Genomic DNA, 60,637 nt, shown 5'->3' on the forward strand with positions numbered 1-60,637 from the left:
TCTGATACAGATCGGTTTCAGAACGAGTTAGTTTTAATCGTAAATCAATATTTTGTTGCTAAAAGTGAATTCGCCAGCGCAGAAAAGGAATTCTCCGTCGCTAAAAATGGGTGCCACACGACGTGTGGCATCCCACGTCCAGCTCCTTCTCGAAAGAAGGAGCTCCACATGGCGTGTGGCATGTGTGGGGGCAGATTTCACCTATTTTAGCCATTTTTTCCACTTGCTCAATCGCGCCTCGTGTTTCGTCTGATTCTCTTCACCGCGACTCGAACCCTTGAAGAAATGCTCCATATTATTCACTCTCTCCTGAAAAGAACTTGATATCAAGTTGCTCGTTATGTATGGACGAAACTTGTTAGATTTGAGTGGACTTCAAACTCTCAAAACGAACCACTGCGTTGTTCGGACTGAATTCAAGAAGCTCATTCCACATATCTTGGGATCCGCCTTCTTCACATGAACTTTCTCCCACATTTCAACTCAGGTCTCTTGATTCTCATTTCATGTGACACTCGTCTCCCAAGCTACCGACATCAAATGGTATGTCTCGGTGAAGCTTGTCAAGCCACTTCCCAAAAATTGCTTTGATGCCCTTCAAAATCTCCACATTCTGTCGAACGGACCACCCCCGAATCCTTTCGGTCTCCACATCACTAGCTTGGAAAGTTGCCACAACCCTTTTCCGCTCATAGCTAACCTCAAATGGAGTGTCCCGTCGACACATGTCAACCCAATTATTTAAGCACTCTTCAAAACCCCAACATGACCTTAAGTTGAATATGTCGGACTTCTCTATCACTTACTCCACTAACCCGACTACTATGCTCAACCTCTACTTGTCCATGGCCGACCTCAAATGGAATATCCTAACGACACTTGTCAACCCATTTCATAGTGAGCTCAAGAACACTTGTATTATCTCCCTCCTCGACTTGGGTTAACAACTTTGGGACTTCAAGACTCGCTCCTTCACTAACTTGGCCACTATTCCACAAGTCTTGAATTTCTTCCATCTTCTCTATATCCCCGAGAAGAGACTTTTAATCTTATGCTTCTCGATGCTCTTCTGTTAGGGTTAGATTTGTTACTTTTCCTTAACAATGCATTTTCTTATATGTTTTGAATAAGAATTGATTATATCTTGAGTTGTCGTATACTAAAATTTATTGATCTATCCAATTTCTTAGTATCAAATTTCATTTATGAATCCATATTGTACTTATCTTGGAATAAGCAACATATAAACTAGGCTCTGATACCACTCATTAGGAACTAAATTAGATCGGGTATTGATTTAACAAGCTTGCTATCTTGAAAAGAAATTACAAGTTAATTCAAAACATGGCTCAACTAATTATGCATACTTCCACGGGGGAGGAGAACTCAAACCATGGCTCAATTTTTATTGAAGCAACTAAGGCCCTGTTCTTTATCACTTAATTTCAGTAACAATCAGTTCAGTTCAGTTCAGTTCAGTTCAATTCAATTCAGTTCAGTTCAGTTCAGTTCAGTTCAGCATTCAGTTTCAGCATTCAGTTTCAGCATCCAGTTTCAGCATTCAGTTTCAGTATTCAGTAATTTATCATTATTTATTATATTATAATTATTTATATATAATTTATTATTATTATTATTATTTATCTATAATTTATCATTATTTATTATTATTATTATTATTTATAGTTTATCATTATCTATAAATTAGATAAAAGTAAGAAATGATAGTTTATTAAAGTATATATGGTTTAATAAAAAAAAATAAAACTAAAGTATGCATCCATATTTAAAAATTAGGAATTGCATCCATATTATGAATTATTTCTCAAATTTCTCAAATTTATCAATGTTAGGGATAAAATTCCACCATTTTAGACGTTAGAGGTAAAATTACTTCTGACCCAAAACGTTATTTTTGCACTTTAACCCTTAATTAAAATAAAAAGTTAAGAGTTTGTATTCATATGAAGATTTGTATTTAATTTCATAAGCTTTAAATTATATATAAATTTGTGTTTGTATGTAATTTGTATTTTTAATTTAAATTAGACTTATTTTTATTTAATTTCATAGGCTTTTATCGAGCCAAGATTTTATCATCCCGGGCTTTTATTTGATATTCAATTTAGTTTTATCTTTAATAATATATTTATTTATTATTGATATTATTAAATTTATTAGAACCATTATTATTATTATAAGTTCATTAATGTCCAATATTATCATGAAACTTATTTTAAAGTCTAATATCATCATTATTGTTAAGTTCGGTTAAGTTCGGTAGCATTCAGTTAAGTTCAGTAGCATTCAGTTAAGTTCAGTATTCAGTAGTATTCAGTTAAATTCAGTTCAGTATTCAGCAGTATTCAGTTTAGTTCAGTTCAGTTCAATTCAATTCAGTTCAGTTCAGTTCAATTCAGTTCAATTCAGTTCAGTTTTTTTCAGCGATAAAGAACAGAGCCTAACAACAACTTACAAGAGAATATATGGAGCCTCACAAACCTAAGAATTTTTCAATAAAATTTTAGGCCCATGTGTTTCTAAAAACTTTTTTATTTTTTATTTTGTTCTCTTCTTTTTCTTTTCTGTTTAATACAAATGGATTAATAGTTAATCTTAATATTATCTTCATCATGATATAAATTATATAACATAATAGATAATACAATGGGTTAATTAGGAGAATGGTGTAATTCGGTTTTGTTTCAGTTTTTTACAAGAAAAAACGAATTGAACCGAAATTATCAAGAAATTGATAATCAAATTGAAAATCGAAGTAATATTTAGTTTGGATTGGTTTATTTTTTTCGATTTAGTATTTTTCTTTCGGATTTGGTTGTGTTAATCCCTACTAAAAATATGCTAATATGATTTAAATGGATAGATTAATCGTATGGTTAAAACCAGATCAATTAGAAAATCAATAATAACAAAAGTTTAAGGGCTAAGACTAATAATTGAGAGTTTCATGATTGATAGTGTTGGCCCAAAATAAAATAAATTTTATTTTTTATGTGTATAGAAAGCTTATGTTTAATTTAGGGTATAGTTTCTATTTTTGTCTAGAAAATAATGAAAAATACACTTGTAAACTAACCGCCAACCGATGAGAAAGTCCGGCACTACGCAGGGCGTGTCTTCCAATACGCGGGGCGTAGATCAAGCAACCAGATAAGGTCTGCTTCAGAAGCTCCAATACGCGGGACGTAACCTCAGAGACGCCACGCGTAAAACTTGGCAACAAGGCGTTTCGAGATCAGAAGCTCCAACACGCGGGGCGTCCATTCTCATACGCAGGACATACTTCCTTACGCGGGACGTAATGCCAAGTATGCCACGCGTATGCACCATCAACAAAACGCGCCAACTCTAGAAGCTGCACTACGCGGGGCGTAATCAACATTACGCGAGGCGTAACCAAGAATACGCGGGGAGTATCGTCTCTTCCGGCAGCAGTTGGAAGGAGTCAACAGCAGTTTGTGGAAGTTGAGGTAGTGGGATGATGTGGCATTGGTGGTTAGTGGTAGTTGGAGGAAGTTGAGGTAGTGGGGTGATGTGGCATGGAGGTGGTTGAGTTAGTTGGTGAATAATTATCAAAATGCCACTGAATAATTACCAAAATGCCACTCCAAAATACTATAAATAGACCCCCTCCCCTTCATTAAAAATCACACTCAACACACATACAAACCCCTCTCTAAAGGTTACTCTCAATGCTCTCTTTTTAGTTCTTAGTTCTTAGCTCCTAGTTCTTCAAGTTCTTCAAAGTTATTCCTTTCGTTCTTCATTTTTCTTAGTTTCAATCCCTCTTTTAGCTCTTCTTCAGCTTTAATCCAAGTTTCAATAGCCTCTTTCCAAGTCCTTTCCAATTCAATTTAGCATTCCAAGCCATCAATTTGCTCAATTCCTAGCTATAATTCTGTTTTCAAATCAATTTTCCAGATTCGTCCAACTACTTTCAAAACCCGATTCCGTCTGTTTAAATTCATTTTTTGCTTTCAATCCCTTCGACAAAGTTGTTCCTAACGTCCTGAAGTTCGATCTAGTGTATTTATTTGCCCAATTCCGTGCCCAGAAACTCTAGTTACAAGCCGATCTTTTCAGCCCAAATTCTTTTAGACATTCTGTTTCCAGAATTTTTCAGATTCGTCCAGTTATTTTCAACTCCCAATTTCATCTACTTAGCATCCGTTTTAGCTTTCGATCCTTTATAGAAGTTTGTTCCTGACCTCCTGAAGTTAAATTTAGCCTATTTACTCGTCCAATTCCACGTCCTTAAGCGCCCAAACGAGCCTCCCAAAATTAAAGGTTAAATCTGCCCCATTTGCCTACCAACGTTGTGCCATTGCCAAGATCATATACCGTACGGGCCCGACCGGTTGCAGCTCTCCGAGGACCTCGCACTAACACGAAAATTCAACATCAATCCGAGATAGCTATTGTGGCTCCGAGTTTGTTGTTGAATTCCAATTTAATTTAATTACACTTCAATTCCTTGTATTTGATTTGTCCTTCCAATTCAATTGAATTAGCTATATGTTTAGTATAGAAGTTCTTCAATTGTAATTCATTTCCAGTTTCATGTTTCAAACACTTATTCAATCAATAAAATACCAATTTTCACCAAATCTTGTGTCAATTTCGCATCTTTCAATTTCTTTATTTTTCACGTCTTCGATTTATTCACATTAGCTTAAAAAAAACAATTTATCTAGCAAAGTTTCTATAACGGCGCTAGAGACCCAAGAGGGACTTTTTCAATCCTTGCGTCCCTCGCCAATCGCTTCGATTAGATTTCAAGTTTTGGCGCGCAAATTCCATAAACTTAATCATTTTAATTGAGAAGTAATCTTCTCTGGCACGCCCGCACCCTAACCACACGTGACAAGGTTGAAATTAGCATATTCGCAAAATATCGCTAACAATTTTTGGCACGCCCAGTGGGACCTATATTTTTTATTTAGGCTTAGCCAAAAAATTTAAAACCTTTTTTACACCACGTACATTTTTTTTTACACTCAACTTTTCAATTTAGCTTATTATTCCATGCTCTTACTTTATACAATTTTACCTATTCGCTTCATTTACTTGATTTTCATAATAAATTTTGTTTAATCATTTTTTCTATTTATTCACGGAGAATGGCTCTGAATATCAATAGGTGCAAAGCAATCGAACCATGACGAGGACAGCGTACGAAAATGCAAGGGACGCTACGATACCGGTGTATTTTGGTGGTTTCAATCGAGATCGACATTTTACAATAAGTACAACCGGATTGTGGGTCCATTGGTACACCGTCTTTAGATGCTACGACGATGGCTATGTTCAGTTTATTCATAGCGACGAACATAATATCGACTGCAAATGTTGTGCTTACGTTCAAACCGCGTCATTCTATGATGATCAATATGGTTGCTACGTGGAGCAAGTCCAGGAATCCCATAAAAATCCACATGGTCCTGATTATATTGAGGTATGGGAGCACCTTCGAATGAGTAATCCTCATTGCCGAGGTAGTTATATTTGCAATTATAGGGATGAAAACCTCCATTTCCATCGTCCTTGTCGGCAATCTTGCTTCGAAAGAAGTACGATCATGGCACCAGTCGAGCATAAGACCTATGAAAAGTTTGAGTGCTCCGATATGAGCTACGACCAAAATTCTTTCAAGGATTCTAGTCGTGTGGCAGAGATGGAAGCAGTCCAAGTGGTTGAGGATGATGGAGAAATCGAATCATTACTTATGGAGGAGAACCAACCAAAGGACGATGAATATCAACAAAGAATGGACCAACTCGAGAAACAGGCGGACATTACAGCGGCTAACATAGTGGCTTCTTTAAGAGCCTGCATTGAAAGCTATTGGGGGGCAATCCAAAAGGAAGAATTTCATCACAATACGAAGTTAGAAGCATATCCCACACTCCCAACTCCTCCAAAAACAAAGATGCTTAATGATGAAACGATAATGGAAAGTCAAGAGCATGGAGATGATCCCTATGACTATGATTCTAGGTCCATGCAAGAGGATGATGCCGCTTCCAATGATCTTGATTCAGGGGGCATCCATGAAACTCCTGTAGAGATTCAAGAAGGAGAACGAGATGTTTCTAGGAGCTATGACTCAGAATCCAACGAAGTGGATGATGTATGAAACTCCTGTAGAGATTCAAGAAGGAGAATGAGATGCTTCTAGGAGCTATGACTCAGAATCCAACGAAGAAGACGATGTTGTGTCTAGTGATCTTGACTTGGGGGCAGTAAAGAGGAAGCAATTCAACAAGAACCCACTCTAGAAGTATTGTCCATAGATGCAAATCCACCAAAGTCAATAGAATTTCCATGGAGGCCTGACATGAACAAGAAGACAGTGGTACAAGCCCATGAAGAGGAGGAAGATATATCTCATGACCTCGATTCAGATTTCAGCCAGGAGGATGATGACCCATTAAGCATTTCTAAATCGGGGGGCATCCATGAATCACCTATAGAAATTCAAGAAGATGAGGAAGATGTTTCTTGGAGCTATGATTCAGAATCCAGTCAAGACGACGAGGTATCCAACCCGAGGGACATCCAACCGGAAGAGGTTCAACAAGAATTTATTCTAGAAGAATCTCTCATTCTTGTGAAGTCTTTAAAATCAGAAGATTTTATGAAAAGTTGTGATATCGAAGAAGAAGTGGCTTCAGAAACACATGAAGAAGTTTTCTATGATTGTAATTCGCAACTCAGTCATGATGAAGAAAACTTCTATGATCGTGATTTGGGGGGCAGTCAAGATCAAGGGATTAATCGAGAATCCACACCAGAAATACCTCTAATGATTCTTCCAACAACTCATGTTTTTCCAGAGCCTATGATCACCATGAAGTTTGTTAACTCAAATTGGGGACCAAGTTTGCAGACCATGATTCTTCTTTTCGCCAGTCTACTTCAACTTTCCTACCATCCGAACAAGTCACGAGGTTTCTACTTCTTAACCTTGTTTATTTATGTAGACTCTAGTTTACCAATACTTTTTATTATGCGGAAAGAGAGTCATGAAAATAAGAATCTAGACATGGAAACTCATATCCCTCTTGTAGAGATGTTACTGAGCATTTTGTTGTATGAGGCGATAACATAATGTTGTACTTACAACATAGCCCATAAGACCATTTATGGTCAAAATAAGTTGGCGTTTTTGCCAGCACAAAAAAAAAAGAAAAAATATTTCAGTTTTCAAAATAAATTATTTATGTTCATGCTTCCATTTGGTTCATATTTTCTACTTTTGTTTTCGCATCTTCTTCTTCATTTGCTTCAAACTCTAACCCACAAACCAGAACACTCAATCATTACCATTTCTAAATCGTACTTGTTATCTATTAGTTGATTCCGGTTAATTAAAATACCCAGAACCAAGCTTTTGGAAATTATTGATCTCAAAATCATAATTTCCATCAAACAACTGTTCTGGTTAGCTTTTTCCCAAAATTGATTTCATCTGTCATAAACCACCTTTTCCTTCAAAACCAATCTCAGTTTCTTCGTTGATATCCAAATCATAACTCTCAACTTTCATTTTGTTCAAAACGATTTCCTATAACCTCAATTTTCTCACTCGAAATCACCCCATTGCCATTTGATCTTTCTTACATCGGATAACTCGTGTATTCAAATTTTAAAATGATTCCGACACGTCCAATTTCTCCAATTCGACAAATTCCAATCTGATTGTTCTAGAAGTCCATTTAGCTTAGACAAACATTATCCACTCCTCAATTCGAGCCAGTTGTGTCCAAATTAATCATTATTATAGCTTCAAGATATTTTTCATTATTACGAGCCATTCTCTCGTTGTAAACCATTTCCATACCTTTTTCAAAAGCAATCCGTGATTCTAAAGTACCAATTATCTTAGAACCAAGCTTTTGGTATTTATTTGATCTGAATCAAATTTAATCCCATCAAACAACTGTTCTGAACAACTGTTTTGATCTCAAACCATTCATCGGTCACGAGGTCAAGTTTGTTATTATTTATTTTTGTACAATTATCTCCAATAATTTCGGCGTACATATTGCTTTGTAATTTTCCTGCTTTATTTCTCACATTAGCACAAAAAAAATCAATGAGCGAACGAGGCTCTTATTATAAAAAAAAGAAAAAAAATTGGTTCAAAAAAAAATCCTAAATACATTCTTTTGTGTACAAATTTTCAATTCTAGTCAATTTATACACAAAAGAGGGGGGCAATTGTTAGCCCAAAATAAAATAAATTTTATTTTTTATGTATATAGAAAGCTTATGTTTAATTTAGGGTATAGTTTCTATTTTTGTCTAGAAAATAATGAAAAATACACTTGTAAACTAACCGCCAACCGATGAGAAAGTCCGGCACTACGCAGGGCGTGTCTTCTGTTAAGCCCAAAATATACCTAAAATATCATTAATATTTACATCATTTTTATTATAAATTTGTGTTATTTATATCTGTTTAGATTACTTTTACTCTCGAATATCTTTCTTTCTTGCAAGGTACCTAAATATTTGGTAAAATCCAAATAGGAACGAAAAAGGATCAAAAACAGAAGAAAAACCCTACAAAAGGAGTCAAAGACGACGTAAATCAAAAGCGCCAAGTCAAGGACACGAACGAGAGTAAAGAAGTGAAAAAACGCACCGTGCCGCGATCGCGAATCCACCACCCACGGCCGCGACACGCGTCCTTCAGCTACTTCCTCCCTTCGTCCAAAGCTTAACTTGATATTCCCCCATTCACGGCTGAGGATCCCCATTCTCGGTAAGTGCAGAATTCTGCCAAAGGTGCAATGAACACATGTTGAAAATCAAGAAACGCGTTCGTTCGGGTGGATAGAAACGACTCTTCACAAAGAACACAATTCTTAACAACGGACACGACTCTTTACCAACGAATACCTCTTTTCACAAAAGGACATATCACTTCAATCACAACCCTTCAACATCTATAAATAAAGAGTTGATGTTGAGAAAAATGCGATGTAATGTTATGTAATATAGATATAGAATCAGAGCGTAGAACTAATGTATAAGTTCTAAGTAAAAACAATTCGAGAGTTAGAAATTAGATTCTGTACAAAACAAGATGAGGTACACATATTGTTTATAGTTTAATTACAAACACAGTAGCGTTTAGACATTGTTCCAGTTTTAGTTTGCATTTTGGTAGAGGCCGACCGAATCCCTATTACGAAGTTACAGCGAGAAGATTGAGTAGAGTGTTCGCCCCTGAGCCTGACAACCTCAAAGGAAACCCAAGGAAAGGACTGATCAGCCGTTCACTTGCACGCCCTCGAAGAACTCGATGCTCCATGTTCTCTGTAAACTTGTATCAATTTATATTTCATCTAATAAAGTCTGTTCTATTCGATAAATCGTTATGCAGCACTTATGGTAACCAACCCACTAAAGTGATTGCTGGTGTTTTCATTAAAACGTAGTTAATTCAAAATCATTACAAGGAAACTTTGTTGAACACTCAGGCAAATTATTATCTCGGTAGAGTTTTAATTTGGTTAAGGGCATTATGCCGGCTAAAGGGTTTTGCCACGTTCAAAGCCAATTAATTAGAGGTTCCGTCATTTATTTCATCATCATAATTAATACAAAGTTTAAGTTGTTTTCTTTGCTCAATGCAAACGAATACATTTATTTGTTTTTCTAAAAGTTCTAAATGTTCCTGTTTTGTAAAATTCATCCCTAAATCAGAAAACTTTTCTAACGATCGATAGATTCTAATATAAAATCTTATTCTAGCATTTTCAAATACTCAAAGTCCACAAACTCAATTAAACAATTATTTTTCCTAAATTCAATTAGACAAATTTCACTTTTCATTAACATTCAATAGTAAATCTAACAAGTTCGAAATTTACAGATTCAAAAATAAGTTTTTCGTTAAAAAACGTATCCCTGTGGGATCGATATTTTTATTACTACAAGCGAAACCGTGCACTTGCGGAAAGCGCTCAACAAGTTTTTGGCGCCGTTGCCGGGGATACGCCAAAATTTTTGACAAAATTTTTATTTTTCGTATTTTATTTTCGAATCTAGGTTTACACATTATTTTTATACAACTTTTACATTTTATTTATTTTCAGTTTATATAACATATTTGTTTTCAATTTTGTTTTGAAGGTAGTTTGGTTCTTGCAATAATTTCAAGTTCATGCGCAGTTCGCGAAGTTCGGGCACGCCACCAGACCCACTTGATCCAGAAATTGAAAGAACACTTAAGAAAAACAAGAAAGACAAAAAAAAAAACAAAGACAAAACACCCTTAAAAACCAAAGTAGTCCAGCCAGAAAATATGGCCGATCCACTGACACTTATGGATTATGCTAGGCCAGGAATGGCCGGTGTAACTAATAGTGTAGTTAGACCCCGTATAAACGCAAATCAATTTGAAATTAAGCCTGCTTTGCTTAATATGTTGCAAAACAACGTAACTTTTTATGGACTACCTAACGAAAACCCTAATGCCCATTTGACAAATTTCTTAGAAATTTGTGATACTTTTAAAATTACTGATGTAACAGCCGAAGCAATCAAAATTCGCCTCTTTCCTTTCACTTTGAAGGATAAGGCAAAAATTTGGTTAACTTCTATGCCTGCTGCAACATTTGAAACTTGGGACCAATTAGCCCAAGCGTTTTTATCAAAATATTTTCCTTTAGCAAAAACCGCAAGAGTCATCAAAGAATTGACATCTTTTACCCAAAATGATAATGAAACTCTTTATGAAGCTTGGGAACGTTTTAAAGGACTTCAACGTTTATTCCCACACCACCAATTGCCAGATGCACTTTTAATGCAGACATTCTATAATGGATTAAATCCTACGACTAGAGGTTCATTAGATGCTATGTTTGGAGGGTTATTTATGAAGAAGACGTCCGTCCAAGCAAGAGAACTTTTGGAGGAAATGGCAATCAACAGCAGTATGTGGCCCGCAGAGCGTGGACATATACCAATGGCGAAACCATCATCCTCAGGTACATCATCGGTTAAAGGTATAATGAATCTTGATCCAGTTGCGATGTTACAAGCCCAATTTTCTGTCTCATCGCACAAAGTTGATAGGTTTATGGCACCGTGCGATCCTAATGGTAATCCGATCCAGACAGACATTGATTACGAAGGTATGAATGAGATAGAACAGGTAAATTTTGTCCAAGGACAAAACCAAACTACTAATCCTTATTCTAATACTTATAATCCTGGATGGAGAAATCATCCTAACTTTAACTGGAAAGATAGTAATAATAATAATAATGCAAATGCTAATCAATATCGTGTAAATAATTATCAAAATCAAACAAGAGATACGATTAGCACTTTATCTTCAAAAATCGACAAATTTATAGATGCTATGAATGGAAAGGTAAGTAATCAAGACGATGGTTTTAAACGGATCGAAAGTAAATTCGATCAACTTATCAAAAACCAATCATCTAGCATCCATAATTTGGAGGTTCAAATTGGACAACTTGCTAAATCAATTCCATCCCGCAAAGAGGGAAGTCTTCCCAGCCAAACGGAAGAAAATCCGAAAGAGCATGTTAAGGCTATCACTCTTCGCTCAGGGAAAAACTACTTAGGTCCGGAAATGCCCGGAAATTCAACTTTACCTGGAAATGATTTACTAAAATCCAAAGAAGATACATTAAAAAAAGATACACCAATTGACTCTAGTACGAAACCTTTTGTACCAAAGCCACCTTTTCCACACAAGGTCCGAAATAAGGACCATGATAAACAACTTTTATCATTTTTAGATAAACTTAAAAATTTGCATATAAATTTAACATTCATGGATGCAATTACGCAAATTCCTAACTATGGAAAATTCTTGAAAGATTTAATTTCAAAAAAGATTAGTTGGGAAGGAATTTCATCCATTTCACTTACTGAAGATTGTAGTTCGATAGTATCAAGCAAATTACCTACTAAACTCAAAGATCCCGGATGCTTTACCATTCCGTGTAAATTGAGAAATATGGAATTCCCAAGTTGTCTTTGTGATTTAGGAGCTAGTATAAACTTGATGCCATTGTCTATTTTTGAAAAATTAGGATTAGAAGAAGACATCAAACGTACCAATATGGTTTTGCAATTAGCGGATCAATCCACTAAAAGACCATATGGTATAATTGAGGACGTTTTAGTAAAAGTTGACAAGTTTATTTTTCCTACTGATTTTGTTATCTTAGATTTTGCTTATGATGCTAATTGTCCGCTAATCTTTGGTAGACCGTTCATGAACACGGGACGTGCTCTAGTTGATGTGTCGGAAGGAAAAGTAGTTTTAAGAATAGGTGATGATAAGATCGAGTTCGATATGAATCAAGCAATGAAATATCCTATGGAGGATTTCTCCTATATGAAACTTGATTTAGTTGAAGAATGTGTTAATGACATTGTTCAAAGAGAAGAAATAATAGAACCTATAATGGGTGAAGAATTAGAAGATAAGGACCCAGAGCCTTTGATTCGAGAAGATGGACCAGTTCCGCCTTCAGTAGTAGTTCCACCTAAATTAGAACTTAAAGAATTACCAAACCATCTGAGATACACTTTCCTAGGCGGAAGTGATACTCTACCTATAATCATCTCTAACAAATTAACAGAAAATCAAGAAGAAAAATTGAAAGAAGTTTTTAGAAATAGAATAGGAAGTATGGGATGGCAGATTTCAGATTTAAAAGGAATTAATCCTAGTATTGTAATGCATAGGATTCACTTAGAAGAAGATAAGCCACCTAAAGCGGATAGACAAAGACGTTTAAATCCGAATATGAAAGAAGTAGTAAAAAATGAGATTACTAAACTTTTAGACAATGGAATCATTTATCCTATTTCGGATAGTGAATGGGTTAGTCCAATCCATTGTGTACCCAAAAAGGGAGGCATAACTGTAGTAAGGAATGATGAAGGTGAATTAATACCTACGCGAACCACCACTGGTTGGAGGGTTTGTATAGATTATAGGAACCTAAATAAGGCAACTAGGAAAGATCATTTTCCTTTACCTTTCATTGATCAAATGATCGAAAGGATAGCCGGTCATGCATTTTATTATTTTCTTGATGGTTATTCCGGATTCTTTCAAATATATATTTACCCGGATGACCAAGATAAAACAACCTTCACATGTCCTTATGGAACATTTGCATATAGGAGAATGCCTTTTGGTCTATGTAATGCACCAGCAACTTTTCAACGTTGTATGACTGCAATTTTTAATGATTTCATTGAAGATATCATGGAAGTATTTATGGATGATTTTTCAGTTTATGGAGATTCTTTTGATGCATGTTTAAAAAACTTAGATAAAGTTCTTTCTAGATGCGAAGAAACGAATTTAGTATTAAATTGGGAAAAATGTCATTTCATGGTTGACGAATGAATTGTTTTAGGTCATAAAATATCTGAAAAATGATTAGAAGTGGATAGAGCAAAAACTTCAGTAATAGAAAAATTACCCCCACCAACAACTGTCAAGGGAGTAAGATCATTTCTAGGACATGCAGGTTTTTACATACGATTTATAAAAAACTTTTCTGTGATTTCCAAACCACTTACTAATTTGCTTATGAAGGATTCAACCTTCGATTTTAATGAAGATTGCATTAAAGCTTTCGAAACATTGAAAACAGCCTTAGTCAGTGCACCCATAATTGCTAAACCCGATTGGGATTTGCCTTTTAAAATCATGTGTGATGCAAGTGACCTAGCTGTAGGATGTGTTTTAGGTCAAAGAAAGGATAAAAGATTACATGTTATATATTATGCAAGTCACACATTGTCCAGTGCACAGTTAAATTACACAACAACAGAAAAAGAGATGTTAGCCGTAGTATTTGCATGTGATAAGTTTAAGTCATACTTGTTAGGATCTAAAGTTATTATTTATACAGATCACGCAGCTTTACGTTATCTATTTGTAAGAAAGATGCAAAACCGCATCTGATTAGATGGGTTTTGTTGTTACAAGAATTTGATATAGAAATTAAAGACAAAAAGGGAGTAGAAAACCTTGTCGCCGATCATCTATCAAGACTAGAAGATGAAAACGGTCCTATAGGTGAAACTATCGGTATACGAGATGATTTCCCCGATGAACATCTCTATCAAGTAGAAAGTGTCATGTCACCATGGTATGCAGATATTGCTAATTATCTTGCAACCGATATTGTTCCGGAAGGATTATCTTTCCAACAAAGGAGGAAATTTTTCTTCGACATTAAACAGTATTTTTGGGAAGATCCCTTTTTATTCAAATCATGTGGTGACGGGATAATTAGGAGATGCGTTGGAGAAAATGAATATGAATCTATAATATCGGAATGTCATTCCAGCTCATACGGAGGACATAATGGAGTTAATAAAACGGTAGCTAGAATATTTGAATGTGGTTTCTTTTGGCCTACGATGTTTAAAGACGTTGGTTCATTTATCACTCGTTGTGATAAATGCCAAAGAACATGAAATTTAGGAAGGAAAGATGAGATGCCCCTCACAAACATATTGGAAGTTGAAATCTTCGACATGTGGGGAATAGATTTCATGGGACCTTTTCCGCCTTCCAATGGTAAAACTTACATATTAGTAGCCGTTGATTATGTTTCGAAGTGGGTTGAAGCAATTGCAACCCCTACGAATGATTCTAAAGTAGTTGTTAATTTTCTTGACGATATATTTTGTAGATTTGGTTGTCCTAGAGTCGTTGTTAGTGATGGCGGTACCCATTTCATGAATCGAAATTTTGATATACTTATGAAAAGGTATGGAGTACGCCACCGCGTGTCAACGCCATACCATCCTCAGTCAAATGGTCAGGCGGAGATCTCAAATAGAGAACTCAAATGGATTCTAGAGAAAACTGTTTCATCATCAAGAAAAGATTGGTCACAAAAACTCAATAATGCGCTATGGGCATACCGTACTGCATTTAAATCACCAATAGGAATGACTCCATACCGTTTGGTGTATGGAAAGGCATGTCATTTGCCAGTCGAATTAGAACATAAAGCCTATTGGGCTATTAGAAAACTTAATTTTGATTTACAACAAGCATGAAAGAAACGTTTGCTCAATTTAAATCAGTTAGATGAGTTACGTCATCTATCGTATGAAAATGCGAGGATTTATAAAGAAAGAGTGAAAAAATGGCACGATGCCAAGATCAAAGTCAAACACTTTAATGTTGGAGATAAGGTGCTGTTATTTAATTCACGGCTTCGTATATTTCTAGGAAAACTTAAGTCCAGATGGACATGACCGTATTTAGTCGTCAAAACATTCGACTATGGTTCTTTAGAACTTGAGGAAACTAACGACAATCGTTTCAAAGTTAATGGTAATCGATGTAAAATTTATTACGAAAATATTTCTGAAATAGGAACTGATTTCGTAACAAGATTACCTGACATATAAATCATTTCGCTTTTCTACACATAGTTTATTTTTTTTTTATTTATTTTATTTTGTTTTAAATTATATCACTTTATGTTAGAATTTTAGATACATAAAAAATATATTCAAGTCGTGATTTTAATTAAATTTTAGGGATTTAATGTGAGTTAGAAGAAATTTAGTGATTCTCAGTTGAGATTTTGGAATTCTCAGTTGAGAATTCACATATTTAGAATTCTTAAAAAGATAAGGAATTTTCTGAACTTATAGAGAATTTAAAATTCTCAGTTGAGAATTTGGGTATTTCTAGTTATCTAGGGAAGTTCTGAACTTACAGAGGATTTGGGATTCTCAGTTGAGAATTCTGATTTCAATTGATTTTCAAATAGACAGGAAAATTCTGAACTTACCGAGGATAGGGATTCTCGGTAGAGGATCAGAAAATAGAGGTTTTGACGCCTGATTTCCGCAAGGAAATCAGCGTGTCGCGACTGCGGCTCAGAATCCTCGGTCGCGACACGGTGAATTTCTGCAGAAATCAGACCTGTGTTCTTCATCTTCCAGCAGACACAACTTTTCAGAAACGAAAAATTGAGTTTCTTCATTTTTAAGAGGTCTGATTTTATGCCTTTTCACTTCAAAACAAACACCTCTTTTCATCCTAGGATTTTATAAATAGGTTCTAGAGGTTTAGTTTTCTGTTACATTCTTTTCATCTCTGTCAGAACAATTCTCTGATATTCTTACAATTCATCAAACCAGAAACTAAGTTCAGAACCTTTTGCTTCCTTACTCATTCCAAACACCATGACTTCTAACAACACACCATCTAAGAAAGTTGTTGCTTCACGCAATAAACATACTAACATATCAGAGCGCTATGGATGTAACTTTCCTATCTTCAATCATGATGAGGGAAGGCGCTTCTTGAGGCATCGATATACATTCTTTGTAGGAATGTTATACATGGATGACTTTCTTAACGATCAACTAGGAATTAGAGACGATATGAGTCGCTATATGGAACGTTTAGGATGGACCAAATTCGTTGATATGAAGTTTCCTATAATTGGAGACTGGATATTCAAATTCTTCTGTACGGTTCGTTTTGTTAACAAGCGTCGGGTGCGTCTTAGCTTTCGTCGGGATGGCAAAACCTTTACTTTTGGATATCCTGAATTGCATGCTTGGTTTGGTTTTCCCTTAAAGGATACTATCAAACGTCATCCTGGAAGAGACATGACATCCACTGATATTTGGAGAATGCTCACCGGATTCTGGCATTTCAATCCTAAACTTGCCTATAATCAGTCTTTTCACTCCAACTCTATGCTGTATTTGCATAAATTTCTGAGTCACAGTCTGTTCGGTCGCACATTCAGTAGTGTGGTCAAAGACACTGATCTTTATGTTCTTGGAGATATATTTCAAGGCAACATGGTTGATTCTTCAAAGATTCTGATGGAGGATCTTGTTGCCGCGTCTAGATCCAAGGCTAAGAAGGTTGGATTCAGGAATATCATATGTGGAATAATTCTAGGGACCAATGGAAGTATTTATGTTCATTGGAGTGATGCTGAATCTTTTCCGACGCTAGACTATGAATTTTTAGAATATGAAGGTCTAGTGAAACGAGTATTTCGATCAGGCCCACATTTTCTTTCTGCACCAGAACGTCAAGCTTTCGTGCAGATGAAAATAGACCGCTATAGGGCTAAGGAAATCCCGATTGAAATGGACGAATTTATAGCATAGCTTTGTTTGTTTTGTTTGTATATATGTTGTACATATTTCCAATAAATAAAAATTTCTCTTTTGCATTATATCCTGATTTTGATTATATGGTTAAACTATCATTATTTTCATTATTCTACACTAATGAATCTATTAAATGAAACTTTAGTAAATTCATGACTAGTTAAAAATTAATAACTAAGTTTTAATTCCTTAAATAAAGATTCATTTAACTTACATTATTGAACAAACATAAATGCTTCAATTAATTTTAGTTTAAAACCTTTAATATTCTTAACTTACATACATTAATTAAAGCATTTATGTTTATTTTTCCATTGATAAGGATAAACCTTTGGTTTTTCTTATCATTTAATGTTTTACACTTATGTTTTTAAGTACAGATTACATTTTCAAGGAGTTCAGGATAAAATTTATCAAGGAAATACACAAAATGGAGTTAATCTGCAGAATTTGGGTGACCAGGGGCTGATCCGCGGCCGAGAATGGCAGATTCTCGGTAACTTCAGTAAGCAGCACACAGAAATTCGGAGAAAAATTCTCTGAAAAACGCGTGCCGCGGCCGCGGATGTGCGTCCTCGGTCGCGACACGCGTGGTTAAGGCACTCATCAGTCCGGATTTTTGCCTATTTTCAGCCTATTCCTATTCCTAATCTAACTATTACTCTTCCTATTCAACCCTATATATCCCTATTACTTACACAAACCTCACATCACCTCCAATTTTAACCAATCCCTTACTCTAACCTCTTCCCAATACCTTACTTTTACTCTTCCCAATTTATTCATTACCCTTTTCAATCACCTACACCTTTCAAATTCAAGACTCAATACAACTTCTACTTCATCTTCAACCTCAAGCTTTTCTCTTTTCATCTTTTATTTTTCTAACCTTAACCACCATAACCATGCCTAGAGCAAAGCGTGTTGGACACAAGCCGGCTGTCACCGAGGCTAATCGCCTTCCTGTTGGTTGCGGGGCTTATTTCGATATTCATTCCGAGGAAGAAGTTGGACGTTTCAAGCATTTTTCAAACGCCACTCGTAAGTTCGTGGACATGCAGTTTCTTGACTTTGATTCGGTAAGGAAGTTGAACTTCGCTACTCAAATTGATACTTTTATTGAGACTTTGGGGTGGGCAACTTTTGCTTCTATGCGTTTTCCCCAAATTACAGATTATGTGGTTGAGTTTTTGGTTACTTTGAAGATGAACAAAAAGAAAACGGAAATTTCTTTTAGGAATAATGGTACTACCTATACCATAGATTATGAGGCTATGGGGAATATGTTTGGTTTCCCTACTAGTGATTTTTATGATAAGCCTAAGGATTTCGACAATAACTCTTTTTGGCAAACTCTTTCGGATCAAACTTCTTTCGACTCTAAAAATACTTCAAGAAAATTGATTAAGGACAATTGTGTGTTCTTCTTTCACAAATATTTGAGTTTTTCACTATTTGGTCGTGTTGAGAGTTCGAAGATTCAAGTCCGGGATTTGTTTGTTTGGGATTGTTTATTCAAAGGTTTAAAGGTTGATAGCATTGGAATGATATTTGACAATTTGTATCGTGCTTCGAGGGCTCATACCAATCAAGTCCCTCTCGGTAATTTAATCACCGCTATTGTTTTGGGAGCACGGGATGCATTGGCAACTTATGACATGTCCACCTACCATGGGTATGTTCCGGTTTTGGACATTGCGGCTCTTGAGCGGGCTCATTTATTGGTTTCTGTGGTTCCTCCCGTTTTTATTTCTTATGCTTCCCGTATTGCACATCTTCGTGGCACTATGGGTGGAGGTACTTCTAGTTCCCAAAATGTAGGTACCGAAGAAGGAAGTGCGGAGGAAGGAGCGGACGATGCACCACATGCCCAAGCAACTCGCGATGATGATCCGGTGGATTTAAGGCGTATTTTGAACCAAATCAATGCAAATAATAGACAAATGAATTTAAGAATTGATGATTTGGTGGAGAACAACATGGTGCTGAATGACCACCTCAATACTTTGAGGCGTGAGCATAGATCGACTCGGCATCGGATGCTTTCATTTTTCCGTCGCCGAAATGTGGAAACTTCACCAACACCTCCGGATTCCCCGCCGAATGTTTAGGTTTTATCTTTCATTTTCTTATTATATTGTTTTAATTTCAGTTTCGTCCATTTCTATTTATTATGTTTCGTACAATTCCAATTTAATTTTATGTTGAATGTTTTTCTTTGCTAATCTTTCTTTTATTTTCGTATGTTTTATTTTTAATGTTTTATCTCAATTTTACACCAATGAGGACATGGTCCAATTTCAGTGTGGGAGGAGATATATACATATATCATTTTATACAAACGAATGAATGCAACAAAACAAGATTTTTTATTTTTTTATTTTATGCAACACTTGTTTTCACAAATACAAATGCAACGTATATTGCAACACTTTTATAAACTTAACATTTTTATACATTTATAAATTAATCATAAGTTAAAAAAAATTTTTTATGATTATTTTTAGGTTATCATTATCGATAGAAAGAATATATTTCTATACGGGTAATATTTTTCAAAAAAAAATTTTTTTTTTTTTTTTCAAATCTTCGACACGATTTTAAGTAAAAATTGTTTAGAGTGAATGTATTTAAGTAATAAATTCTTTAATTTTAATCTCTATTTTATATCATGAAATTCATGATACAATAGATCTTATTTTAAATTTTCAATTAGGTTTATAGGCATTAAATTGAACTAACAATTTTTTAGCTCAGTTTTGATTTTGTCTTACATTAACACCAATTGAAGTTTTTAAGGAAACTATAGCCATAATACATGTTGAATTTTAAGTCAATATAGGATGAATGTGCTAACTTTCTTTTTCCCAAGTTACAATTTATAATTCATAATCAAAGAAAGAAAAAATCATATTCTTAACTTTTGGCCACGATTGAGACCAACCTTACCACAGTCGAGGTATGAAAGGAAAGAAATAAATAAATAAAAGCGTGCTTTTGGCCACGATTGCGACCACCCTTATCACAATCGAGGTATGAAAGGAACGTTTAAATAAGAAAAATTAAGCGTGTTTAAAGTTTAAAGTAACGATTGCGTCCACCCATGGCATGGTTGATACCTCTTAAGCGAACACAAATAAAATGCATATAAAGTTACGGTCGAGACCACCCTTATCACGGGCGTAACTAAGCAAATAAATTAAACTTAATAAATCATATATAATAATTCAAGTTTGGGAAAGGAAATTTGGTGCTTTGAAATGCCTCGAGATGAAAGACTCAATAACATGGGTGCTTACATCGTCCCGAATACTTCAATTTAAACATTGAAATACAAGACGAATGATATATCGTATTTATACTAAGTTAGTTTGATATTTTGCGTATAAATTTGCCATGCGAAGTTAGTATTTTCGGCTTAACTAATTTAAAAGGTAAACACAAAGATATATGTTTTATTTTCATAAAGAGATTAGTTAAGGAATAAATTCAGTGAAATTTTGCTCGGGACTAGCAAAAGATTAAGTGTGGAGATTTGTTAAGCCCAAAATATACCTAAAATATCATTAATATTTACATCATTTTTATTACAAATTTGTGTTATTTATATCTGTTTAGATTACTTTTACTCTCAAATATCTTTCTTTCTTGCAAGGTACCTAAATATTTGGTAAAATCCAAATAGGAACGAAAAAGGATCAAAAACAGAAGAAAAACCATACAAAAGGAGTAAAAGACGACGTAAATCAAAAGCGCCAAGTCAAGGACACGAACGAGAGCAAAGAAGTGAAAAAACGCACCGTGCCGCGACCGCGAATCCACCACCCAGCGACACGCGTCCTTCAGCTACTTCCTCCCTTCGTCCAAAGCTTAACTTGATGTTCCCCCATTCACGGCCGAGGATCCCCATTCTCGGTAAGTGTAGAATTCTGCTAAAGGTGCAATGAACACATGTTGAAAATCAAGAAACGCGTTCGTTCGGGTGGATAGAAAAGACTCTTCACAAAGAACACAATTCTTAACAACGGACACGACTCTTTACCAACGAATACGTCTTTTCACAAAAGGACATATCACTTCAATCACAACCCTTCAACATCTATAAATAAAGAGTTGATGTTGAGAAAAATGCGATGTAATGTTATGTAATATAGATATAGAATCAGAGCGTAGAACTAATGTATAAGTTCTAAGTAAAAACAATTCGAGAGTTTAGACATTGTTCCAGTTTTAGTTTGCATTTTGGTAGAGGCCGACCGAATCCCTATTACGAAGTTACAGCGAGAAGATTGAGTAGAGTGTTCGCCCCTGAGCCTGACAACCTCTAAGGAAACCCAAGGAAAGGACTGATCAGCCGTTCACTTGCACGCCCTCGAAGAACTCGATGCTCCATGTTCTCTGTAAACTTGTATCAATTTATATTTCATCTAATAAAGTCCGTTCTATTCGATAAATCGTTATGCAGCACTTATGGTAACCAACCCAATAAAGTGATTGCTGGTGTTTTCATTAAAACATAGTTAATTCAAAATCATTACAAGGAAACTTTGTTGAACACTTAGGCAAATTATTATCTCGGTAGAGTTTTAATTTGGTTAAGGGCATTATGCCGGCTAAAGGGTTTTGCCATGTTCAAAGCCAATTAATTAGAGGTTCCGTCATTTATTTCATCATCATAATTAATACAAAGTTTAAGTTGTTTTCTCTGCTCAATGCAAACGAATACATTTATTTGTTTTTCTAAAAGTTCTAAATGTTCCTGTTTTGTAAAATTCATCCCTAAATCAGAAAACTTTTCTAACGATCGATATATTCTAATATAAAATCTTATTCTAGCATTTTCAAATACTCAAAGTCCACAAACTCAATTAAACAATTATTTTTCCTAAATTCAATTACACAAATTTCAATTTTCATTAACATTCAATAGTAAATCTAACAAGTTCGAAATTTACAGATTCAAAAATAAGTTTTTCGTTAAAAAACGTATCCCTGTGGGATCGATATTTTTATTACTACAAGCGAAACCGTGCACTTGCGGAAAGCGCTCAACATCTTCCAATACGCGGGGCGTAGATCAAGCAACCAGATAAGGTCTGCTTCAGAGGCTCCAATACGCGGGACGTAACCTCAGAGACGCCACGCGTAAAACTTGGCAACAAGGCGTTTCGAGATCAGAATCTCCAACACGCGGGGCGTCCATTCTCATACGCAGGACATACTTCCTTACGCGGGACGTAATGCCAAGTACGCCACGCGTATGCACCATCAACAAAACGCGCCAACTCTAGAAGCTGCACTACGTGGGGCTTAATCAACATTACGCGAGGCGTAACCAAGAATACGCGGGGCGTATCGTCTCTTCCGGCAGCAGTTGGAAGGAGTCAACAACAGTTTGTGGAAGTTGAGGTAATGGGATGATGTGGCATTGGTGGTTAGTGGTAGTTGGAGGAAGTTGAGGTAGTGGGGTGATGTGGCATGGAGGTGGTTCAGTTAGTTGGTGAATAATTACCAAAATGCCACTGAATAATTACCAAAATGCCACTCCAAAATACTATAAATAGACCCCCTCCCCTTCATTAAAAATCACACTCAACACACATACAAACCCCTCTCTAAAGGTTACTCTCAATGCTCTCTTTTTAGTTCTTAGTTCTTAGCTCCTAGTTCTTCAAGTTCTTCAAAGTTCTTCCTTTCGTTCTTCATTTTTCTTAGTTTCAATCCCTCTTTTAGCTCTTTTTCAGCTTTAATCCAAGTTTCAATAGCCTCTTTCCAAGTCATTTCCAATTCAATTTAGCATTCCAAGCCTTCAATTTGCTCAATTCCTAGCTATAATTCTGTTTTCAAATCAATTTTCCAGATTCGTCCAACTACTTTCAAAGCCCGATTCCGTCTGTTTAAAGTCATTTTTTGCTTTCAATCCCTTCGACAAAGTTGTTCCTAACGTCCTGAAGTTCGATCTAGTGTATTTATTTGCCCAATTCCGTGCCCAGAAACTCTAGTTACAAGCCGATCTTTCCAGCCCAAATTCTTTTAGACATTCTGTTTCCAGAATTTTCCAGATTCGTCCAGTTATTTTCAACTCCCAATTTCGTCTACTTAGCATCCGTTTTAGCTTTCGATCCTTTATAGAAGTTTGTTCCTGACCTCCTGAAGTTAAATTTAGCCTATTTACTCGTCCAATTCCACATCCTTAAGCGCCCAAACGAGCCTCTCGAAGTTAAAGGTTAAATCTGCCCCATTTGCCTACCAACGTTGTGCCATTGCCAAGATCATATACCGTACGGACCCGACCGGTTGCAGCTCTCCGAGGACCTCGCACTAACACCAAAATTCAACATCAATCCGAGATAGCTATTGTGGCTCCGAGTTTGTTGTTGAATTCCAATTTAATTTAATTACACTTCAATTCCTTGTATTTGATTTGTCCTTCCAATTCAATTGAATTAGCTATATGTTTAGTATAGAAGTTCTTCAATTGTAATTCATTTCCAGTTTCATGTTTCAAACACTTATTCAATCAATAAAATACCAATTTTCACCAAATCTTGTGTCAATTTCGCATCTTTCAATTTCTTTATTTTTCACGTCTTCGATTTATTCACATTAGCTTAAATAAAACAATTTATCTAGCAAAGTTTCTATAACGGCGCTAGAGACCCAAGAGGGACTTTTTCAATCATTGCGTCCCTCGCTAATCGCTTCGAGTAGATTTCAAGTTTTGGCGCGCAAATTCCATAAACCTAACCATTTTAATTGAGAAGTAATCTTCTCTGGCACGCCCGCACCCTAACCACACGTGACAAGGTTGAAATTAGCATATTCGCAAAATATCGCTAACAGATAGTTTAGCAGGTTCTATCCAAAAGACGACTGTTCATCTGATAGGCTGGGATAGACCAGGTGAAGGGATGGTAAAGTTGAACACCAATGGGTCGCGTAAAGAGGACAGGAGAATTGCTGTCGGCGGTGTATTGAGAGATGCAAGAGGTGCTTGGTTGTCAAGTTTTGCTCAGAATCTGGGTTTGGGCTCCTCTTTTATTGCTGAGCTCCGGGGTATCTTTTCTGGGCTTAGGGTGGCAGAGAATCTGGGGATTAGGAGACTGCTAGTGGATTCAGACAATCTCGAAGCAATCAAGATGATTTCTGATAAAAGGGCTATGTGTTTAGGGAGCCAGAATTTAGTTAAAGCAATTAGAAGGATTTGCTCCTCTTTCGATTCTATCAACTTTTACCATGTTTTCAGGGAGCAGAATCGGGTGGCAGATCGGCTTGCTGTTGAGGGCCATTAGAGGGCTTTGGGCGTCTCTATTTTCTTTTCTCCTCTTGGTTTTCTGTTATCTTTGCTTTCTGAAGATATTGTGGGGGTTAGCTTTCCTAGGCTAATCCCGATTTAATTTGTTGTGGTGTTTGTTTTGTCTTTACTTTCTTTTCCCTACCAAAAAAATAATAATGTTGAAAATTTTAATTTTCTTCTAAAATTATTGGTTGATTGACAGATTCTATTGAGATTTGACATGAAAATTAAAAGTCATCAAAAGATGAAAAAAATAATATATAAATAAAAACTAAAAAAAATTATCCTAGAATACACTTTGGTAGATTGCAAACATGATATACGAAATAGAAAGTAAAAACAAATTAGAAATTATAAGCATAGAGCTAGATATTAGAAAATAAAAGAGTTGTAATATTTGTATAAATATGGAAAAAAAAACTAATGTTGTGGCACCTGGATCCGACCGGTCGGTCGAAACAGTCGGATCGAAAACCATACAAGTCTCCAATCTGGATCTTCATGGGTTTACGAATCCTCAATAGTACAGTGAATCAGGATCGACTTAGGAATCGGGAGTCTAACCAGGAACAGGGATGCCCCTGAATTTTTTTATTTTTTAAAATCCTTTGAAAAATGAAAAATAAAATCTAAAACAACTAAAATCTAAAATGATTTTAAAAGGAATTTATATCCATCGCAACATTTTAAATAAATTACTTTTTAAACATTGTCCATAAAAAGATAAATTATAACCAATGTTTTGAAAATCGGACCGGACGTTGAACCGGTGAGATAACTGGTTCAAGGTTCAATAGGTTCAACCGGAATGGTTCAACCGGATAAATAAATAAATAAATATATATATAAAAAATAAAATGATGTTTCATTGAACATAAAATTAAAAATTTCATACATATAATAAACAATTCTTAAGTTACATATTAATTAAAAATTAAAAATCATACAGATAATATAAAAATTAACACATCGGTAACCAATCCTTAATTTAACACATTAATTAAAAATTCACACATCTAAAATCAAACCCATAGTTTAACACAATATTAAGATTAAAATTAAATTAATTAACACCAATTATTAAAGAGGTTGTTCTCTACCTAATTTTTAAATTTTTTCCTTAATTCAATATTTTTTTCAAAAAATGGCAAAAAACCAGAATCAATCCGGTTCACTGGTTCAACACCGGTTCGCGGTTCAACCCCGGTTTGATGCGGTTTAATATAGTTGAACCTGTATAGCTAAAACCGGACCGGACACTTGACTGGTTCGCAGTTCGACCGGTCGGTCCGGTCCGGTTTTCAAAACACTGATTATAACTTGAGTGATGCTAATTGTTTAGTAAAATCAACGTAGAGTTGATATCATATTTTGTGGGAAGCTACATCTTTTTTTTTTTTTTTTTTTTTTTTTAAAATTAAACACATCGCAAAAGGATGATTTCTATTTTACCACTAATCTAAATTATAACAATATTATAGTTTCAGTTTTATACGGTGGGTTCCAATTTTTCAATAGTCTAAATTATTTATAGGAAGATTATAGTTTACAATATATGTAGTATAAACAAAACTAAATATAATTGTTGCTTGAAGCGATGCTCTCCTATTGTTTTCAAGCTAATAAATCATTTTAGCTTCATTGTTTGTCTTTATATATATCAAATCTGATTTTAGATTTTTTTAAAAAAATAAAGTTGAAATTTTGACCTTTGAAACCCGCTAACTCGTAACCGGTTTTCAGGTTTAACTACTCAACCGACCGATTCAACAGGTTTAAGACGGATTTCGGCATTTTTTAAATATTCTAGATAGGTTTATTTGTTAGGTTCGGTTCATTGACCGTGCTGGGCCGATCAGCGTATACAACCTTGATTAGTTAAATTTTTAAAAAGTAGATTGCATGAGATCCTAAAGTGTTAAAATTGGTTAAGAAAATGGTCATAGTTCTTCTTTAGTAGTTGAGTACAAGTTGCTCTATCATGGGATTCCTTCCACTAAAAATGGAAGGAGTTGAGATTTGGTAAACTTGTAAGATGACATCTATCTACTTACTTTTTTCCTTTTTGAAAAATCTATCTACTTCATTTGACACATTTCATACCGATAAGGTGTAAAGATACCCCTAACGTTTATAGTCAAGAACAATTTTATCCCTAACATCTAAAATTGTGCGATTTTACCCCTATCGTTGGCACCCAAGAATGATTTTACCCACTAACATTGGCAAGCTGGGTCAATTTCAAACATTCTTATAACACACATATATTTTGTTTCTTATTCTGCACTAATTGCATATCAGTTTGTTTAAAAAAAATATATATAGTTTGTGTGATTAAATAATAGAATTGGAGATTAATATTATAAATTCGGTAAAAAAATTGAATTTTTTTTGTCCAAATTGTACAATAGACAGTATATTTTTTTTAAATTAACGTCTAATCATATGTTTATGATGTTTATGATCTGTTATTAATGAGTGATAAAACGGCTTATATGTGAAAAGTAGATGACAAGATTTATGACCTAGAAGACAGTTTGATGAATTATTTTTATTTTTCAAATTGATCCAACTTGATAACGTTATGGGTGAAATTGCTCTTGGCTGTCAATGTTATAAGTAAAGTTGCATCATTTAGACGTTAATGATAAAATTGCTCCTGAATGTAAATGTGAGATGTTAGATGTATTTTATACCTTATCCCCATTTCATATCATATCTCCAAAATTTCGTGATAAATAGAAATAGACGAAAAAATGTGGAAGGCCACACTTTTGGAATCGGTGCAGCATGGTTTTCATCATCGCCAACAGCATACTGTACAGCTTTAGGAAGGAACTTTTTACTTATTAGATTTGCGTGTAAAAGACGGCCCAATAATTGAGTGCCAACGTAACAACCGGAGATTCTGTCTTCCATGTGATTGGATGGTGTTTCAGATTCCATCACCCAAAAATCCACATGTGAGGGGAGAATATAACTTGGGTTTAGTTTAGGAAACAAAATGATTGCATGTAATGGAAGTGGGGTTTAACCATTGCCAATAATAATTGTCCCATGTTTCTCTATTCTCCATTTTCATCTTTAAGCCTGACATTTGACACCTCACCAAATTTTATATTTCTCTAATTTATCCAATTTACTCATATTATTATAAGAAAAAGAAAATTTCAACCTTTAAATAGTTTAGAAAATATAATTAAAATAGGTTGAAATTTTTTTTATCCCTTTACCCAAAGGTAAATTAATGGAATACTTCACAATTAGTTCATTTCAAATTACTATAACATATACTCGAGTATTCATTAGTTTTCTTGAAAGATTTGGTAGTTTCATTTTCTGATGTTCCTTTAAGATAGAGATTGATTGAAAGAGAAAGACTCTCCATGCTTAGTTAGTAAGAGTACTATTGTGTAAGAAGTAAAGTAAATGTGTACATTTTAAACGAGTAAGATTCTTTATATAAGATCTAAATAGTTATATTCTGAATAAGATAAACTGAATCTAATGTGAATATGAAAGAATCCTTAAAGAGACCTGATTTTGTTTGATTTTGAGATAATTGCTCTTTCCAGATATTCTTAATTACAATAAGATTAGGATACCCTCAGCAAAAAAAATCACACTTCTAAAAGGAGTCCAGAATCGGGTCTTAGTGAGGGGGATGCAGTTAATATTATATAAGCCAGATCTCAATATCTTAATTTGAGTATCAAATATTCATATTCATTGTCAAAAGCCCCTAATAAATTTGGTATAGTCTTTTAAGGCGGAGAAAGAGTTGAAAATAGGGAAGAAAATATCTAAAAGCAGAGAAAGAGTTTTTGCCTATTCGTTTTGCAAATGAATATATTATGCAGAGAAAAAGTTGAAAACTGGAAAGAAAATATCTAAAAGCTTGTTGACATGTCACATTATTTAGTGTGTCCAATGGAAGGCGATAGATGATAGCTTATTTGTAGCCTTGCTTCGGGGAACGTGTGCACGTTAGAGAGAGATACAAGTCAACTCAAAACTAGCCATAAGCACTTTAATTATTAGATTCTACTTTTTTTTTTCTTGGTTAAATCTATTAGAACAATTTTAGACCATTATGATGTTACTAGTTTTAATATGTAATTAGATGATTTAATCTTAACCATTGATCCATTTTTAACCCTAATGCACAATCTTCACTCAATGGTGCTAAATACCCTCCATATATATAGATTTATTTCAATTTTAAGGATCCATAATCTTTAATTTTACCTTTTTCACCAATTTAGTTTGGTGGGAAGTTATTATGCATGAACTTTGAAGATGTTTAGCCTTATTTTATTAAAGTTATTCATTTGCAAAGTTGTCATTTCTTTATTCATGAACATTAAATACAAGTTTGGTGTTTGCATGAAGAGCATGAAATAGTCATCTATAAGGTAGAACTAGTTATGAGTAAGTTGCTGTAAGTATTTCTCTTTAAAAACCGGATGCATGATTGTTTGTTGTTGTTTATTGAAGTGTTTAAATATCTTATAGGTATGGTCAACCTATGATGTGTCATATGGGTCAAACCCACAATATAAGAACCAAGGCTCATCAAGACATATGGTCTGATCCCATAAGACAATAAGAAGAGCCTGCCAACCAGGAAACTCTCAATATAAAAGTCTAATCCATCTTAGAAGCCTTATATAAGGAAAACCAATCCCATTAATAAGGGGCAGATTCTTTCTATATCTGACTCCCTTTTCTCTCTCCCTCTCTTGTTATATTTTGTCCCATTTAGATATCTAACTTCGACGTCAAAAATTCCATAGGGACCGTTTCTGGTACAAGAGGAGTCACCAATAACAATGTAGCCCTAGAAATTTCACGTCTCTATTATTTGGTGCGGTAAGCGTGGAGTAACAAGCAATCTTCATTTTCCTTTGGTTATAAAATCCATTTGGTAACGAAATATGAAAAATCATCAGCCAATTCCTACTCCTACAAAGGAAATGTCGACCATACCTAGTGGGGCATCTAGCTCCGGATGGGAAGAAACCTTGTTAAGTCCCATACGAATACCCTAAAATCTCGCCCATTTGCTCACTAAAGTCAAGTTTGACAAGGAGGCAACGAGTTCCTCTGCATAACCACCCATCAATATGATTAGAAGTTTCCAAACCACCCAGGTGGTTCAAACCGATGCATAGATGAAAATCATCAATCAGAAATGAGTCTTGTAAGAGGAAATCACAAAGATTTGTGACTTCCTCAAAGCGCAAGCAACTCCGCAATAGTGAACCCAACCTCGACTTCCCCACTATTAACGGAACCAACCTCAATACTCCTTATAGAAGTCACTACATAAACAACACAGTCTACATGCCCTCTCATAACGACCCTACAACCAACGACTCCTTCTTATCAACATGCATTACTTTCAATGACCCGCGCAATGATAACCATGGCTCTACAGGAAGTGGAGGACCTGCTAGAATCAAAGATCCAAAGATTTTTGGATAAGCGAGCCTTAGGAGGGGTAAGAAGGGGAAACATAATGTCAAGAAAAACCCCAAGCGCACCGCATCATCGAGACACGCTTTCCAAAAGATTTGAAAACTCCCAAGCAAATCTTGTACTTTGGCACCGAAGATCCCAATAATCATATGACTTCATTCATGAGCACTATAAGCTTATATTCCAAAGATGGGGATATTATATGTAAGGTTTTTCTCACCATTCTGTCTACAAGTGCGCATGAATGGTACATGAGTCTAGCCCTAGAGTCCATCGACTTTTTTGACCTGCTCAATGACCTCTTTCTATCCTACTTCACGGTCCATCAAGATATATGGTCCAATCCCATAAGACAAGAATAAGGGCCCATCAACTATGCAACCCTCAATACAAAAGTCTAGCCCATCTCAGAAGCCCTATATAAGGCCATCCAACCCATTAATAAGAGGTCAGACTCTATCTCTCCGACTCCTTTTCTATTTCTAGTTATATTCTCTCCCATTTAGATATCTAACTTGGGCGTCAGAGTATTTCCGAGGGACTGTCCCCGGCACAGGAGGAGTCACCAACAACAGTATAGCCCCAAAAATCCCATCTCTCCATTAACCTATATTAAGTCAAATAAATAACAAAGGAACTTGGTCTATGAAATTGAACTATCACAAGGAACATGCTGCTAGGGTTGGGATCACAATTGGCACTACGACAATGCTTTCTTTTATACCTTGTTATATTTCAAATGCTCTCTGGAACTTAATATGCATAAAAACAATTAATGACAAAGGAAATTGGTTAAAAGGTTTTCATAATTTTTTTTTAGTAAAACGAGAATTGAGCTTTCATCAATGTAGTGAGAGATACTTTGTACCTATGTTTAGCTAAGCACCATTTAATCATAAAGATAATGCTTTACACAACTTCCAGATATAGTTGAGAATCTATTCTTCCTGTTCTTATTGTGAGTTAAGTGTGTTACTTCAAGCTAATTTACTTACCGCTATTTTGTTTATGTTTATTTACTTTGGATTAATGCATATTTACACCATTAAACTTGGTACGTTTTGTTTATTGATACCTTGAACTTTTAAAATAACCAATCACACACTTATAGTAGGTTTTAAAAACCTATCACACACTTATAGTTGACTTTAAAAACCTATCACATACCTATAGTTGGCTCATTTGGACAACATGTCTACTAAATCGTTGATATGTCATCTTTGACAGATCAGGTGACATACAGAACGAACTCATACGCTTTTTTTCCCTATAGCATGCATGTGTCACCTAATTTGTCAAAAATGACAGATCAACGATTTTATGTGTAGGAGGTCCGAATGAGATAACTATAGGTATATGGTAGGGTTTTAAAGCTAATTATAAACGTGTGATAAATTATTTTAAAAACTCAGGGTACCAATAGACAAAACTTGCCCGTGTAAATACTTATTACTTTTCTAATAGTAAAAAACCATCACAAACTATTTATAAAAGGGATTACTTTCTTGCAACACCAAATGATCTATACTCTATTTATCACTTGTGCTAGTATCACTCCTTTTTGTGAGAAACATTTAACATGAACCACTTTGGGCCCAAATGGTTTAAATTGTCTTTTTATCATGCTTTTTAGGATATTATCGGTTTTTGTATCTACCGTCGCAGTGAAAAGTTTTTTTTTTTTTCAATCTGCTCTTATTTACCCGGGTCTAAATTCAAACTTAATGGTTATCTTACCTAAGCTAGAGGGTACATTAGAAATTGAGCAATTCAAGCCTTACCTTTAAGATTATTTCAAAAGATCTTGTTGATCATTTGACAGAAATGGCTGTTAAAATTGTTTAATGCAACTACTTCGAAAGGAACCAATATGATTAATAAAAAAATGCTATAGGGAAATATGGAGCTGGAAATTGACATCAACAACACACTTGATTGGAATTTTATTTTAATGGTTATGAAAGCTTTTGATTTCTCTTTGCATTTCAAGAAATAGATCTTAAGCATTTTTTGACTTGGTTATGTTTTGGGACTTGGCTAAGGGTTATTAGTGTCCATCAAGGGACCTTTTTCGCCTATTCTATTTGGAAGACTTTTTGAGAAAATGGTTGTTGTAGTTAGGTGAGTGACGTGCGTTTTACGTATACGTGCATGTGAAGGTAATTGTACCTTAGTCGTATATCAAGTAATAAAGTAAAAGTAGAGTATCGTTCCCACGGGGATTGTGATTATAAGTACTAATCTCTTTGCTTACTATCTATTATTTAAACAATCAAAACGTAGAGTTTGTCGGACAACCAAGTTAAGACTTAAGCAAGAAATGAAATGAAAATTATACAAATTAGGTGAGAGATTACTTATATTGAAAGAAATTAAGGCTTCTAGCTTCATTTAATCTTTTTGTTTGGTAATAACACTTAACCCCTTTTAAGTTGTTTTATCCTTTTTAAGATGACAATTTTTCTTATTAATTAATAGCTTCTCGAGATTGGCTCTAAACTCTCGATTAATTACTTTCCATTGGTCCGACTCAAGTAATTAATCTAGAGAAGCATTAAGTTTTATTAATCTAAACCTTTTTAACCTACTTTACCTTGATCCGGCTAAAGTGATTACTTAAGATTCAAGAAAAATCGCTCGAGTAATTAGTTCTAAACTTTCGATTAATTACTTTCCCTTGGTCTGGCTCAAGTAATTAATCCAAGAAGCATTACGTTTTCTTAGTTCCAAACCTTTGATTTATTACTTTCCCTTGGTCCGGCTCAAGTAATAAATCTAAGATTTATAATAAGATTCATGAAAAACCTTGAAAAACCAATTAGCCACACTAAATAGTCATTAGGTCCAACTTATAAATTTCGATTAATCAATTTAATCACGGTCAATATAAACGATTAATTATGTTCAAGTAGAAATTTGGTCCATCTCCTACAAGCATTAAGAATCATAAGTTAGTTCTCAAAAAGGATAAACATAACTTAAATAGGTTAAACGTAATTACCACATAATTAAGGTTAAGATCCGCTTTTAGCCTTAGTTAAGGAGGTTTTAGCCCATGATTAGAGTAAATTACATCAATGGTACCTGAATTATACCTCAATTCACACTTTCGTACCTGAATTACATTGTCTCAAAAATATACTCCAAGTATGAATGACCGGACAATTTAATATTTTTAACCGACACTAACCAGTCAATTAGAATTTAGTCCATTTATTTGACCACTTTTAAGATTTTAACTATTTATTTAATAATTTTTAATTAAAAATTAAAAAAACTCTATCTCTCTCCTCTAATCTGTCACTCTCGTCGTTTCTCTCTCTTTCTCTCTCGTCGATGATGAAGTCTGGCGACTCAACCGCTGCTCGGCGTCGACTAATCTATTACTCTCTTCGTTTCTCTCTCTTTCTCTCTCGTCGATGATGAAGTCTGGAGGCTCAACCGCTACTCGGCGTCGACTGATCTGTCACTCTCTTTGTTTCTCTCTCGTCGATGATGAAGTTCGGCGGCTCAACCGCTGGTCGGCGTCGACTACTGTGGTTACAATAATAGCAATCACTGCGAGTTGCTTCCGACGGTTCTTATGGCTGACACGGACACATCCCTTCCAAGGACAGGAGCTCAAATCTCAAATCTTCTGCATTGCATCTCTAATCTTGTCTGGTAGAGAATAGATCATTTTCTCAGTACTTATTTCATTCTTGGCACCACTTTCTGAAACATATAAACTCAGTAATGTAAATAACCAATTTTTATATTCATCTTTCCAAAATGAAAAGATTGAACCAACAATCCACAGAAGCATAAAGAAACAAAATAGCCTGTTTTATATTCATCTTTCAACAGTTTTAATCTTAAATTTGGAGGTGAGAAGGTTGGATTTATTAGAGAGAAAGGAGATGGGAGAGAGACAAACATTGAATTTTCATTCTTTAGAGAGAGAAAGGAAATGGGAGAGAAGGAAAATAAGAAGAAGAACTATTCTAGTTCAGTAAAAATTGAAGAGAGAGTAAGAATGGAAGAGAGATAAAGAAACTAAGAGAGATTAGTTAAAATATTAATTAAAAAGAGTCAAAATTCGGGTTGACCAATTAGTGACTGGCTAAATGTATTATATTGTCCGGTTATCATTACTTAAAGTATATTTTTGAGACAAAATGTAATTCAGGTACTAAAGTGTGAATTGAGATATAATTCAGGTACTATTGATGTAATTTACTCCCCATGATTAGATTAAAACACACCTTAGAAAGATAAATAATGGAGTTCATAGTAATAAAAGAGATTGAAGTTTAGAAAAAACCGTAATGACGATTGCCGAATGAACTTGTTCGGTAACTTAAAACTTACTTTTATTGGATGAACTCTTGCACAAACAACAACTTGAGCACAATAACAACAATTAAAAAAACACACAAACAACTAATTCTTAAAGAGAAGAATTAGCAAAATAACATTATAGAGGGAGAAATTTAGCCTAAGCTTGGTGTGTCCTTAAATGGATCCCAAGGTCTCATTTTATAGTAAAATGACACAAATGCTTCTAAAGACTCAGTCTCGTTATGTCCCATAACTCCTTAATCTTCCATACTCATCTTTAAAGAGGCTGGTGGAAGACTTTGACAATTTGGGAGTTGAAATGAGTAAAGGTAGGAAAGGAATCATAGGCTTCAACATGTTCATCAACTTGGGATAATTTTATGGGTCTGTTACACTTCGAATTTGGAGATGATAGTTGTTAGTCATTTGTACATCTTTCTCTTAGCTTTCCAATGCATTTTGAATCGCCTCAATTCGAGTCCGTATGAGGGAGATACGATGAAAATACGAAAATATGTCAAATCTGTCCTAGTGTGAACAATTAGGCCTGTATTACTGCCAGCTCCATCTCGACGAGATGCATACAAAAATCATTTTTTCACTCCATTTTACTCCCGAGTTCTCGCCTTAAACCCCGACTTTGGTTATTTGTGCCGAAAACCTTGCGAAATTGCCTGAAAAACACACAAAATGATTTAGATACATAAAATGAAGAAAATATACAAAAACCATTATTGAAACTTATCAAAATATCACTAAAAATGTATTAATTAAGTACGGGAAATGCTATAAATCATGACGATAACAGTGAGTAAGGGGCTCTAACTCTTATAATCTAACTCTAGGGCAGAGCTGTCAAAATGGGTAAATGGGTCAACCCAATCCAACCTATTTAGTGGATGGGTTAAGACAATCCATTTATATATGGGTTATTGTGACCCAACCCATTTATTAAATGGATAACACGAGTTGACTCATTTAATCCAATTAACAAAATCTAATTAAAAATTGGAAAAAAAATAAAAAAATACATAAAGTTTAAAAACAGAAAGGAAAACTTTGTAATTCTAGTGGATTTTTAGAATTTTAGAATTTTAAAAATCTGTAATTCTAAATTCTGGAATTTCAGGAATCTGAATTCTAGATTCTAAAATTCTAGAAAATTTTAGAATTTCAGAAAATACTAGAATTTCAAAATTTCAAAATTCTGAAATTCTAGAAAATATTAGAATTCCAGTATTTTTTGGAATTCTATAAAATACTGGAATTCTTGAAATCTGGAATTCTAGATTCTAGAATTTTGGAATTCAGAATTTTAAATTTAGAAAATACTAGAATTCTAGAATTTTGAAATTCCATAATTCTAAAATTTCAGAAAATACTAGAACTCTAGATTCTGGAATTCCAAAAATTGGTATTTCAGAAAATACTGAAATTAATTTAAGTATACTCTAGGATCCTAAAACTAGGGAATTATAGATTCTAGAAAATTCTGGAATTCCAGAAAATACTAGAATTTCAGAATTCTAAATATTTTAGAAAATACTAGAATTCTATATTCTGGAATCCTAGATTTTGGAATTGCATAGTTATAAAGTTATAAAAAAATACTAGAATTCTAGATTCCGAAATTTCAGAATTTCAGATTCTAGAATTCCAGAATTCTGGAATTTCAAAAAAAGAAAAGAAAAGTATGAGGAAAATACTTCTACATTTTTATGGTGTTCAGAGATTTGTCGCGAATTTGATAACGGTAAAAACTATAACACTATTTTTGGGATACAAAACCCAGGTACAATTTGCGAAAACGTGAAAGCACAGCTTTTTTTAAAAAATTAACTATTGATTTTATCAGCTTAAAGTCTGATATAAATTCACGATTCTATTTTTCACATTTTCATGTTTTTCCATTTTTCTCGTTTTTCAGTTTTTTTTGTTCATGTTTCACAAATTATTAAATGAGTTAATTTGTCAACCCAACTAACTCACAATCCAATCCATTTATTATATAGATTAGATGGATCGGCCCATTCATGACCCAACTTATAAATGAGTCAATCCAATCCATTTATTCTATGAGTTAAGTGGGCTATTAAATGGATTATGATCCATTTTGACACCTCTACTCTAGGAGCGGTTTTAGCTTGAAGCATAACAGTGTATAGTGAACTTTCTTAGCAGCGGGTAAATTAGACAGAGTCGATTGTTTTCCGCTATTTCTGTTATCCAACAACGTCACATGCTTTTTATCTAGTATTGAAAGAATTTATTTAGGCATAATACATTCCAATTTCGAAGTTGTCCAAAAACTGTAACTGATCCCTAAATTTAAAAACGTTACAACTAATCCTTATCTTACTTATTTGGAACAAATAACTCTTCATATGCCACATGACAGCGTGTGATTGGAACTTCAAAACGTTACTATTAATATCCACTGCAAATGCGTCGCCACATGGAATTTGATGATATATTTGTTTCAAATAAGTAAATTGAGGAGGTTAGTTGTAACGTTTTGAAATTCAGAGAGTAAAGCCTGTTTGTTACTGTTTGCTGTTTGCAGTTGCTGCTTGCTGTTGCTAGTTGTAGTTTGCTGTTACGGTTTGCTATTTGCTGTTGAAAAAAGCTGCTTTTCCAAAAAGCAGAGATTCTCTGCTTTTGTAAAAGAATGCTTTTAAAGTGTAAAAAGCAAACATGAGGTCACTAACCAAATATCTAATACTGTTTTTCAAGTGTCATAGGCAAACATGAATGTCACTAACCAAACACATAAAACTCTTCATTTCGAACTGCAAAGACAAATATGAACATGAAAAGGAGCACCCAAACACCTCCTAAGTGCAGTAAAAACCCTGAGGGACTAGGGGTATATTAGAGGATTTATTTATATATTGTATTTGATTGGTTATAACTTTCACCTATCGGGTGTTACCATTAACCCATGGACCATCGCCGTGACTGTAACGTTAATACCTTGGTAAAACACACTTCTTTTTCGGCTGCCGATCGACGGAAGGAAGGAAGTACGACGAAGTTTTGGCACAAAATCATTTACCGTTGAACTTCGGCCCCAATTCTTCGATGGCGAATCCAAAGGTTCGAGGTTTTATACGGTGGAGAAATTGGGCCAAGAAAGACTGGGCAGTTGCAGCTGTGGGATTAACTGTGATAATCATCTCCGCTATTACCTTTTTCTTCGACTCAGAGACCGACCGTCTCGACATCATCACCCTTGAGGATCTTGTTGACTTGACGTTAGTGCACAACGCCAAAGATAGAGGCGCCTGTACTTGATTTCTCATCTCTATCTCTATCTCTTCTCCACTCTATAGTTCCTGTTTCTACTCATTTGCTTACTCTTCCTTCGACTCTGCTGCAGTTTGTTTAGATGGGAGCTTACCTGCGTATCACTTCCAGAAGGGATTCGGATCTGGCTCTACCAATTGGCTACTGCACATTGAGGTGTTTCTCTTCATATTCGATTCCTCGATTCAAGTTTGACTTTTTTCTTTCCCTGTTATACTGTTTAGGTTTTAAATTTCAACCTGCTGCAGGGTGGAGGCTGGTGTGATTCAATAGAATCATGTTCGTTTCGCAAAAGGACAAAGTTAGGATCCTCAAACAGCATGGAACGGCAAGTTCCTTTTTCTGGAATTCTTAGCCGGCATCAGTCTCAGAATCCCGGTAAAGTTGTGCTGAATTATATTTAATTGTTGGTTGCTTACTTTTCCCAGTGAAAATTGAGATTGGAATTATGATTTCTTGTAGACTTCTTTAACTGGAATAAGGTCAAGATACGTTACTGCGATGGTGCATCTTTAGCCGGACATCCTGAAAACGAGTCCAAGGTTTGGTTTGTTCTGCTGTTTATTTGATTGTAACTTGTAAAAATGAAATCAAGAAAGTAGATTTTCTCTTCTTTTGTAGAACGGAACACAGCTCTATTTCAGAGGCCAGCTCATTTGGGAAGCAATTATGGATGAACTTTTATCAATTGGGTTGTCTAATGCCAAAAAGGTAGTTTCTGATTCTACTTTGCTTGTTTGATTGAGGGTAAAGATTATATATAGTGATGGAGAATATGATTTTGACAAATGGACAACTTGATGTTTTAGATGATACTTTTTACAGGCTTCCATCACTGATTATAAAAAGTCACATTATTGCTTTATTTGTTTTTCTTTTCTTCATCATTTGATGAATAAATTTAGTTCAAAAATTTCAGAAAATTTTGCTTCCTATTATTGAGTTAGTATAAAGTACAGATTCTTAGTGATATTTTCCTTGTAGGCTCTTCTTTCAGGGTGCTCTGCTGGAGGATTGTCTACTCTTATTCATTGCGATAGCTTTCGAGCGCTTCTGCCAAAGGATGCCACTGTTAAGTGCCTTGCTGATGCAGGTTTTTTTCTTGATGAGTATGTTCGATGACAATGTTAATACAAGTATGTTCAATGAGTGTGCTAATATCTGTTTTAAGCTAACATGTCCTATGAGTTGTCTGATACATGTATTATGAATTTGTGATATTGTGTATTGCTATTCATCATATTTCATCTGTGAATTCTGAATGTGCTTGCATCATAGTATTTTGTATGAAATATTGATACCAATCATATTTTATCTGATTTTCACATGGACATAGGTTTTCCCAGTTTTCCTTTTTGAGCCTTAGAAGGCCTAATGTCCAATTCACTTGTACGCTCTACTTTGTCAAAGTAACTTTATTATTTGAGGTTAGCAACTGGAGGGTTCTGCAGATTCAGATATAAACAGTTAGAGCATCTCCTATTCTTCATCAAAGTGCCAGAGAACTTTGCAATGTCTTAAGTTTTGCTGCTACCATAATGCTTGTTATGGATATATGCTGAGATATTATTGAAAATGTTCAAAATTGCCTGCTGTTGTTAATTTCAGGAAAGATATTCTTGGACATCACACAATGAGATCTTTCTATCATAACGTCGTCGATCTTCAGGTTTATCTTTGCCTCCATCCCTGCCAATTAAATGTAATTACTAGCTCGATGGTTGAAAATTCATCTCTAATTGCTGGAGAATTATGACTCAGCTACCTTATGACCTCAAACATGAAATGATCGCATTTTATTAAAAAGAATTACATGTGAAAAATCATTTCATTCTTTTGAATTAGTATCATATCTAAGCATGTTCAGCGTGCTCCTTGGTACAATGCTTAACCGACATAAATTCTCATGTCAACAAGGAAACAATTATTCTATCTGATTTCACATGTCATAATTGATGTTTTGCTTGTGTTTTCTTCTGTTACTGTTAGGGTGTAGAGAAAAGTTTGCACAAGAACTGTATCGCCAGAATGGGGAAGGACTATTTCAAGGCAAGACAACTCCTAGCAATTGTTCCCTTTTTCTTTAGCTCTTCTCTTATGAAATACCCAATATGCTCGTTAACTTTATCATGTGCTGTATCTATGATTATGTGTTGTTGATTGCTGTAACAGTGTCTTTTTCCTCGGGAAATAATTAAAGACATAATGACCCCAGTTTTCTTAGTCAACCCAGCTTATGATTTTTGGCAGGTAATTATCCACAGAAATATTATTTCTTTCTCATGTTCAAATTTGAATTTCATTTACCATGTATATGATATTAATGTTGTAGTCTTTAGATACAACACATCTTAGTATCAGTTGAAACAGCATCTCATGGGCATTGGGAGAAATGCAGATTGAACCTTAATCATTGTAGCCCTAGCCAGATGGAAATCTTACAAGGTAATAATTGTTGTTTCGTCAGGAAATGAAAACAATTCGCACAATTGTCTTGATCAATACATTGTTATGTAAACCCAAAAGACAGAAACTTTTTTTTTATATAAAAAAGGGGAAGAGGGAGTTCTTATATTGTTTTTTTTTTTATGTTTTGTTGCTGGCAGGAAGCAAATATGTAGGATCATACTTCACATATAGATTGATAGGGACTGAATTAACCATCTGAATGTAGTTTAAATTTTTGGAACTTTTAGCTGTGAAGATAATGTAGCGAGTCTAATTGTTATAATCTAAGTTTTCATCTTGGAGGTTTGTGCTTGGATTAGAAAGTAACATGAGATCATTGAATAATGTACATGCACACCATTCTAGTGTGAAGTTGACTCTCACAATTTAATGAGATAGAAACGTCTCAATAATAATATACGTATGTCATGGCCTCATTTACTTCTTTTGTCTGTGGACTTGCCTCTTGCAGGTTATCGTGACTCTATGCTCAATGCGCTGGGTGATTTCCAGAAAAATGAGTTAGGAGGAATGTTCATAAATTCTTGCTTTATTCATTGCCAAACATGGATGGCTGAGACGTGGCATTCGCCAACTTCTCCGAAAATCAACAACAAGGTGAGGACTGAGGTCTATCATTTTATTTTTGTTGCTTTGCCTTGCAATGTTTATGTTGTTGTTTTTGAGTGTGACAAGTGACAACTGAAGTTCAAGTGCACACCAAAGTTCTTTTTTTTTTTTAAAGATTCGGTTTTCGCAAGTATGCTGACTGCTGTAGTAACAGACGATTGCAGAGTCAGTCGGTGACTGGTACTTTAACCGTGGAGTAGTAAAGAAAATTGACTGCCCATATCCGTGCAATCCTACTTGCTATAACATGGATTTTTTGTGACTCTGCACTCCTCCGACCTCCGGGGAAATTTCAGCTTTTTATCTTAAGGGGTGATACGGAGAAGAAACTAATGGTGCGCAAAAGGTACTGTTTCATTGCATTGGGGTATATTTATTACATTTCCATTTTTTCATTTTTGTATAATATTCTTTTGTTTTAGGATCATGTTAGCCGACCCCGAATCATTTCGGGACTAAGGCTTTGTTGTTGTTGTTATTCTTTTGTTTTAGGACAATTCTAATAGCTATTTCACTTTCTGTATGTTGAAAGAGCCATGCTATTTATATGTGGGGATATATGTGAAGGAAATCTCTCATATCTTAGTCATTCGAAATATTACTTGGAACAAAAGAGCAATGAACCTTCTCTTCACCTCTTTGGGCTTCTGTTGAATTGAGAAATGGGTTTAGAATGGATAAGTGAACTACTATGCTTGAAATAGAATAAATTAAAATATGGATTTGAATTTGAATTCTTTATATTTGGAATAAATGAATAATAAAAATTCATTTGTTCATATTTTTTAAAATTATCCTCATTCAAAAATGAAATATTAAGTAAGATAGAATTTTTAGAAGTAAATTAGCCAATGCTATAGCAAAGGTAAGGGTATCCAAGAGCGCTAGAATGATGGACCATAAAAGTTTGGTTTCTTACCAAGAGATTGTAGAAATTTCATTGATAGTAGTAGGAGGCAAAGGCTTGGTGTGGGCGAATCTGATGCAATAAACAAACTATTCTATGATTTGCAAAAGAAAGGTCGAGTTTTTTCTATTTGATCAATATAGATGATAAAGGAAGACTGAAGGATGTTTTGCGGATTCATCCATGCTCAAAGCCATCGTTTGAAGAATTCAATAATGTGGTGCGCTTCGATATAACTTATCTTGTTAACATATATAAAATGTTATTTGCGATGTTTGTGAGTGTAAATCATCATGGGCAATCAATGATATTAGGTTGTGCTCTAATATTTAATGAAGATGTTAATCATTTCAAGTGTGCGTTCTCGACTTGGATTGGGGCAATGAGATGAGAACCTCACATGATCCTTACAAAATCAATGTGAGAGCATAAAAAGTGCAATTAGAGTTGTACTTCCTAATGTAGCTCACTGATAAGTTTAAGTACATTGTTGAGTATCAGAAAGTCATAAATGAGTTTAATGTGATAGTGTACGACAACAATTTCACATAAGACTTTGAAACAAAATGGAAAGGGTTTTTGCATATCCATTGTTTATAATGCAGTAAGTGATTGTCGAACCTCTATAATGAGAGAGAAAGATGAGCTCCAATATTTCCCAATCATATTTTTTGGGCGAGAATGGTTTCTACTCAGGGAAATGAAAGTATGCATGCATTATTTTGATGGATATGTAAATTCGATGTGTACACTTAAGCAATTTGTCGAGCAGTATGAGATTGCTATAATAGGCAAGATGTAGAAAGAGTTTAAGGTTGAATTGGAAAGCAAACACAAAGTCATAACGTGCAAAACTGATTTTGATTTTGAGAAACAGTTTTAGGAAGCTTTCACAAATGATATGTTCGACAAAGTGCAGGTGGAGTTATCCAAGATGTTGTACTGTTTGAAAGCTTTCACAAATGATATGTTCGAGAAAGTGCAGGTGGAGTTATCCAAGATGTTGTACTGTTTGAAAGATTGATATGGGATGGAGAACAAAATAATGATGGGTAGAGAAGATGAAAATTTTGAATAGGCATATAGAGAATTCATACCAAGGGGAATTGGAATTTACGGTCGAATATAGATAAGATGGGTAGCATTTTGAATGCAGTTGCAAGAAATTTGACTTCTACGGATATCCTTGTATCCATATATTCAAAGTAATGAGTTACGGAGATGTAAGAAAAATTGATGAAAGATATATTAAGAATCGGTAGAGAAAGGACATACAACAACGCCACACAACCGTTTCTCTCGGGAAGACTGATCCTTCGAACTTTCTCTATGTAAGTTTTTATCAATAGACATCCTTAGAGAAAACTATTTATCCTTGTATCTTGCCCTTCGACAAACGTTGATAAGTTATTTATTTCCTTAAAATTTATGCCTTTAAAGCAGGCGAGCATCAATAAAAATAATTTCAATCCTAACTTAAAATCATTAACCTTGATCCATTGTCTTTTCCGGTTCTGATGATAACCATAATCTATCGTTTTGTTGGCGCCATAAACTCTAGAGAAACATTAAAAATTTAGCCCGCCGTTAATGAGACTGATGAAGTAAGACAGGAAAGAAAAAACACTAAAATAATCTGTATTAAGTGCACCCCGTTCAATCTCTTGCAGCAGTCTTGCATGTTGCCATATCTCACGTTAGGGGTCTACAATGGATTAATTTTCTGTATTTGGGTTACAACCCAACTCATTAAAAGAAATAATTCATGGGTTGATTGTTAAAACCAACCCAACCCATTAAATATTGAACTTGAATATATTGGGTTGGGTTGAGCTGGGTTGGATTGGTTATTAATTTAAATAATTTCAAATATAAATTTATATCTATTTAACATTTGACTAAATTAATGAACTTAAAAATATTTGTACCAAATAAAATGTAAATAACATTAATTTTTGAGTTAATTTTGAAAAAAAAAAATTCATGTGCTTTCACATTTTCGTAGATCGGTACATGTGAGTTTTTTTTTTGCTCCAAAACAAATGACTTGACACCTTCAAAATAGAATGATATTTTCGAGATTTTTTTACCTTTTCAGTTACTTTTTGATCCACTTTTTTTTTAATTCCATAATTTTTTGGAATTTTAGAAATTTCTCGAATTCTAGATTTATGGAATGAATTTAGAATTTAAGATTTCCGAAATTCCAGAATTTCTAGAATTCCAGAATTTTTAAAATTTCAGATTTTTGGAATTCTAGAATTTCTAGAGTTTTAAAATTTCCAGAATTTCCAAAATTTTAGAATTTCTAAAATTCCAGAAATTCCAAAATTCTAGAATTTCTAGAATTTCAGAATTTTTAAAATTATAGAAATTCTAGAACTTTCGAAATTCGATAGATTTTTAGAATTCGAGAATTTTAGAATTTCGAGAATTTCTAGAATTTCTAAAATTTTAGAATTTCCAAAATTCTAGATTTTCTTAAAGTGTAGATTTTTGAAATCCCAGAATTTCTTGAATTCCAGAATTTTCAAACTTTAATAATTTCTAAAATTCCAGAATTTTTGAAAATTTTGAAATTTTAAAATTCTAGAGTTTTTAAAATCCCAGAAATCTGAAATTCTATAAAATTTTGGAATTTTAGAATTTCTGAAATTCTAAAATATCCTTAATAAGAGGCTTAAGTTTCTTCTTTGTTATAATTAAAATTTCGAATCTGTTTTACAAAAGTTGATCATTTATTGGGATAAGGTTCAATCTATCCGAGAATAAAAATAAACATATCTATAACGTTGATAGGTATGAGTAATTTTATCTATAAAGTTGACAGTTATGACCGATTTTATTCATAACGTTGTTAAGTTTGATCAAATTCATATATTATTAAAAAACACAGATATTTTGTTTTTAATTTTCAATTTCAATTGCAAATCAGTTGATTCTAATTTTCAATGAAAACGTTTTACCATTTTTCTTGTTTTTTTTTTACCGTTTTTTCTATTTTTTTTCGTTTTTCAAGACTTTCACGTTTTGTTTCACTTTTTTTCTAACTTTTTATTTTTTCTCATTTTTTGTGCTTTTAAAATAAACAAAGTCTCCATTTGCACACACTTTAAATTACAATTTGTTATTTAACACTCTTAATTTAATATATGAATTATAATAATATTTTGTAATAAACTTGTTTTTAAACGGAAAATATGAGAATAAAAAAATACATGCAAATATTTGAATAAAAATTCAACCCAACCTAATCAATTGATTCCTTACATGGGTTGGATTTCAATCTAACCCATAGATAAAACCATTAGAATGAAAATACATGGATTGAGTTGAGTTGGATTGGTTAATTCTTGTACACCCCTATCTCCCGTGCATAGTGACACTTGATAAACGGGTGCCAAACATCTGTAAACGAGCCTCTGCAACAAGGAATTATTTTAAAGGTTGATCTTATACATGCTACAAGTATTCCAATCACGGTCTTAAGTTCATACATATTAATAAGGCATTGTCTTTTACATATTCGCTTAAATAGTTTCAATTCAGGTTAAGTTCACAATATTTTGTAGAATTACGGTGATGAATAGTGGAATCTATACCTTATTTATCATGTACCATTTGAAACTAAAGTAAAAAGCTTAAATGTTCAATCAAACGAAACATTAAAAGAACATTAACAATTTACTATTCCAAATAAGATATACATTAAAGATATTTAGAAAAATAAATAAATGACACCATCCTAAAGTTACATGGGAAAACTCTCCCTTCTTGGTGGATTAGTCACCATCTTCAGGTGGAAATAGATTGATCGAAAATCTACGTTTGAATATGTCGCCTTGACCTTTCACAAAAAGCAAACTTGATCCCGAGCACATCTACAGATTCCAAACTCAACAGCCTTCTCCACCTCAATTTTTAATTTCTCATTTAGCTGACCATAGTAGCACTCAACTACTTAGCATCCATATTCAATTATTGACATTATTATGTAGAGTGGACGACTTCTTCTTATCACCCCGAAATCACAAGTTAAAATAGCCACATTGTCTTTCTCCTCAGTCAGCAATTCTTTAAGACGCGCTACTTTGTCTTTCAAGGAATGAGACATGCCTTCATGGCAATTAAACGAACTAGGTAGCTTATCTCGTTCGGACCTCGCACGTTGAAAGTCCTCCTCCAACCTCTTATATTCCCTATATGGGTATGAATGATCTGCTCCCTTTCACGAATGACACTCTCAACTTTGTCTACCCAATAGGCCATTTGAAGAACCAATTTTTCATTCTTTTTCACCTCGCCTTCAGCTCTTTTAGTTTAATTAAAAATGCATTATTCATTTTATGTGTGTTTGAAATAATATCTTTTACAATTTGAATTAATATTTTTATATTTTTTTATAATCATATTATACATATCAAAACTGTTTTCAAACGGTGAAAAACACAAATTTCGAATGCACGTAAAACGAATAACATTCTATTAATCGAGTTTTATGTTTAAAACTGATTTTTTTTAGCCATCATGAGTTTAACGTATAACCAAAAATAAAAGGTTAATAACTTAATATATCTAAATAAAACATCAAATATTTAATAAACCAAACAAATGAAAGATTAGAGTCTCATAATGCTTGCCTTAAAAAACCCCAAAATGTCCTGCAATACAATAAGCACCCACAGGATTTACAATGCAATAAAATCTAAAATTAATTAGAGCATTTGACTTCCCCCAATTTCCAAAACAAAAGTCAATATCAAAATAAAGAAAATTTCACCATTTGGATTGATTTTGTTGATTTAAGGCCCTGTTCTTTATTACTTAATTTCAGTAACAATCAGTTCAGTTCAGTTCAGTTCAGTTCAGTAGTAATCAGTTCAGTTCAGTTCAGTATTCAGTTTCAGTATTCAATAATTTATCATTATTTATTATAATTATTATATATTATTATTATTTATATATAATTTATTATTATTATCATTATTTATTTATAATTTCAGCAATTTATTATAATTATTATAATTTATTATATATTAATTTATCTATTTTCATTATAATTATATTTATATATAATTTATGCTTTGTCATTATATATATTATCATTATTTATTATAATTATAATTATTTGGTGCAACTTATTTGCAAATTTTGCGAAAAGTAAATAAATATTATATTAATACGTTTACATTACAATGCTCTAAAAAATTAACTGGCTCAACTACCTTAATATCTCAAATAGTGCAATTTTATCCCTAATATTAGAAGCCAATAGCAATTTTACCCTTAACATTGATAAATTGAGTCAAGATTTTGTATTCATATGAAAATTCATATTTAGACGTTAGGAGTAAAATAACCCCGGACCCAAAACGTTAAAGGTATTTTTGTACCTTAATACTTAATTGTAATAAAAAGTTAAGAGTGTGTATTCATATAAAAATTTGTATTTAATTTCATAGGCTTTAAATTATATATAAATTTGTGTTTGTATGTAATTTATATTTTTAATTTAAATTAGACTCATTTTTATTTAATGTCATAGGATTTTATCGAGCCTAGATTTTATTTGATATTTAATTTAGTTTAATCTTTAATAATATGTTTATTTATTATTGATATTATTTTTTTTGGTAGAAATATTATTATTATTATTGTTATTATTATTATTATAAGCTTATTAATGTCCAATATTATCATTAAATTATTTTAAAGTCTAATATCATCATTATTGTTACGTTCGATTAAATTCGGTTAAGTTCGGTATCATTCAGTTAAGTTCAGTAGCATTCAGTTAAATTCAGTTCAGTTCAGTATTCAGTATCATTCAGTTCAGTTCAGTTCAGTAGCATTCAGTTCAGTTCAGTTCAGTTCAGTTTTTTTCAGTAATAAAGAACAGAGCCTTAACTAGCTCACTGAATACTTAATTATTTATTGTTTTAATTAGAGAAATTGAAATAAAAGCTTATGTCATAAATGAATGGTTGAATAATATTTGCAATAAAAAGTCTAAGATGTTACTTTTAAATCCATTATGTAAACTAAAACGCGGTATTCATTTTAATATCTAAGTAATGATGTTAGGCCCTGTTCTTTATTACTTAATTTCAGTAACAATCAGTTCAGTTCAGTTCAGTTCAGTAATCAGTTCAGTTCAGTTCAGTTCAATTCATTGACTATCACCATCATATCCCCCTTATATTATTATTTTATTATTCTTACGTCTCTTTTTTTTTTTCTAACACATAAAATATTTTATCATTTATTTGTCGTCATATAAAGCTCCTATTTATTCAATTAATTAGCTCTGAATATTAATCCAATTAAAATATTAATCATTTTATCCGAGATTGGAATTGTAGTTTTTTATAATTCCAAATAAGGCTTTTAAAATTTATTTATAGATATATATTATATACGTAAAAGAGCTGTTTTTTAACTGTAAAAAATCCAAATTTCGAATGCATATAAAATAAATAATGCGTTTAAAACTAACTTTTGATGTCATTAGGGGTTTACTGTGATAATTAGGGGTGCACATGATCGGTTAACCAGTCCATTAACAAAAACCATTAACCAGTCCATTTAATTCGGTTAACCATATTTCGGTTAATATAAACTTCGGTCGGTTAACCTATATTTCGGTCGGTTAACCATTAGTGACTTTTCGTAGCAAATATCACTTTACATCTATAATTATTCACTTTAAAATAAATATATAATTATTTAAATATTAAATAAAAATATGTAACTTCAAATTTAATTAACAAAATTGCCAAAACAAATAAGTTTTAAGTTATTTTGATATTTTTAACTTAAAAATTAAATAAAAATATGTATATTTATAGATTGATAATTAAATTTCTACATATATTTATACTAGTTTTATGTGCATTAATACATAATCGGTTTATTTTTCGGTTTCGGTTAACCATCGGTTTTTAAAATAAAAACCGTAAACTAGTCCATCGGTTACGGTTAACCTATTTTTCGGTTTGGTTTCGGTTTCGAAAATCGATTTTTCGGTTTTCCGGTTAATGATTGAAGTGAAAGATTAATGATTCAATTCACCTAAAGCAGAATGATCGGAAATTTCAAGATGATTTTTGTCTATTGTATTTGTTTATGGGTTAATTTCAAATAAGTGCTTTGTGGTTTCACATTTTTTGTATATCGGTATCCATGGTTGGTAAAATTTTCATTTTTCTAAATTTGACCGATCATGATTTCAAAAAAAAAATTTTAAAAATTAAAATTGTTTAATATCATATTCACTATGGAATCAATTTTTTTTTTCAAAATCATAAACTTTAAACATTAACTTTCTATCTCATAAAAAAAATATCTAAATGACCTCAAATCTAAAAAGTTAAAAGAATTAAAGCTATTTAAAATGTCGTTTAATTCTTGAATTTTTTTATTTTTAGATTGTTATCCATCAAATTGAGAAAAATAAAGTTTTTGCTAACAACATATTGATCTACAAAAATTTATTTGAAATTGACCGTTTATTTATTTATTTATTGAAAACTGATATATTCTGAATTCATGTTATTACCTAACCATGTACCAATACGCATGCTTCATGTCATTATTATTAAATAAATAATGACTTAGTGCTTCACATCTTCATTATATCTATTTTTCTAATTATCTATTAGGAAATGACATATTACTATTCATATAATAATCTTACTTTTTTTAGCATATTCTGCCCAATGTCCATGAATCAGCCTTGTGCTATTCCAGAAGCAATGGTGTCATCTTCACTATTCCATAACTAAAATAAGTTTTTAGGTTATTATTTGTTTAGAAAAATAAATAGTCAATACTTTTTAATCTATAGGGAGAAAGTGTAGATTTAGTTATATTATAATTGGAGATAATTGATTTAAACTCTACGTATAAAATAGTATAATATTAGCATTAGTTTTGGTTGTATATGTACACTAATACAACTTAAGTGAGTTAGGCGTGAAATCAAATTAATGGAAAATAATATTTTGTTAGATGTGCCATTAATAGAGTGTGAAATTGCTTCTTCGGACAAAATGTTAATGTAAAATTGCATGACATGAAATTTAAATTTGTTCTTATTACTCTTTTTGTGTACTTTTTATTATCTAAGCAAAGAAAAATTAAATTGGCTGTGATTTAAAACTATGCGAACTAAAATTAGTAAAGTAAAATGAGATTAAATTCAATTAATAAAAACATAGAGATAGGCTTCCGCTAATCTTCGTCTTTAACTTCACTAAGAATCATATCCAAGTCTGTACAATTAAACCTAGAGACAATGATTATTTACTAAGTAATTAATCTAACTTTGATCCAGTCAAGATGGATCCTATTTCTCATATAATTATTGTAGTTTGGTCTAGTCAAGAATAACGATGCAAAGAAAGCATTAAGTTTTAGTGAAATAACCCTAGATTTAATTCCTGATGATGCGGAACATTTCTTCAAGGGTTTGAGTCCGAGCAAACGAAGTCGGATGAGGAATGAAGTATGGACAAGCACGCAAGGAAAAGGGGCCCACATGACGTGCCAACCCTTCCAGACGCCGTGTGGATTAAGTTCTGGCACAAGGAGGTGCACGGAGAATTCGCGCACAGTCGTTGGCAGAAACTGACCCACACGCCGCATGGGTTAAGGGGCACGGCGTGTGGGGTGATTTCTGCACTTAAAATGAGTCTTGTGATACAGCTGCCAGATTTTGTCCCATTCCGGAAATTACTGTTTTACCACTCATATAATTACTCTTTTGCCATTTAGGATTAATAACCTAAATGTCATTTGTGTATTCCTTCCCCATTTTACCCTTTTCACTATCTATTATGTTAACTCTAGTCAGACTTTTTAGTCTTTTACATTTTATTTTGGAGAGCTATATAAGCTCATTTCCTAAGGATATGCAACTTTTAATCAATCAAATTATATCTTTTTCTTTGTGAAGCTCTTGTTAAGGTTTCAACCTTCAACAATGTGGGATCTATGATTTCCTACGGTTTAGTCTGTAACACCCGGAATTAACTCCTTCTTGTTTAGCTAGAGAAACTATGTCATTTTCCCTTTCACGTGACACAAGATATATAACATACATTTGTTTTCGTGTCGTTTGATGGTTTTTCGTGACAGTATTAAAATTATGTCATCTGAAAGCTTAACTACAAACACGCTCAATTCACTTGTGGCCTTACGATGATACAGTTTTGTCATCTAAAGAAAACGCATGTATAATTCAAAAGTTACTTAACCATCAGATGACACTTGTGATATATGACTGTCATGGTTTTCAGAAAACAAAAAAGCGGTAAATGAAATTTAACTTAAGCAGCCAATTAAAACGGATCCCAAATTTAAGGCGCTCATAACGTTTGACTAAAATTTCAGCTCATCTGTAAACCATAACCTAGAGACTAAATTAGGTTTCGCCTTCAACTCAGGCTTCGGCTCTCTCATCCCTCTCTTTGGCTATCTCTATGGTTGCTTTCTACATGCAAATAATTAAGACTGAGATAGAAACACGGTAATGGTAAGCCATATTTACTTTGTTCCTCGATGTATTAGAGTTTTATTGTTCCTTAATCTATCTTCCCCTCATCAGATTTACTCTTACGGATGTGGATTTCAACTGCTGGAATAAGAATCTATTAATTTTCAGACTTAACGTTGAAAATGTTAGATCTCTCGCTTAGATACACTGATTTTACTGTATTCATTGTGAGATTCACTAATGAAAATAGTGGGTCTTTATCTTACAGGTGGGCAATATACTTCGTGATGCTATTGTGGGTGATGCTGAGATAGGTAGATCTTGCTCTTTTTATTTGCAAATATTATATATTAACAGCTTAATATATCATTAGCCCCTTGAAGTTGTCCAAAAATATTGATTGGCCCCTGAACTTTCAAAGCGTCCTAATAGCCCCCTCAACTTGCATAACATGTTCAGTTAGCCCTATGAACGTGCGCAAAATGTAATCAATTGATCACTCGGTTGTAAAAAAAATAAGTTAAATGAAAAAGATGTATTGCACGCATCTTAAAAAAAAGTAAAACAACCAAGATCATGGTATGTGGTTCTAATATTAGAGAAGATAAGTTTTATAGTTGAAAAATAATAACTTCCTTTTTAATCTATTTTTGAATTGCGTAATAACATTTTAAGATGCATGGAATGCATCTTCTGTATTTAACTTACTTTTTTGTAATCGAGTGATCAATTGATTACATTTTACGTAAGTTTAGGGGGCTAACTGTACATTTTATGCAAGTTGAGGGGGCTATCGAGACACTTTAAAAGTTCAGGGGGCCAATCAACCTTTTTAGATAAGTTCATGGGACAAATGATGTATTAAGCCTATATTAACATTAGAAATTATGAACTCGTGTGATTCCTTTTTTATTTGAAAATAATATTTGCTTATATATATGGAAATATTGATTGAAGAGATGGTCAATCAGTTCATGTCTATAACATGAGAAGATTTCTTTTAACATACTGAGTATATATATAATTGAATGTTATCTTATTGAGTATATTAGTTTCTTTAACTTATTGAATGTTTTGGCTCTCTCAGAATTTCCCAATGCATTTCTGTCACTCCACATCATCCAACATATCCCGAACTCTTCATGTGTTTGTTCCCCATCATGAGCTTACTATGTTATCCTTGAAAAGCAATTTGTATTACATATTGTACCTCTGTCTGTCGAAAATTACTTTTGAAATAATGACAATTCCACGACACAAGTATTTTTTTAATTTCATCTTTGTTCGTTTTACTCTCTCAGTTTCCATCAAATGAAACTTTGTCTCTGTCATGATATAATTTCATTTTATCTCAACCATTATAGAAATTTATGAAATCTTATCCTAATCTGAGTATACTAACAATTACGAACGGATATGAAATAAAAAAATGAGTTTTTTTTTTTTTAATTTAAAACAGAAAGTACTGGGTTAAACAATGTTTTTCTCTAAAGTGATTAAATAAATTTTTTTAACACAATTGGGATGATTAAGAATCAATTTGGTCCTCATAAGTTGCTTTTGAGTTGTTCCTATTATTATACAAGAAAAAAAAGAGAGTGAAGTGGTTGACAATTTTAATTTTATAGTAATTTTGGTGCAAAAACTGACTTCATTCATACGCAGACAAAACAAAAATAAAATAATGAGTGGTTGGTTGGGTCAATCTAAAATGTGTTTGTTTATATTTTACAACCCAATTTGAGGTTTTGATATTCTTTCTTGGCTTCCATGAATTGATTGCACACACCAACATACAAATATTCTCATTCCACAGTAGACTTTCTGCAGAGAATCAGTATAAACCATATGGATAACTTATATCTTCTTACCAACTGTTGCTGTCTTTTCATTGTGTGACATTTATCCCGGTTGATCAAAATGTGCAAAAATAAAAAATTTACATCAAAATGTGAAATATGATAAATATTGTATATTTCGTATGTAATTTACTCCTAAATTTTACTAATTTTTTTTTGGAGTATTTGTGTTTGGAACTATTTTTAATTTTTCACTTCAAAACAACACAACATGTTTATTTAAGTTTTTTTTTTTTTTTTAATGAAGCATGATACCGAGAAAAGAAAAGAAAACGGTATATCAAACACTTAAATTGTTAACCATGACAGCAAACAGTTTACAATAGCAGTTAAGAACAACAATAACAACAATCATGTAACAATTTCACCATACAAATACTTAATCAAATGGTTAAGTCAGTTACTTGTATGCAAGTTCCGTTTTATAGTTAGAAATCTACAAAATTCAGCTATTTATGTATTTGGTGGATTCAATTCAATTATTTTTTTATTCTCTAGCAATCAATCTAAAGAATTTTTTGTTCTTTAATTTGAAGTAAAGTTGAGTTAATAGAGAATTAAAAGTTATGAAATTTATATTCTTGAACCGTAAATTTGATGGGATTTTAACTGTTTAGTCCGAGTTTTAACTTTTTAGATTGTTATTGATTGGTTGGCGTTGTAAAAGTTGTGCAATTTTTTTATTTATAGAGTTTGGAGAATAATTGATGTTGTAACTTTTTATGTGGTGCTCTATTAGCCAACTTCCACTTCTTTCATATTCTCCACTATTTATCCCACTATAGCTAAAATAAATAAATAAATAATATAAAAATATTAATCAATTTCTTAAAAAAAACTAGAAAGTTATAAATAATGAAAAGAAAGAAGAAAGGAAAAAAAGATCAAAAATTAAAATATGATGTAAAACATCTTTGATAAAAATTCCTAATTATCATTTTTTGAACTAATTACCATTTTCTTAATTACTTCTCCATGAAAGGGAAACAAGAAGTAAAGAGATTATGCAAAAATAATTGGATAAAAGTTAAAGCTTCATAGTTAATTATTTTGATATAAATTATTATTATTTTTAGTATCAAATCAATTCAAAATAATTGGATTTAATAATCCATTTGATAGCTTTTTTTATTAATAATTGATAGATCATTATTATTTTTCTTTTCTTTTTTTTTAGAGAAGAGGATATGAATTCAATAGACTTGATTAATAATAATCAGTTAATCGTTAAAATTATTATAATAACTCTTACACCGATTGTTTTATTTGTTTTTATATATAACAAAAAATTTATTGGTTAAGTGTATTAAAATTGAGCAAAATGTAGAACATGAGAAGCAATAAAATATAGATGAAGAATAAGAAAGTTTATTATATGTTTCGCGCGTATTATATTATTTGTGAGCACCCGACATATAATAAAATTTTAATTATCGATGTAAATATAGAAATATTTAGTTATGTGCAATAAGAGCCTCTTGTACCTATAACCTAGAAATTGGTATATTACAATCCTTGGCCAAAATTGAGAAGAAGAAAAAAAGTTGGAAGCTTTGCTTTGATAGATTTATACAGATGAACGCCATATCCTTCCTTCCAAAGATATAATAATAATAGAAACATCATCATGGTACCGTCGACGTTCTCCTTGGGGGATGTCCAACAATTCATGGAAGTCCATACCTTCACCATTATCAATCACATTTTCTTTAGTAAAACATAATTTTAAGTTTATGACGTGATATATAATAAAATTTCTCAAAGTATGATACACAAATATATAAAGTTAGGTATTAAATTTCTTCTCACCGGCTCTTTTGGCTGCTCGAAACAAGACTTCCTCGATTAGATGTTGCGCAGGATCACCTTCTGGAAATGCAGCAACGAATGCTTCAACTTGCGACACAACTTCTTCGTTGGTAAAATATTGGTATAATCCATCCGAAGATAGTATCAAATATTTATCTCTTGAGTGTAGTCTATGATGGTAGAATGATGGAAATGATGTTATGTATGGAGACTTTCCAACATAGTCTATTTGAAACATTTCCAAGAGCAAATCATTCCATTTTGCCTGCACGAATACAAGCACCTAGTTAGTTAGCCACTTACTATGTTCGACCTATTTAAAAGTTTAAGTTGATAAATGAATACCTGTTTGAGAAAGCCAACTCCGAAAGCTCTAGTAACCTTCAAGTAACCTTTCACTCTATCATTCATTATAGCACAAGGATCATCCGGATGCTCCTTCTTTATTCTTTGAACTTCCTGGAATTAGTTAACATCCTTGTTAGTGGTGAAATTATCCTAGGCTGGTGGAAAGCAAAAATAAACCAAAAACCCGTACGGATTGAACTTAAAATGTTTTTTCTCCAGTCCAGACCAAAACGTCATCGTTATCTGGACTTCTTATATTTTTTTTCTTCTAACATGTTTTCATTTCCTTCATCTATTGTCATGCAAATTGAATTCCAAACGCTTAAAACTTGCAAGGATAAGATAGGGTGGGATCACCACTCTGATATGGTTCCTGGCGGCTAGGAGTGCAATGACACTCAGTGCGTGCCTCCCTCTACTTCCGCATATGCTCCTAAATTAAAAGAAGAGAAACGAAAGCATGAAAAAATAGAAAATGTCACTTACTTTATGCTCATAAGTGCTATGATCCTTTGTAAGTTGAAAGGAACTCAAACTCTTTAATCTGCTAATATCATCATCTCCATCAACAGAGTCCGAATCGCGCATACGTTCTTCGTTAATTATCTCCAAATCGATGTTCCGAACATCTACTTTCCCCTTCTGAGCCAAAACAGCCCGACTATCTCCTACATTCATCAAGTATACATCTTCTCCTTTCATCAACATTACTAAAACACAAGACCCCATCAATGCTAACTCAGGTTTCTCCGTAGCCATTTCGTCGGCAATTTCAAAATAGGCCTCCTCTGTTTTTCTCAATGCCTGTGATAAAGCCCTCAAAACATCAAAATGGTTTACCTCATCTGAATTACATTGCAATTTCTCTTTCAATCTCCTATCAAGCTCCAATCTTTCTCTTACCCATTCACAGTTCCGCCTATTCGCGATGCCTTTTCTGTTACGCCTAATCGAATTGCAATCCTCATCTTCACTTTCATTTGGATGATTTTCCTTGTTATCTGTTTCCCCTGTTTCCTCTGTTTTTGATGTTGTTAGCAATCCTTTGAGTTCTTGATTGACGTTTGTGTAGAGATTTGAAAGCAAGTAATCAGGAGCATCAGGACCGTTAAATCCATCATAAATTCCAACAAAAACCCATTCATTTTCATCTGATATCACTATATGAACTCGATCCTCGCCGGCTTTTCCTTGTGCCCATTGAAGATTCCGGCTTTCCGTTGAGAACAGACTTTCATCATCATCATGATGATTCAAGCTCACTTCACCACTCAAATTGCTCTGTTTTTCACCATTTTTAGACTCTTTAACACCTTTAATCGGCGTCATTATTGATTTTTTCCCTCGGGAGATTGTTTTGGATAATACTCTCTTCAAACTCTTAATCAAGCCGTTCTTCTTCTTCTTAGATTTAACTTGAATTTCAGATCCGCCATGAGAGAAACTTCTCTGCATATCCTTAGTTTCGTTTTCTTTTTCCATTAGACCCGAATATGATCCAGGATCAATCGGTGCGGATAAAAACCCACGCTCAATTGGACCCGAAGAAAGGAACCCCCGCTCGATCGGACCGGATAAAAATCCTCGCTCTATTGGACTCGAACCGGAACCGGACTGAATTTGGGCGCCGCCGCGACGGGGGACCGGCTGGAGAGGTACGAAAGCGAAACAATCGGAGCTTTCGAAAGCAGAGGCCTCATCCAAACTGGAGCTGTACGGACAGGCGTCGCTGAGAGCTGTTGAAGAAGAGCTTGATGTGTTAGCACTAACAGAGGCGCCAGAGATTGAGAAAAACGTCGTCGTTTCATCTGAACTATGAGTTCTGGTGTTGGATAAGCAAGCTGGATCAGCTCTTATGTAGCAAAAGGAATGGCCAAGACCTTTGTGGAACTGATCGCCGACGTAAACATCGATGTCATAGCGGCGAGAGATTTCACCGGCGACGGCACAACACTGGGTGACTTTTGTGACGCCGTTACCCATGAAAATAACTGATAGAAACAGAGGGAGGGAATGAATTTAAGGAATTGGAAAAAGCTAAATCTGGAATGTTGTTGGCATGATCTTTGAAAGGAAAGAGGAGGAGGAAGAAGGAAGAAGAAGAGTAAAAAGGAAAGGAGAGAGAGAGTGGGGAGTTGACTTTAGGATGGGATTTGTTGGATTATTTTATCAATAATTAAGTTAATTGGAGAGTTGACAATAAGAAGGGGGCGTGGGTAGAGTGGTAATAAAAATGCGGGAATCACAAAAGTCAAAGGTTTGAGATTATATTAAAATTAATTAGTGTTTCTCATATTATTCTATGGGGATCTGTTACATTCTAATTTATGTCGTTATATATGCTTTTAGATAAATCGGTGGATTTAGTGGTAAGGATGCCAATCTGCACATTCTGGATTAATTACTGATTACTACTAATCTATTTATTAAAGTAAATTATTTAAATGTATTAATTAAATAATAAATAAATTGAAATATATTTTTATGAAGAAAAAATTGAAATAATTTTAAAAATTAATATGTAGGAGTATATAAAAATATTGGTGTATATGTGGCGTGAAGGTTTCTGAAGGACGCTGAGTGATCAGTTCGATTTGTGGGAGCCAATTGTCTAGAGTTGGAAAGATTTTTACTTATGGGCACGTAATGATGATCTGGCAGTTAGGTGATATTTATCAATTTTCCTTCTGTTATGTTAAGGTGTCTTTTGGGTTGTCCCATAACTTCTATAAATAGTTGCTATTTTCGAATTTGTAGAAAAAAATTGACAAAGTTTTTTCTTCTTCGTCTTGCAGCAAATTTCTTATGGTTAGCTTTCAGAGAAGGTTATGGCCAACAAAAAATTTTTATAATATGCAAACAGTTAAATCTAGATGCCTCTATCATGTCATGACTTAATTGAACGCGTGTACCTTTGACTTAAATGTGAAAAAAGACACACAAATCAATAATCCAAGTATGACAATCAAAAGTAAAAATAAACAAATTTAAACTGAATTGCTCTTGTGAAGGCTCAAAAAATCTAAAAAATATATAATAAATTTTGCTCATTAACCGGCTTATACATCAACATGTTCAATACCAAAAACACATACAAATATACTTTTCAAAACTTTTTTCTTCAGAGTTCCTATGTTTTCAAACATCTATTCAAATTGCAAATCTCAGAATGATGACTATCAAAATAAAATTTTGCCCTATCAAAGTTTAAACCATCTAAGTGCATCATTCTAAATTTTATTTCAACCCATCAAGAATCTCTTGAGACAAAACAATAGCTCGAAATCACGGAAAGTTTGTTATCAAAACTTGATTTAAAACAAAGAAAAACATAAAACAAGACATAAATGATGGGTTTCTCACGTGTAAAAAATGGTGCAGAATAAAAAATTTCAATAGAAAATCGATCCCTACAATCTCATGCATCGGTAATAAAGGAAAGAAAAGCCACAATCAATCAATACACAAAAGCAGTTTCAATTAGAAATAAGATATTTTTAATATATTTTTTCAACTAATTTCTTTTGAAGCAATTTCAATTAATTAAATTATATTATATTATATTTTAATTAATTAAATTATATTTGTAAGAAACAGGCCCGTCCCTGAGCATGGGCAGGAGGGGCGTCTGTCCAGGGCCCAAGGATGAGAAGGGCCCCAATTATAGTAATGTATTAGTACCTATTAAATTTTACTTGATTAAATTCAAAAAAAAAATTATAGTTGATTAAAAACGTTGGCATTAGATTCTTTGCAAATTAATTTTTCCAAATAAAAAACGTTGGCATCAGTTATTAAATAGTCTTTCTAAATTCCCTAATTTATCTCATATTCTTTCCAAATTTTCTAATAAAAACTTTAGGCATCAATTCCCTAATTTATCTCAAAGTATTTCTATAATTATCTTTCGCACATATCAATCCCAACAAAAATTTACAATTTATCTCTTACTTTTTTTAATCACACTCCAATCCCAAAGAATATTAAACAGTAATATTATCACACATCCTCAGTTCATCTTCTCAATTCATCAGCTATATAATCAATTTTGTTTTCTAATCACCTCACTGAAACTTCCAATTACTAATAGCTTTTTTGTGGTCTTTGAGAAATCATATCAGATTCTGATTTACTCGATCTTCAAAAGAAGTTTGGGGAAAACGTATCAAAATCTTCCAATTTCAAGAAATTAGGCGCTAAACCTCGTTAAATGATGTGATTTTCAAATTTGATTTTTTATTTTTCTGTTATCATGCTTTGTATCGTAAAGAGCATAAAATCTATTAGAACTATTTCATAATTTATTAAATTTAAGAAATTTACTTCTAGAAATACTCATAGACATCATTTTGTATAAGAAATTTGGTACTTAAAGCAATATAAAATGTTTTTATTAGATATTTTATCAAATATAATAAAAAAAGTGTCATTTTTAAGTAATATTCTTTTATACAATTTACTTTTCTACTTATTTTTTTTTTATTTCCACTTATTTATTAGGGCCCCACTTGATAATTCACCCCGGACCTCTAAAATCTCAGGATCGGCCCTGGTAAGAAATTGTTATTTTTATACCTTAAAAAAACTGAACCCTATATATTTTTTAACCCTAAACACAACTATTAAATGTACCATCTTTCTCTCATGTCTCAGACGCTGCTTCCTCTGAGGTGACTCTTCTCTTACGCTTGGCTTCTCGACGCTCAACATTTCTCTTCCAGCGACTCTTCTCAACTGCGAGCAAAAGATTCCACTTTCGTACAATCTTTATTGGGTGAGTTTATTTCAATCCCCTGCAAATCGTTGATTTAATGAGTGTTATCATTTACCTTATACAACCCAAACACAACTACTAAATCTATCATCTTTCTCTCCTGCCTCAGACGCCGCTTCTTCCGAGATGACTCTTCTCAACACAGTGACGGTCTCTTTTTTTCTAGCGCTTGGCTTCTCGACGCTCAACTTTTCTCTTCCGACGACTCTTCTCAATTGCGAGCAAAAGATTCCACTTTCATACTGTCTTTATTAGGTGAGTTTATTTCAATCATTCAAAGTGTTGATTTAATGAGTGTTATCATTTACCTTATATTTGTAATTTATGTGTTGTTTCGCTAATGGAATGTTTGGATAATAGTTTCTTAGTTTATGCTTTTATATATGTTATATTAGTCAGTTTTTCATTTAAAGAAAAATACATTAAAGAGTGCTTCAACATTATGAAATATTAAAATAACTTATATTAGAACATGTCATTCCATATAAAATTTGATTTTGACTAACATAATTTTAGATAAAAGGACTAAGTAGTTGATTTTGAATAGTCTATACAATATAAATAGAAGGATTGATCAGTGTAGCATTTAGAAACTCACTGACTTAAATATATCATGGCCTTTTGAACTTGGTCAAAAGAACTGATTGGTTGTTGAAGTTTTAAGGTGTCTTGTTAGCATTCTGAAGTTGTTTAAAATAATCTACTAGCATCATAAACTTACTAAAAGTGGTATATTGACCCCTCATGTTGTCACAAT

At 33.3% G+C, this 60,637-nt stretch overlaps 2 protein-coding genes and 1 non-coding gene across 3 annotated transcripts; 1 reads left to right on the forward strand and 2 right to left on the reverse strand.

Moving 5' to 3' along the window:
- Positions 1–10,717: 10,717 nt before the first annotated feature.
- LOC136207719 (small nucleolar RNA R71) lies at positions 10,718–10,824 on the reverse strand. Its single transcript, XR_010676848.1, has one exon. It is a non-coding gene; the product is annotated as a small nucleolar RNA R71 (small nucleolar RNA).
- Positions 10,825–37,228: 26,404 nt separating this feature from the next.
- LOC136206345 (pectin acetylesterase 5-like) lies at positions 37,229–41,258 on the forward strand. The gene is made up of 12 exons (XM_065997367.1): positions 37,229–37,589; positions 37,683–37,765; positions 37,858–37,987; positions 38,072–38,151; positions 38,231–38,320; positions 38,594–38,718; positions 39,218–39,278; positions 39,599–39,658; positions 39,782–39,859; positions 39,949–40,054; positions 40,530–40,675; positions 40,842–41,258. The coding sequence occupies exons 1-12, from the start codon at positions 37,385–37,387 to the stop codon at positions 40,947–40,949; spliced, it is 1,272 nt and encodes a 423-aa protein (XP_065853439.1). The 5' UTR covers positions 37,229–37,384; the 3' UTR covers positions 40,950–41,258.
- A 13,050-nt stretch (positions 41,259–54,308) lies between these two features.
- Positions 54,309–57,277, reverse strand: LOC136205810 (probable protein phosphatase 2C 4). The gene is made up of 4 exons (XM_065996602.1): positions 55,593–57,277; positions 55,104–55,217; positions 54,759–55,023; positions 54,309–54,632 (listed from the first exon to the last, which is right to left on the reverse strand). Exons 1-4 carry the CDS (start codon positions 57,087–57,089, stop codon positions 54,517–54,519), a joined length of 1,992 nt encoding a protein of 663 aa, XP_065852674.1. The 5' UTR covers positions 57,090–57,277; the 3' UTR covers positions 54,309–54,516.
- Positions 57,278–60,637: the final 3,360 nt, after the last annotated feature.

This window comes from Euphorbia lathyris, chromosome 9, assembly GCF_963576675.1.
Source record: "Euphorbia lathyris chromosome 9, ddEupLath1.1, whole genome shotgun sequence".
NCBI lineage: Eukaryota > Viridiplantae > Streptophyta > Magnoliopsida > Malpighiales > Euphorbiaceae > Euphorbia > Euphorbia lathyris.

Excerpts from the sequence above, each read along its gene's own strand:
- LOC136206345 (XM_065997367.1), top strand. The coding sequence starts at position 37,385 with ATGGCGAATCCAAAGGTTCGAGGTTTTATACGGTGGAGAAATTGGGCC. Across the intron at positions 38,719-39,217 it reads GCAGGTTTTTTTCTTGATGA|GAAAGATATTCTTGGACATC; the intron begins GTATGTTCGATG and ends TGTTAATTTCAG. Across the intron at positions 40,676-40,841 it reads CTCCGAAAATCAACAACAAG|ACGATTGCAGAGTCAGTCGG; the intron begins GTGAGGACTGAG and ends CTGTAGTAACAG.
- LOC136205810 (XM_065996602.1), bottom strand. The coding sequence starts at position 57,089 with ATGGGTAACGGCGTCACAAAAGTCACCCAGTGTTGTGCCGTCGCCGGT. Across the intron at positions 55,024-55,103 it reads GAGTTGGCTTTCTCAAACAG|GCAAAATGGAATGATTTGCT; the intron begins GTATTCATTTAT and ends GTATTCGTGCAG. Across the intron at positions 54,633-54,758 it reads TCGAGCAGCCAAAAGAGCCG|GTATGGACTTCCATGAATTG; the intron begins GTGAGAAGAAAT and ends ATAATGGTGAAG.